The sequence below is a fragment of the Haliotis rufescens genome, unplaced genomic scaffold, assembly GCF_023055435.1.
Source record: "Haliotis rufescens isolate VD_foot unplaced genomic scaffold, xgHalRufe1.0.p SCAF_17, whole genome shotgun sequence".
Classification (NCBI taxonomy): Eukaryota; Metazoa; Mollusca; class Gastropoda; order Lepetellida; family Haliotidae; genus Haliotis; species Haliotis rufescens.
Genome location: NW_025963857.1, coordinates 27890822 through 27962910, shown reverse-complemented (window position 1 = coordinate 27962910; position 72089 = coordinate 27890822). Strand labels below are relative to the sequence as shown.

The 72089-nt window shown below is 39.7% G+C and overlaps 1 protein-coding gene across 5 annotated transcripts; it reads left to right on the top strand.

Moving 5' to 3' along the window:
* The first annotated feature begins 15148 nt into the window (after positions 1-15148).
* Positions 15149-41883, top strand: LOC124138558 (carbohydrate sulfotransferase 15-like). Of its 5 annotated transcripts, none has more exons than XM_046505271.2 (9): positions 15149-15282; positions 17157-17247; positions 21330-21651; positions 23007-23274; positions 34556-34672; positions 35669-35825; positions 38975-39146; positions 40632-40779; positions 41676-41883. In XM_046505271.2, exons 3-9 carry the CDS (start codon positions 21343-21345, stop codon positions 41861-41863), a joined length of 1359 nt encoding a protein of 452 aa, XP_046361227.2. In that variant the 5' UTR covers positions 15149-15282; positions 17157-17247; positions 21330-21342; the 3' UTR covers positions 41864-41883. The 5 variants fall into 5 exon arrangements, with proteins under 5 accessions (XP_046361227.2, XP_046361226.2, XP_046361228.2 ...); XM_046505270.2 differs by having other exon boundaries at positions 21327-21651; XM_046505272.2 differs by lacking the exon at positions 17157-17247.
* Positions 41884-72089: the final 30206 nt, after the last annotated feature.

The following is a 72089-nucleotide window of genomic DNA, read 5'->3' as shown; positions in this document are numbered from 1 at the left end:
CACTGTCTCGTGTCCAATCAATTAGTTCATTGAAAACATCTTAACCTCACTTGCAAAACATACATGCATACATGTACAACCACGCACGTCTACACGCACTCCCATTGGAGAATGGAAACCATCTAATAAACTGTCCAGTCTCAGTCAGATGAAGGACTCTGTTGGAAGAAGTCTGTGACCAGTGTGTCATCTGTGCTGGTACGTTTGATGCCAGTTAGAAAGCCCAGTGCTCTGTCTCCTGAAGGGTTGTATATGAACACCACATCTCCCTTGGTGGTCAGACAGACGACACACCTGGATCCAAAATCGGACACAAGGACCATCCTTCCCCATCCTTGTCGTGCAGAGGAAGTGTGGCTATTGAAAGATGGTTTTACCAATGATATGGGGACTGAGTCTCCACTGGGAGGAGACTCGGAACCGGCTGCTAGTGTTGATGGTGCAAGAGACGATATGCCCCGGTGCTGGTTGTGATGGTTTACAGCAGCAGGTCAGGTGACTTCAACTGTTACAATCTGTCTGGTATCTGGCACCTGGTTGTGTTTTTACTCCTGTAAGACATTACAGTCCGCCGTCCAGACTAAGCTCGCTGTGGCATACCTTATTAGTCCTAGTTTAGAAGGACTTCACACTTTTTTGTTGAAGTCTGTGACTAGGTCTGTATCTCTTGCATTCGTAACAAGAACTAGGACGTCAATGGGAGCTGCTTCTACCCCGTCTCCTGCTACTCTGTCGTTAATGGTGACTGGTAACAGGAGTCGCATTCGCGTCCAGCATAGTCTCATCCAGGACCTAGCTCACCTAGCTGCAGTAGACCTTCCAGTGCTTTTCTCCGTAATAATCCAGCTCTATGACGGCGGTCGGTAAGTAATCGAGTCTGGGCCAGACAATCCAGGGATTGCCATCAAGAGCAGCGGTCTACGCAAAAGGGATACGATAACATACATCAACCAAGTCTTGAAAATATGAAGTGATGGGGCTTTTCTGGAGGCAATTGGAAGAGCATTCCGTTTTCCTTTGCAGCAGCTACTTGAAAAGTTCGGGCACCAAAGGATGTAAGTTTCCATGTGTGAGTGACATGTGGAAGTGTGAATAAGGACAAAACATTGTAGTGAAGAGGCGTGTCTACATTATATATCGATTATCTTATGTTTCAAATGGTAATCTGCTGTAAGAAGAACTTGATGTGAGGTTATGCTTCTTTAACCTGGGAGGATGAATAATGTTGCGCGACTTCCGTGCGTGTCTGGAACATAAAAACATATATGATAAAGTCCTACCTGTGCACCCCTTGTACCTGCATCACATCATGTATAATATCGCTCTTCCTAAGCATAACTTGTACCTGCATCACATCACCGTTTCATCCCTTATCCTAAACAAATACGACTGAGGGTTTTTTTTGTAAGCAATATGGCGACCTCTCAGAAGTTAACAGAGCACTTTCTGACATGTACAATATGTACAGAGGTGTTTGACAAGCCATGCACCCTTGTGTGTTATCACACAAACTGTCGGAAATGTGTCGTCAACTACACCAAAACCAGACCAGAAGCCATCAGTGCCAAGTCTCTCCTGACTCCATTCTGCAGCAAGATAGCGAACGTGTCTGACCCTAAGAAACAAGTGGAGGAGTGGGGAATGACATTAAGCCTATCTTTGTCATCCAGGGACCGGGCCCCGGGTTGAAAGGTGACTTTTTATTGCCTCGGTAATTTTTTTATTATTTTAAGGATCTGCTTTATCAAGCCTTAATAAAATATATTTCCAAAATGGAATATTTAATTGTACAAAAAGGTAAAATAGTTTTGTGAAAATTCACAATATTTTTTTCAGTATGCACTTGAACCGCTCTTGTGACCATGTTGAACAGTAACATAACTGAACAGCTACAACTTCGCAGCTGTTTTCTCATTTCTGGTCGTACGGCAGCTTCTCATGCTGTCATTCGCAAAAATTAGTAGTTCCTAAAAGAAAAGGAAAATCGGACAGCTCAGACTGTACCTTCACAGTTTTCGAGTCACGAAACTATATCGCCATATCGCCAGTGGATTCTGTAAAATATTTTCAGAATTTCATAGAAGGATGTCCACTGTCACATATAATGCATATTAATAAAAATACATTTTATCATTATTCTTTTGTTTCCAGTCTGTAAAAGGCCATTGCTTTGTTTTAATCGCCAAAATACTCAAAAACATCAGCTGATGACAAGTTACTATAACTCTGTGTATATACAAAATGGTTTCAGATACGATCTTCTGCTGTTATTGCAGCGAGGAAGGGGAGGCAACTCCTGCTACGTCTTGGTGCTCAGTTTGTGACGACGCCCTCTGTGCCGGATGTGTTCAGATGCACAAGAGAAACCCATCCTGTCATCGCCATGGCGTAGTTGGCATGTCAGGAGAGACTACGGTCAAGGTTAATATAAAGGTCATGTGCAAAGTTCATAAGGATGAAAATATCAGATATATTTGCAAAGACTGCAGAAAAACAGCATGTCAAATATGTTGTTCTATCCAGCACAGGAAATGCGACAAGGTTGTCGAGATTGAGTTTCCTGCAATGAAAGCAGAGCTGCGTCTGAAGAAAGAGGATATGTTGAAGAAACATTTTACAATGAAAACCACTATTGGTGCACAAAAAGGAATAAGTCAGTGAAGAACTGCAGCGTTATTCTCAAATAGAATCAGACACCAAGTTTTCACGCCTCAAATCAATAAACGTTATCACAAACTGTAAGAGATGACCGACAAACACATGGGAGAGGAGAATTGAAGGCAGGCAAAAAGTCAGGTGAGATGTCAGTACGGGTGTACCAACAACACACAGACCGCCTGCGTGGTCTCGTGGTAGAGAGTCGATCCCCGGCCGCGTCATACCAAAAGACCTTAAAAGATGGTACTTGTTGTTACCCTGTCAGGCGCTCGGCATTAAGGGGCTAAAACAAGGACTGGTCGGCTCGGAGTCAGTATACTGTGTCTGAGTGTGGTATTCATGTTAAACTGCGGCATGGTATCTCAGTGAGCTAGCACTATAAATCGGCATCAGTCCGGACTAGTACAATCAGAGAGGGTAAGGATAACCAGGATCACGTTCAGACAGGACCCCGACAAGCTGAGTAGAACACAGAACGATCTTCAGCTGGGTGAGATAGACGTTCATTATGAAAGTGTGCGGGACCCGAAGACAACTATTGTGTCACAGGAAACCATTATCGCTAGCGTCGCGGGAGACGAGAATAACGCCTACCTCATTGACGTGACCGTATTGGTGGTCAGTGGTACAGTGGAAGTTACAGACAACAACAAGAGTCCTTCTTCACCGGGAACAACAGGTCAGGTCACAGCAAGTTCAGGATGGGAAGGGAACCGTGGGATATAACAAGGATAAAACACAACCAGGTGGCTGTCACTGTGCCAGGTACAGATTGTAAAAGTTGAAGTTAACCCTGACCTGGTGTGGGTGTCAACCATCAAACCAGCAAACAGTACCACGGTATAACCATTCTGACACCCGTGACAGCCGTACGTTCCCGTTCCCCCCCTTTATTGATATCGTGGATATGATGGGACACGTGCTGAGGCAAATCACCCCATTATTCAATGGTAAAAAATCTAAAAATATCCTGGATATCTCTGTACCATGACAACACGAAACACCCTTGTGTCCAACGCTGGATCCGCGTGTGTTATCTGTCTGACCCCCGAGGGGGACGTGGTGTTCACCTGTCGCTCAACAGGAGACACAGCACTGCAGGTTCCACGGGGTATCACAAGTACCAGCGCAGGTGACAACCTGTCTACATAGAGTCATCCATCCGAATGAGTCAGGACAGTTTGTAAGAAACATACTGACATCACAGGACGGAGTCCACAGTTCGCGAGAGTTGTGTATATATCAACAGGTGATATCCCGTTGTGATTTTATGAATGGGGGACTCAAAATATATACGTTTTGATGATAATTGCACGATGCATGCATTCAAAATGTAATAAATTCAGTGAATATTTTGTTGCCGTTTAAGGTAAAGAATGAAGGTTGGACTGGGATTTGTTTGAAAAAGTGTCGATCCAGTGATTGCGAACTTTAACACAGATATATGTATTGAACTGTTGCCATTGAACTTGTTATGGCGGTGAGATGAAACGTGTACCTAGAGACTAATATGCCTGTAGTGTATATGCGTGCCATGTATTCTGAATGTGAGGTAGTGATAACAACCACGTCTGTAAAAGCTATTGACATAATAGAAAGAGTGTTCTAGAAATATAATTACTTGTTTGTGAAGGGGTATTGCGCACATAAAATCCTTGCCGTAAATTGACTATTGTCTGTGGGAAGTATCCATAATGCTGAAGGGGAATTTACTTGTACATCATGGTATCGGCGCATAACCCTACAGTTGTGTTGATAGTTTGCTGTGGGTTTTTCATCACGTGCACTTTCACGGAACACCAATAAATAATCAGTGATGAAACCATCCCCTCTTCTGTGCTGATATTCCCACGTTACATGTAAAAATATCATTTAGACCTCTACTGCGTTCCTTAATTGTATGTAATAATATATGACTTTGTGTATGGTATACAAGCAAGAGATACTGAATTATCTAGGACCACGGTAGTCGCTTTGCAGAGTTGCGTCCAGAGTGACAAAATCCGTAGGTTCGAATCCCATATTTGCCCTGATTATTTTTCTAGGTTTCCAGAACCATACTGAAGCTTGTGGCTTTCACCAATCTGGTGAACGTCAGGAGATCTTTCAGGGCTTTATTCGCACCTCAAGCTGACGCGCGGTTTTCTTGTATAAATACTATTCAGAGGGGTATTATTTTTTCACTCCCAACTAGATTATCTTGCAAAAGTCATGAGTGTAGGTGATACATAAGTGTAGGGGATACAATGCAATGTATTTTTTAAACAATTTCCTACACGAAAATAATTATTTCATTGCCATGAAAGTACACATGTTGCGTGGGGCACAGGTGGCCCACTCGTCTAAGTACCGCAATTCGCTGTGCAGAGTTGCGTCCACTGGACACGCAAGAAATCTAGGATCGTGGGTTCGAATCCCGGTTCGGCCCGATCATGTTTCTGAGGTTTGTCAGCAACATACTTTTGTTTGAAGGTTGAACCAAAGTGGTTGACATCTAAGACCTGTATTACTCTGGGCTTCCGTTCCTCATTAAGCCACGTGATGTAACTGGAATACTGTTCATAGCGACCTTAACCTAACTCACTCACTCACATATGTTACCACGCTATTGCACTTATATTCCATTATTGTTAGGAGCTAAGAAAGTTTATTGCACAACTGCCAGACAGACATATTCATCACAATTGCAGTTCTGCATAAATGTTAAATGAAACAGGACTTATGATGACAAAGGCATCTCCCCAAACTGGACAATTCAACTATACACTATACACACACAAAAAGAAACGTACAGGTGGTATAAAGTTCATTGAACCTGACTACACAATAAATCCGGGTATATAAATTGGCTATATGTAATTGGAAAATGTTGGTGGCCTGATATTCGACAAACGATGCGTCAAAACGCAGCCATTGTCGATTTGCAATGTCTTAAACGGCATTGTTTTCCCACTTGTTCAAAAATGTCATGGAGGAAAACAGTAAAGTAAAATACACGTGCAAGTTATGGCATTAGTAACTCGTGGTAGAGGCTATAAAAAGGCAAACATAAGCCAATAATTTGTCATTCAATTGTCAACATTTTTCAAGTTCGAAAATGCCGAGACTCAGCCCTGTCGATCGGAAAATCGTCATAGGACGTATCCAAAGAGGGGAATCGCAGTCTTCTTTTGCACGCCACTTCAATGTCCACCACAGCACCATTTGCCGCCTTTGTGACCGATAGACACACTTCATTTCCACTGCAGACCGTCAGAGAACCGGCCGACCAGGAGTTACCACCCCTTCACAGGATCGCTACATTCGGTTTGTCCACTTACGTCATCGCAGTGCTACTGCTACGAAGACTGCAGGACGAATCCCTGGTTTGAGGAGGATATCGGACCAGATTGTCAGGAACCATATTCGCGAGGCTGGAATCCGACCCAGAAGAACAGTTATCGTCCCTGTTTTGGAACAGATCCATCGACAGCGACGCGTGCGTTGGTGCCATACCTTACAGCCTTGGAATTTGAAAAACTGGATACGAGTGTGGTTTAGCAATGAACCACGATTTCTTCTTCACCTTCGAGATGAAAGACAACGTGTTTATCGTCGTCGAAATGAGCATTTTGCCCCACATTGTATCCGTGAATTCGACAAATTCGGTAGCGGTAGTGTCATGGTGTGGGAGGCTATATCCTTCACCACGAGATATGACTTGGTTGTGGTTCAGGGAAATTTGACAGCAAATTCTTCTACCTCACCTTCTTCCAATCATTGACCGCCAGTGGGAGCTGTTTCAACAGGACAACGCTCCACCGCACACAGCTCGTGTCACGGTAGACTACCTTCATATTGCCAACATCAACGTCTCCAGATCTCAACCCAATCGAACACCTCTAGGATGAACTCGACAGACGTGTACGTCAACGTCAGAAAACGCCGCAGATACTCCCACAACTGGCCAACGCGTTACAAGCAGAATGGCGCAGAATTCCTCAGGACAGAATTCGTACACTTATCTAGTCAGTGCCGAGGAGATGCAGAGCCGTGATTGCTGTACGGGGCGGTAACACGAGAGTTCAGTGCAACCTTGTGGCCTTATGTGACATGACAATGAACAGTTTTCAATGTCTTTGTACAACGACAACATGTGACCATTTCATATTTGTTTCTGTGATATTAAATGAAATATATTGACTTTATAAGGTACAATCAATTTACTAAAAATCTACCTGTGCGTTTCTTATCTATGTTATTTCCGAGAACTCCTACTTTAGTAAATATTTAACCAAGGTTGGTTTAAGTCCAAACTGATCTTTTAAAAGAAGCATTATTTCCCTTTAATAAGAATATTCAAACAACATTTACCCCTGCTGCAACTGCTGTTCCTAAATTTGATGACAAAGCTTGTCATTTCGAAACTGAATACACTGCTTCTTTCTAGCTCTAAGCAAAGCTAAACAAATCTGACCCACTGCAAAAGTGAATGTAAATTTATACAGTTTAGCATAGTCTGTAGTTATTCCAATAAGTACTCGTGACATAGATTTCATACACGTGTGACAAAATGTTATTTTGAAGAAATGATACATCAATTGGTCAGCCCTATCAGAATGGTTATAACGTCTACGGGTATGGCAAAAACCGCTTTTAGCAAGATCCGGACCATGAAATCATGACATGAAACTGGACCTTCATCTTTGTTGTTACAAACGTAGATGTACATGTATGATAAGTACCCCCTGAAAATCCGTATGGTAGGTCTTCAGCAACCCATGCTTGTCAGAAGGGGCGACTCACGGGATCGGGTGGTCAGGCTCGCTGACTTGGTTGATGGATGTTATCGTATCCCATTTGCGTGGATCGATGCTCATATTGTCTATCTCTTGATTGGCTGGTCCAGATTCGATTATTTACAGACCGACGTCAAATAGCTGGAATATTGCTGAGTGCGTCGTTAAAAAAGAAACACAAGCCCAAATCTATAAGGCCCTAATTATACATATCCATCAATAATACACAAATGCGCGACGCCGGGATAGCATTGAGGGTTCAGGCAAACAGGTTCCCAGCAAACAATTCTACGTTGTGACAACATTGTGACAACGTTGACTTTTCGTTGCTACAACGTTGTGATGTAACGTTGTCACAACGTAAATCTGTAGACTCCCAGATTGGTTGCTACAACGTTGTGATTAAAACAAAATACAACCAAATCAAGACGTTGTCACAACATCCATTTTTTACGTTGCTACAACGTTGTGATGTAACGTTGTCACAACGTAAATCTGTAGACTCCCAGATTGGTTGCTACAACGTTGTGCGTAAACCAAAATACAACCAAATCAAGACGTTGTCACAACATCCATTTTTTACGTTGCTACAACGTTTATCCAAAACGTCGCGACAACGTAGGTATCGCATATATATGGCGACACTACAGCCATTGCAGCACGTTGTTGCAATGTCCATGTAGATTAACGCCTGTCTTATTCCTCAATACCTCCCAGGCAGCCTGAAAAGTATGTACCAATCTAGTTAAGACATCAGGTACCAATCTAGTTAAGACATCAGGTACCAATCTAGTTAAGACATCAGGTACCAAGCAATACATTCTGCAAATTGAATTCGCTTTAACCCTATCCGTGAAACAGCAAGTCAATGAAATGCACTCTCTTTTGGCAGAGTTTGAAATACGGCCAAGATAAAATCTAAATGTTTTAAATTACATGTACAATTTGGTTATATAATATTTATTTTCCCAAACAGTTTTCAAGGCTATGTGCAAATTGTTCACAAATGTTTCAACACAATTAAAAGATATTTGATTTTCCCACGAATTTGTAAATTAAAAGCCATCAAACAATAAGCCCTGCACAAATTGAAACATTTAAATTTTCTTGGCCTTACCCCATACATTCAGCATTGAGAGCAACACTGTGACAAACAGAATAGTCTATGCATCTGATGTCCTAAGATCCATTTCCCAGCAACGAAATGACAATAGAATTCTGGTTGAGGTGACCTTTATTTATTTATTAAATGACAAGTCAGAACTTGGGCTGAGTGGCTGAGGAGCCTTTTCAGTCCTCAAATGAAAAGTCACAGGGATGATCTTCAACTGTATCCATAGTCTCTCCTTAAGCCTTGGTAACTGAATAAAAAATGACACAAATGTTATAAAATGGCAAGGCAAGGGACATATTTCTGACATAACAAAATAATGGTTGCATTCCCTAAAATAATATTTTGATGTCTGATGTCAGTCTTTAAACAGTTAAAAACTGTTGAAAGTTGGAAGAAGGCGCTGAGAGTAATACCATGATGCTCTTGGATCATACATAGGCAGAAAAGCTTTTAGCACTGAATCATTGGTGTAACTTTATACCCCCGCCCTTTTAGATTGTTGTTATAATTAAATAAGAATCATCTAAATTGTAATTCTTGAAGATGTTTGTATATATTATTGCATCATACATACCTTTCTGTCAGTGATGTACTTTAAACAAATATGCTCCCACAATACTGTTTTCTCCACCTGAAAGAAAAACAGAAACCACAAAGTATCACATTTTTAAATAAACCAGTACTGTATAGATAAATCACATTTACTGAGAGTATGATGTAACTGGTGGTAGTATTGGCAAATAGTTTTATCAGTCAATAGATCAACTGTAGTTATTAAAAAGCAGTAACTTTACCTTTCTGCTGTACATAACAAACTAGTGATTCAAGTGAATATGTTGGCAGAGTTTCTAAAACCTTATTTGAAAAATATATACATAAATGAAAAATTTATATTGCCAAATAAAATAAATAGTTCCCATATTTGAAGCATAAATGTTGAATATGAATTATGAATAGAAGTGTTAACACTTTGGGGTATTTATCCTAATTACAATTGTGATTTTTTTTTTTCATACTAACCTTAATATTTTCCATATTAATATGCCAGGATATTTATATAGAATCTATGTTCTAATATTTACAAAGATAGAAACATGGGAAAATTAACAAAATGCAATAGCTTATACAATACCAGACGAAGTTGAAACAGCTCTGTAAATATTTATTGAAATTTATTTGTTACTACGTTTATTAACATAATACAGTTCAATATCGTTAAATATAATTCTGTAGTATGGTAGCCTACGTGGCAACATATGGAGATCGAAAACCGAACGAATTCGAATATGGTTGCTATCAATTCCATTGTTTTCTTCCTTGGTGCACATTGGCTACACCTATCTCATCTAATAATCAACAAACGATGACCAACTCACTGACAATATATGGTGATATTTAACTTTTGACTATCGACTAGCTTATCATCACCAATATGACAATACTGCAAACACCCCGTTATAGCGCGCGACGAGAGACTCGTTTTACTTTTGCTCATTTTTATTAGAAGGGAGTCGGACATAGATCTAGTTATCGGAAAATGATGAATTGATTCTTTTTGGGAAATAATAAAAATACACCATGATAAGAGCCTTGCTAAAATAAAATGTATAGACAGCACCAACAACCTGATGGTCCACATTTAGGCTACTTCAGTCAGTGCTAATTAGGCCTTTTCGGAAACAACAAGTATGTTTCTATCTCTTCCCGAAAATACAATTTTTCATAACATCATTGAGCGCATTAAGACTAAGGTTATAACTAGTAGCCCACAGAGAGTCGATCTGAAAATACTTCCATTGTTTTGATTCCCTCTCTTCGCTGTATAAGAGAAATCTACTAAACCTTTCCCATGGCCTGAATGAGACACATTGTTTCACAAAAATCAAAGTCCGAAGATTAGTACAAGTAAACTTTGAATAGTAATGATTTCCGAAATAACACGGAAGAAATGGCGATAACTGTCAGTGGTCAGTAGGCGATGCATAAGTTAGGCCTATTTACAGACCTACACGTTTACGATCGAAACCCGAACATAATATGACGGCCACAAAACGCCGCCAGACTGAATTCTGGTCAAACATATACTGCTTGCCCTTGGTAATTACCCTTGGTATCCATAAAATAATAATATGGAAAAAAGTCTTGAGCCTCCTTCACCTCTATATACATTATGTTCTGTGTATCACATATTAATATCAACACTGACGCTCAGTGAATCAGTGAAAGTGACCGGCAAACTGCATTCTAAACCCTGCCACTGCTGAATAATACGATACATTTAGGCTAAATCATTTGACGATCTGCATGTACAGAAACATATCAACAAGCGGAGGCTGCTTCTGAAAAATTAACTTACCTCATCCGAATTCACAGATCATCTGTCCAGTTCCAGTTGCTGCACAATCTCTTGGTTGTAGACTTCTAATATGTCTAGAGTGAGCTTGAACTAAGATGGCTGGTGACAACAAATCTTCCGCGACAATGTGACGTCATTCTGACGTCACTTCACGAGGCAACAGTCTAAACCTTTCAGCAGTCGCTCTCACGCCGCATAAAATGGGCGCAATTGTTTTTTACTGTAATATTGCTTGTGACAACATTTAGTAGACAGATAACTTCGTTATAGATATATATGTTTAAAAAAAATAAAACTAGGAGATGGTAGATCTACAAGTGGTTTCCTAAACATCATTTACCAAAAGTGTTGTAATGTCCAAAGCACAACGTTATCACAACGTTAATTTGCAACGTTGTTGTTACGTTGTGGAATAACGTTGTCATAGAGATACGCAATTACGTTCTGGAAATTTTAGTATTAAGAGATGAAAATTTAAATGCCGAATATATAGAAAGGTAATGTATTACTGCCTTGGTATTCTGACAAATTCATGTAGATTTTGATAAAGCAGTTCTATTCCTTTATGACGTTCGAGAAGCAAACTCTATAACGTTTCACCGACGTTTCAGAAACGTAGCTACAAAACGTTGTGTGATATCCAATGCACAACGTTTTCACAACGTGAATGTGCAACGTTGTTATAACGTTGTGAAATAACGTTGCACGTTGACGTTATAACAACGTTGTGACAACGTAATATCACGACGTTACCAATCCACAACCTTTCCACAACGTTGTGACAACGTCGTGTGTTAGCTGGGTTTATATCTTTATATACGTTGGAACAGTAATGTTCAGTGAACAATAGAGTCGATGTGTATCTATCTTCTGGTAAAAAACAAAACATGGGTAAGATTTGAAGATTATAAATTTGAAATCAGATCATTGAATAGAAATAGCACGGGATTAGGTGCGTATTGGACTATTTTGTTGTTTCAAGCTGTACGTTTGGCAGACAGACAGAGTAATATTTTATTTAAGTCTGACCTTGGGTACAGCTATATTACAAACAGGTTAAAATATATACAAATGTACACAGCCAGAGACAAATATATACAGTCACCATATCTAAAAGGCATTTTCATCAATAACACACTAATGTGCGACAGCTGGATAGCTTATTATTGAGGGTTTAGGAACAAACAAAAAAACACAGGGATGAAAATTTAATAGTTTAAAAAAGTTAATTGTCGTCTGATATATGGTCTGAAGAACACACAGAGTCTGTTCTTTTTCACACTGAATAAATCTACACTTGCACATCTATCATGTGCCTGTGTGTGATTGTGTGTAACACAGACCAACAAACCGCGGGTATCTGAGCCAATGACCCCAATAAACACTCATCAGAGGTCGGTTACTACCTTCAAAAATTTACTAGTAGGTAAATGAATTTCACTGTCCACTCAGACTCTAGTACACTTTACTGATCAGTTAGTGCTTGTTTTAAGAAGTGGCCTATCGTCACTCACTAAAAAAGGTTAAGTGGTAATCAGATATTCTTTCACTGTCAGCTTCCTGCATGAGAAAAATAATATAGGGCATATAGCAACAATACAATGATGAACAAAAATGATTTTAAACCTCTGAGATTCGAACCTGCAACCTCTTGATTCGTTGTCCTTCCTTTTATTTAAACATGTTCAAACATGCTTAATTATTAATTCGAAACATGTTTTAACTTTAAACATGTTTCAATTCCAAAGTTTATAAATTCTAAACATTTGTCAACTGTCAACATGTTTAAGATCTAAACACGTTTAAAGAGTTTTTAATTCTAACATGTTTAAAGGTGTTATAATTCTAAACATGTACATATATAGGTGTCTAAATTCTAAACACGTCTGGATTATGGGGGGTGCTGTGTTTAGATTTTGTTTTGGCTATGAGGCGATAACTTATTTCATGGGTTTAGACCATAACAGTGTTTAGATAGATTGCACCAAATTTGCACACCGTTTAAGATTGAAACACATTCCTAAACATGTCTTCTATGTGTATACATGCTTAACACACTTTTAACAGCGGGGTTTAAGTAGTGAATTGTGCTAATTTAACAAGTGATATTTTCTAATCTTCAGCATCTTCTGCAATCTACCGAGCTGGTACGTCTTCACGGCCGTTGTTACCAAGACATAAAATAAGTTTGTTTGTATATAGTATTTATTCATAATGTCCAAATCGAAAAGGTAAAGTAAGAAAAAAGTCGCCATTTCTACGCATACAACGTTAAGACTGGTATTTGATATTTTGAATTTTTTGATCTAGTACAATTCAAACCGACCCGTGAAGATCCGGGGTAGAATAGGTCTTCAGGAACCCATGCTTGCCACAAAAGGCGACAATGCTTGTCGTAAAAGGCGACTAACGGGATCGGGTGGTCAGGCTCGCTGACTTGGTTGATGCATGTCATCGATCCCAATTGCGTAGATCGATGCTCATGATATTAATTACTGGATTGTCTGGTCTAGACTCGATTATTTACAGACCGCCGTCATATAGCTGGAATATTGCTGAGTGCGGCGTTAAACAACAAACCAACAACAACAACAATTCAAACCTCGACGCCAGAGAATAACCAATACAAATAGGGCAAATAGGCGTTAAAAGCAACATAGTAATGAAAATGAAATGTATAGATCATTGAAATCGGTGATATGACACCAGGCGAAAAGGGTATGCATGTCCTGCTCTACCGGCTGAAATCGCCCCTCATACTATTTTCATTAAGAAAGTAAATTCCCATGAGTATGGAGGTGTGAAAACTCAAAGGTCATCGCCTCGCGCTTCGTGTTGACAAGTGACATCGAATATTTAGTAATTGCCTTTGAAAGTCTGCACAACATAATGTCGAAGTTGATAGATAATGTTACAAAGTTTGACAGTATGTTTTGTGTTCCAGAGTCTAATAGTACTTGTCCTTAATAAATAGCAGATGTCATTTAAAGAAGAAGACCTTAGGATGATTGTTCCTGGCGCCTTGTGCCAAGCGCCAGGTTCTGACAGAAGTTTAACCCCCGGATGCCCCGCCCCCGCGTAGAAGTGAAAGGTTATACCAGCCTGTGAAGGGACCCCTTCCATCTCTACGAGGGATGCCATGACCCAACAAAGCCTTTAACCTTTAAGTAAACTCGCCGCCACCTTCTTGTTTGATCGCGTCCATAGAACAATCAGTAATGAAATGAGAGGCTATCCACACACGTTTAGGGTCTGTCTCAAAAGATCAAGTGTGACTTACCAGGAGAGCAAGGCATGCTTATGCTTTTCGCGAACACCTTGTGTCATTACTGATTTTCAGTTTTCCATTCATATAATATTCCTCACTGCTTTGCCTTTTTGGGTAGATAATCAAGACTGATAATTCTCTGTCGTTGAAGTTTTATATTTACTTTTTTGCATAAAAACAAATGACAAAATACAACTGAGGCGCCCGGTTTCCCGGTGATAAAAAACAACGTTTGGATAGCATTGGGTATTATGATTTGTATACTGAAATTTAAGAGAGGTAATTATGAATAAATAACAATTTGAATTGCGATACGCCCCCCAGGGGATTGTCTCACATTTTTCAGTCACGTTTACAAAGAAGCGAAAGCTGTATTCATTTGAGGACATTATACGATACGATATTTGTCAATCAAAGTGATAAAACCTTTTACATAGCCACACGAAATCTCTGTTAACTTAATCCTCTCTCTCTCTCTCTCTCTCTCTCTCTCTCTCTCTCTCTCTCTCTCTCTCTCTCTCTCGCTCTCTCTCTCTCTCTCTCTCTCTCTCTCGGGTGGATTTGACCAGGCAGCGCTTCCTGGGAGTCCCATTCGCTCGGACAAGGACCCTGAGCTGATGATGAGCCGTGCCAGGATCACCCAAACCCTCTTTGGGTATGTTACCCAAGGATAAGCCACGTTACCATATACTAACTGTGTCATGGTATCTTAGAACGCGGCAAGTGCCTAAAGGTAGAAATTGATGTACTCATGCAAACCTGTATCATCACTTCAGGAATCCATCTATATTTTGCCTCCTCAAATTTCAGACGCTCTCGCGAGTCAACAGTGTGGTGCCAATTATCCACGTGTACACTATGAGTAATGCTGAAAGTGGTTGTGTAAATACAGCATTACTACTTATGATACCACCCCCCAATGGGTTGTTACCACCACTAGGCCAATACAATATGCAGGAGAACTGTACAGACAGGCAGCAGGAGTGTAATCGTTGATATTGTTGCTGCTATCGAGTTTGACATTTATGTCGGTGTAATTATATACTGTTGCTTCATGTTTACAAGATGGCAGTTCATATATGATGCTGTGACTGCGATACGCCTTTAGGTAAGCAAACTTTGTCTTAACGGTATGTATACGTCAAACAATGGATTGATACAGTGACAAAATACGTTCTTAACATATGCAACATCATGTGCACTTTCTGTTGTGATTGTGATTATTGCTATAATTATCTGATACAGATTCCCTTTCCCAGCAGCATATGAAGACGTGATTTCATAAATCATAAATCACCATATACACACTGACTTCATTCAATTTTGTTTGTTTGTTTGTTCGTTGTTTAACATCGCATTTAGCATGTTTCAGATATATGTAAATAATTGTGTTTGGACCTGACAATCCAGTAATTGGCTTCATAAGCGTCGATCTACAATGTACCAAATTGGGATACGATGACATGCATCAACCAAGTCAACAAGCCTGACCACTCGATCACGTTAGTTGCCTCTTCCACTGTACAAAATGTGTTTAGAATGTAAACATAGACACGACATGTTCAGATCTAAACATGATTAAGAATGTTTTAAATCCCAAACGGAATACACATATGATGTGTTCTATCTAAATGCATTTAGGTCAAAACACGTGAAATGAGCTATCGTCTCACAGTCTAAACAACACTTAACCAATACGTCCGCATAATCATAATGTTCTGAATCTTTGATTTCATTATATTCTATCGTCCTTTCGTGCAAGGTCATACAGTAAAAGACAAAGTGTATTTACGTTAATGGCTTGCCGAGAGCGCATCCCTTTATCTGTTCTTTTGTTTGAACACACAGTCCCATCTCACTTCATTGCATTATTGCATCTTTCTATTACATCGCTGTGCGGCATTGCTGCAACGCTTTGTCGCCAATAGGGTCTATTAGAAACATATGTATTTCCTTATTAGAAACAAACAGATTTTCGGCGCGTAGACGCTGCAGTCGCTTATTGTCACTGTTTGAATAGCGCAGATATGGGTGTTCATTCAAGGATTGTTATCGTTCACCAAGTTTTCTACATGCCGTGTTCTAATTTTTAATACTTACCTGGTTTTATAAATATATTTTTAACTAATGTACAGAAATACGGTTTTCTAATGTAAAAAGAAGCACGTGTTTCAACATTGCCCAAACCCACTATCATATGCTATCCAGCTGTTGCAAATTAATGTATTTTTTTATTGAAATGTATATTTAGAGCCTTATAGATTTAGAGAACCTTATGCGTGTATACTGTAAACAGATATGTATTGTTTTACTGTATATACTTGTCTCTGGATGTGTACATTTGTATATATTTTAACCTGTTTGTAATATAGCCATACCCAAGGTCAGACTTAAATAAAGTATTACTCTGTCTGTCTGCCAAACTTACATCTTAAAACAACAAAATAATCCAGTACACACCTAATTCCTGACTCTTCCTACTCAATGAAATCATTTTAATGTTGTTTTTTCTGATCTTAAAATCTAACCCATGTTTTGTTTTTACCAGAAGATAGATACAAATCGACGTCACTGTTCACTGAACATTACTGTTCCAATTCCTAAATGCCTCTCAAAGAATAAACTTCATTTCCTAAACCCCCTATCATCTGCTATCCCGCCGTAGCACATTAATGTATCATTAACGGAAATGTATATTTAGTGCCTTATAGATTTGTTCTTCTGTTGGTGGTTTGAAGCCGCACTCAACAATATTCCCTCTATACGAACTTGGTAAGAGTAACGATTTTCGATTCCAAAATACGCAGCTTGTGCCAGCAGATAATACTCTTAAAAGCTAGGACTCACTGGGGATCTGGTCGTTGAATGATGGTGAATGGTTCACCAGACTAGAAAAAATAAACTTGTTAGATATTGCATTGCTTACCATATACACATGTATACTGTGATGTGCTTTCTGTATGTGAAACATGTCTTGTTTAGGGCCACGTGATTTCGCTTGAGGCTTCACTACAAGTGGTTCGGAAATAACAGGAAGTCAATACGCAAGCGGGCCAAGAGGGTGTCGGGACGGGTAGGTGTTTTAATCTCGAACGCTGTTGCTAAAAGTACGATGTATCAGTTTTAAATGACGATGAGGAGGAAGTATTATGGACGAAACTGACGTCACACACTCATCTAAACTTTCCTATAGTTTGGGTAGTTGTTATTTACCCTTTGCAGACTCCACTAGTTCACACGATCCTGAAGCATTATTTGAGACTCTCTTTTAGCAGACGTATTTATATCAGCACATTTAGAGGACCAAGAGGGGCAAGATGAAGTGGTTTAATGTGTTAAAAACACATGTGGACAAAACTACTTGAGGCCAACATAAAAAGTAAAATTTGTAATGCAATTACCGTCACTCTACAAAAGTGTACAGTGTTGTGTGAGACTTAACGGGAAATGTACTTTATGGTTTGACGTGAAATGCGGTCTCAAACAAGGATGTTTGCTGTCACCGATTTTGATAAACATGTTCATAAATGACCTTATTTCTGCCATAATCCATCTGTCAATCGGTGTAGTCATCAACGAGATGGCATCAACAGTTGGCATTTTAGTATACGCCGATGATTTGGTGCTACTTGCAGAATCGGAAACTGACCTGAACGTTTTATTAGATTGTCTTAACACATGGTGTCAGTCCAACTCTATGTCTGTTAATGTATCCAAATCAATAGTGATCAATTTTAGAAGCGCCACAACAACTCGAACAGACTATACTTTTAAATGTGGTGACCACAACCTGGAGGTCGTGGAGTTTTATAAGTATCTCGGCATACTTTTAACAGATCACCTGGATTTTAATCGGATGGCAAGAGCAGCAGCCAGCTCGGCCAGTAGAGCTCTTGGCCTCCTCATATCGAAATACAAGCTGCTTGGAGGAATGCAATATAATACGTTCTCAAAGTTCTATGACTCTGTGGTGTGGTCGGCGATAGAAAACGGTGCTGGTATATGGGGAAGATACAACATGCATAGAGGCTGTACAGAACAGAGCCATGAGATTCTTCCTCGGGGTGAGAAAATATACCCCACATAATGCAGTCTCAGGGACATGGACTGGATACCTCCATCAGTCCGTCAATGAGGAAGTGTTTCTCGACTCTATATGCGCCTCCGTAACCTACACCAAGGTCGCTTAGCACATCCAGTTTTCACGTCAGGTCACCACTTGGCAACCAGAACAAAACATAATGCAATCTTTAGAATTCAAAACATTAGAAACACTTGGCTTGACGCACATAATCTCCAATAACAACAGATACGGCAGTAAATATGTGTCATTGGAAGTACAATGCAGAATGTTGAAGAATTTAAAGAAGAGTGGAGGACAGTATTGGACTTAAAGAACAGCAAACGTGGGACAGGTGGCAATAAATTGAGAACTAACTGCACCTTTAAAAAAAATTACATTGTTGAAGCAAATGTACACAAAAGTCTCCCTAGAACTCTAAGAGCGCCCTGTCAACGTTTACATGTTGTGCAGCGTCGCTTAGAGTTGAGACCGGACGCTAGACTAATACCACCTCTTGCAGAAAGAATTCACGGATGTACGGATGAAATAGAAGATGAAAGGAATTTTTTATTACATTGTCCACACTATGAAAGTCTCAGGTTTTATCTTATTTCAAAATATCGTTACGTATGGCCTGAGTTTGATAGTTTTAGTGATTTACTGAAATTAGGTTTTATACTGTCCAGCCCAGAATTATTTTTTACAACTGCCAAGACCTGCAAGAATATTTTAACAACCGGGGTCGGATCCTCTACATCGTGTAGTACTATAGACTATTCTCTTTTGTGAATGGCCTGGTACAGTCCTTTTTATCGGGTGTAATATATATGAAAATGGATATATTTTTTACCTTTGTCATAGTCTCTCATAACTCCGTAGGGAGTGGCTCGTAACTTTATATGCTGATTTTTTTAAAGAGTTTATTTCCAATGTATTATTAATGTAACGAGGTGAGACTCAAATAAATTATCTGTCTGTCTGTCTGCCTGTGTTATAGTCTCAGTGGTAAATTTCCCAGATCAAAATGATCACAACAAGGACATGCAAACTATTAGTCGGGAAACACATACAATTCGGAGAAACGCACCCAGTGCATTAACAAAAGGGCCAAGGAGCTGCACGTACTGCACGTGCAGCAGCACTATGGAAGGTATTAAAGCGCAGGGGTTTTGACTACCTGTCATCTGCGTCAATCGAACAATGACAGTTCAACAACATGCGAAGTTTAACAGAAGTGCAAAGAAACAACGTCAAAGGCCGCTTGCAGGCAGGGGAATCCGATCAGCTGTAGTCAGGGTTTTCAATGTAGCGCCCAGCACCATCACAAGGCCATGGGATCGGTTTCAACAGCATGGGTCAACTAGTGATCGGCAAAGGTCGGGACGACCAAGAGAAACCATCCCCGCCCACAATCGCGCCAAAACGTGAAAGGACGACCACATCCACCTCAACCGCATCCAAAATACTCGGACTGCGCAGAATCTCCGACCAGACCGTACGAAACCGTTTAAGAGCAGCAGGTCTACGAGCATGACGTCCTGTTCGACGCGTCATATTGAATCGACAACATCGTCAACAACGACTGCACTGGTTTCGTCAACACAGGGTATGGCCTCAACTGCGATGGAGAGATGTCTGGTTCAGCGACAACTCAAGATTTCTCCTCCGTCGAGGGGATGGAAGAGAACGGGTCTACAGACGTCGGGGAGAACGCTACGCCGGAAACCGCGTAGAGGAAGTGGACAGGTTTGGTGGAGAGTAGCAAATCATCTAATGTGGCTACCAACGGCAACATGGGCTGGACCTCATGTCTTTATTAGCAAGAAGCCTAAATCATAGGCTTCTGGTTAAGATTAAATAAGCTCTTACCGTAACGCTCACTATTTTTCTTATATTTATAACTGGTCAGCTGCTGTCGATAATTCCTAGGTCAATCGTGTTATTGTTCTGTTTCCACGTGTTAACTTCGATCTCACGGACGCCTCGCTTAGTTACAATTGCATTAAGGACCCATTTGTTAACCCTTCATTGCACCAAGTGGCGTCACAGCTCCTGGAATGATACAGGTAAACCAAATGGGAAAAAGCTAAGGGCTTACGGTCTTTTTAAAAATGATTTATGTACTGATGAATATGTAATACGTATTGGCCACCGAGGATAACGTATATTAGCTAAAATTCGATGTGGTCCACTTTCGCTTGAAACTGAACTTGGTCGTTGTACACGCCCTGTAACCTCATCGCAAAGTACACACTGCAATCTATATGCTGTATAATTAATTAAGATGGATGTCATTTTTAATTGCCTGTCCTATTCACCCAGACTTTCCGAATGATCTTTTCTCTACAATGTCTCAATTCGAACCACAATTTCTATCTGTGGTACCTGTTGATTTCAAGTTATGATTAATTATCTTTATTCACAATCCCCAGCCGCAACCCCCTGCACCATGTAAAAAAGTAGAATTCATTATTCTTGAGTTCCACTCTCCTTCCTGTCACACAGAATTTATTAACTGTTGTATCCCAATTTTTCATTTTTCTTTAGTTAAATCATTTTGTTTCTATACAAGTATATACCTTAATTTAATAGTCTTTGATATGTTGTATGTACATTTGTGTCTCGTGAGCCTTATGAGGCTGGATTTTGCTAGTTTTACCTTTAGTGTGTAACTACTACACATGCAAAGTGTGACACATTAATAAAATAATTTTATTCTTCTTGTATTTGAAAATATAGAAAGGATGGTACTTAACATTTTTCCGTGTATCAATGACGATCCGACTTAGAACAGGTTTTCAGCAACACATGCTCGACGTAAAAGGCCACTGTGCTTGTCGTAAGTGGCGACTATCGGGAGCAGGAGGCCAGGCTCGCTGACGTGGATGATGCATGTCATTGTATCCCAATTGCGTTGATCGAAGCTCATGATTTCAAGCACTGGATTTTCTGGTCCAGACTCGATTTTTTATATCTCTGAAAGCGGTATCAGTGACATCAAACAAATACAACTTTTTTTTCCGGGTGGATATATTTCAAAGATAAAATGCTCAGAACAAGATACCATTTTAACCCACTGATTTTTCCAGCAGATGGTGTCCCAATATGACGCGGAGATACATGTGGTTGAAAACCTTCGTCGCCTTGATATTAGTCTTCGTATTTGTGTCGACTTTAAGGAAGATTGGGCCCAAGGTAGCTCTGTGGTATGGATGGTGGGACGAATACCCCGATACTGTATCGAACTTCTACACCGCATTATCACAGACTAAGAATGTGGTCCTTTCAACCAGGTGGAGGGAGAGGATGCTGGAGGTTTCTCATATCAACGTCACTCAAGCAGCAAACATGGGGCTTAATCTGTCGCAAACACTGCACTCGTATACATGGTCTGAATTGGATCTCGTCAACTTCGTAAGCGTTCAGAATGAATACCTTTAATTTTTTGTTGAGAAAAACGTTTGGCTAAATTGAACGCTCAATTGTAATAAAAATGTTGCGATGTCGGGCATGCTTTAATGCTTTGACGATTAGTTTAGGTTTAGATTGATTTCTGAATATATTAATCACCAAATGGTGAGTCGACAGAGGGTATTTCATATCATATTTCTCTTTTCGAGTGACGGAGACAAGGAAGATATTTTCACGAGGGAAAATATTTCCTTTTCCTCCGCCACGAGATGGGAGTGACATGCTATTTCACGAAAGACATGGAATATCCCATTTATTATATACTTTGTGTGTAGTTGTCTACCAGAAAATTAAACTTGCCAGTAATGCCAGCTCAGAAGGGCCAATCTTTGGTCCACATTTGGAACAATATACCCCAGGCTGTTTCTAATCATCTGTGGTCATCAAAATGCCGTTGCTGCCTTCCCTGTAACAGCGCACCCGATAGTGACATTGTAAACTGAGTTGTTATACCACCCCTCTTTTAGGGCGTGTCGCTCTGTCTCCTGTTACCAGGTATGGGTTTTGTTAATGAATGTGCTATTTTAAAACATTGATCAGACAAATAACAAAATATAATGTTGTTATTTTCGATAACAAAACATTTACACCACTTCATAGGTATCAAAATCATATTTTTCGGATATTATGTGAATTATTCTGAATGCCCAGTTTTAGATTTATACAGATTGTATGGATCCCAACACAAAATACTACATAACGCCATGGTGATTTTGATATGTAAAATCGATATGTGAGACAGGCCAAGCACAAGGGGCAGGTTTGAAGCCTTAAACAGTATTATATACTTCTCTTGGAATAAACATTATCGGTGCCCCCGTAGTGATAACTATTTGCGGCTGTATTACCTAAGAGTCTTATTTACGTAAATAAATGCGATAAAGCCCTTTCAAAATGAAAAAAAACCTTTCCAGGATTCCGACTGTATCATAAGAATATGTTTATGAATCACTTTTAAATAGTGATGATACCAGTTGTTCGCGGGCCGGGTGAATGTCAAGTGAACCCTCGGTGGCACCGTCACAAACACATGCAAAGGCAAGTCAGTTGTTCACCTGAACATACACGAGAACATATGGTACATCGGGTTTGCAAATGTTGAAATGCCCTCCTATGTCTACCAAAAGAGCTATGAAGTCTTTACCAAGTAAGACCTTGACTATTGTAACCCTGGTCAAATAAGTTTCGAGCGAGAATCATATGTCGCTTTTTGAAATCTTGGTAGAGAGTATATGTAAACTTTATCTTCTAATGAAAAAGTACTCAGTTATTATATCGTCCTATGTTCATCATTTCAGCCAGAGTTTGCATTCCTTCCAAATTTCAAAAACCCGTGCTGGAGGGAGTCCTATATACCCCCAGTGACGTGTTATACCGGTAACAAGCCGGACATACCATCAAGACATCCGACTCGCTCCAAACTGTCCTTGAGGTGTCTACCGTACTTCCTGATCATTGGGCAGCCTAAATGTGGAACCACAGACATATACCGACGATTGAATAGTCACCCAGACGTTACATCCCCGAAAATGAAAGAGTCGTTTTGGATGGAGAGAATTCGATTCCGTGAGTAGAACAATTAAACCAGTTGTCACAGTGTTCTATGTGATTTCCTCTGCCTCGTTCTCCTAATACCATATACTCAGTGAACATCAAAGAACAAGTGACTATATCTATCTCTTTAATACAAAACTAGTGACATTAACTGATTGTAAACAGTTTAAAAATATGTTCAGGGACTTTGTCTCAAAAACGCGTCGTGAAGTATGACAATTGATGTTATGACAGCCAACGATCTTGAAGGACGATAGGGGTAAGATGGGACATTTCAAAGTTGACGTTTTCGGATCAGTAGTGCTACGACTTGTCAAACATTAATCACTCGACGAGACATAGTGCGTATGACTCTCCAAATGGCGATTTGAGGGAGTCTGTCCCACTCTTCTTGCAACGCTTGGCCAAGTTCAGCCAACGTGGTCGGTGGCCTGTGACGTTGACGCACACGTCTCCTTATTATGTTCCAGACGTGTTTAATGGGGGAATGGCACCATACGCATTGTGTGGCACTACTGCTTGCGGCACTTGCAAACTATGGAATATGTTTTGGTGTTGAAATTACAAACATAAACGTTCTTCCACAGTGTCAATACTTATCTTTGCTCAAATACTTGGTAATAACATTTACATTGTATTACCCCCTACCTTTTTGGAATAGTAATAATTCCTTGAAAATTTCAGGGATTATAGATGTTCCCTGTTTGGACATATTCCCTGTAACATATATATAAACATAAAAAATGCCTTTGGTTTCTGCATCCTATATGAGTAGAGGGCGAGCGAGTGAATCTAAATCAGGGTCGGTCTGTAATATAAGTAATCGAGTCAGGAACAAACAAACCAGTGACTGATAGCCCGAACAACATCTCATCCACGCGGCACACAATCATGCAGGTCACGCATCGACCGTTTCAGCCAGCTCATCCGGCCAGCACACAATCCCTGGATACCTATTCTAGCTTGAAGTACCTTCGATGTCAAAAATATTATATTATTATCCGAGGATTATATTTTACGTCGTAGTTACATCTTTTCTGTCTCTGAAAACAAATACATGTACAGTTTATTTCTGTAGTTTCCGATCAGCTCATCTCACGATTCATTTCATACGAACTTCGCCGGTTGTCAAAGATATCTATTATACCATTATATCAGATCGCGAGCCGAATTTAGAAAGGTCAATATATGTATAATTCATCGTTACTCTCGCCACTAAACATTTAATACTAGTAATATGTTAAACTGTAATGTCAACCACAGGGGTTCCAATTCAATGCGAAGTCAGGATATTTAAAGGTTATTAAACATTTAGAGCACGCTTTTCGTGGTTATGGCCATATTAATTTGGCGATGATAATATTGCACTGTAGGCTTTTGGGTAATTGAATGGGAAATTCTTTCGTTGTCAGTAGCTTTTTATGTCAGTGATTTTTAAAATATTTGGTTTATCGTGAAATTTGTTGTATATACGTACTGAGCCTTTTGTGACAGCAGTAGAAGTATGAGGTGTCTGCAATGTTATCATTTATATTTTCTTACGAATGTTGACATTTATTGTTTCAAACTTACTCGTAGTCATATGGGTTGGACATCCACTGAAACAGGGTCATGTTTGTTACACAAAGTTTGTGCTGAATGCCAGAGGCGCTGTGTTGATGCTTGACCTGAAGGTTTTCCTGTATTATTGTCCCTACAACCTCGAGTTAACGTCTCGCTTGTATTTATTTCGGAGGGTCCTGAACTTGAGCTTTTTACTTTGTAATTATTTTTATAAATGTTTATGACTCTAAGGAAATACGTTGGATTTATGGGGAAATGAGGGAATGGTTAACTGCCGGAACAAAGTGATGACAATATGCTATTTCTAGGTGAGGTGAAGTGTTTAGATGCTGGATGTACCACACGTTGTTCTTTTTATCTCATCGTTCCGTTTCCGTTCTAAAGTCTTCCTCTCAAATGACATCTCTATTGGCCGTTGTTTCAAAATTTAATCGACAATATCAAGAGGAGCTCATATTTTGCCAGTGTCTCGTCTGAACAACGTTAAATCTAGAAAGAGTTTATGGAGGATTTGCATAATTATGTTCTATCGTGACTGTTTCTGTATCCAGGTTATGAATAATATAAATGGTAAGAGGCAGTTCTTCGCAACCAGGATCGACAGTTTTTGCGCTATATGTTTGCCTCTGTGTCAGTCAATAATGTTTAAGTTGATTTAATGCCATCACATAGAAATATTCAATGTTTATAAAACAAAATACATATAATCAAAAACATTTCTCATGCAAGATAACAACGAAACGAAACTCGCAACTGGTCTTTTGTCACAGTCCCTGAATCATATTATTTCCCTTCCGGCCAGCCCTTACTGTAATGCTATAGTTCTCAATTAAGCAATGCCAGCTTTCTCCAAGGTCTGAATCTCCCATCTCACTTAAATGTAGTTGTTTGTTTCTATCAAAATTATATATTTTCAGAGACTAAGCGTTAGTTTAGCTCACAACCGGTATAGTACGCAAACATTAATCTGATTGAGGCATTTTTAAACAGTATATGTAGATAGAAGTCCCGAGTTTGTATTGTATATGTACTATACTTAAAATAGTGAGGAACACGCTACATGTTAAACTTCAACACATCTGCAAATTGTAACTGTTAAATCAGCAACAATGTGTAGGATTATATAGAAAATGTTGATTTCCATATCCTTCCCAAATAGCTACAGATCACATAAAGCTGTAGTTGTTATGTCACTGTTAAAACTCTTTCAACAAGTACTATTTCTCCATCAATAACAAAAAAGAAGAATAGTCCATTCCCTATAAGTGAGACAGTCAAAGACCAACGCTGTCCAGTGTGATGACAATTAAGCCCCATGTGAATATCCCTGGTGATTCGTCACCACACATACCCATGTACCCCGGATTCTCGTTACTACATTCATGCGCGACATTCAGCATATGCTTTTCAGCCTCCTTTAAAAACTAAAATGCAAAGAAACTCACTCGCTCACTAATGTTGAGAGGATGAGTAGTCTTGCTGTGATTCCAAACATATATTTATCATTAACATTTCAGATTTATAGTCATTATTCAAGAAGGGGAGATATGTAGATCTTAACTTGGAATACTTGTTACCCTTAAATAAGACATGGAATTCATCTTCAATTTCACCTCCGTCACTGTTCGTACAAACACTGTTAACAGCATCAATATCTTTCGATTTCCGACACATATTTACATTAAAATTATGTAATGAGATTCTAAATTTACAAAACGATCTTATTAATGACTTGTCTGGTAAGACTGATAAATACATTTCCTTGCACGGGATATTGGAAACATTTATGTTTATGGGAATATTTAAGCAGCGACTGAAAGATTTATTTGCACAAAACTGGTACGTAACTGTTTCATCTTCGCATTATCTTAGCAATTATAGTAAACTTAAGTCACATCTTCAACAGGATGTCTAGTCGTGACAAGGCAACAATAGCACGTTAGATGTCCCCCGTCATTGTTCTGCAGTGGATTATTTCCGAATGGAATAAAGGAACCCCGAAACACTCGATGCCGAATAACAGCTTACAAAATAGACGACGTTTACAGTTACATCTTTACTATGATATACATGGTACATGTATGCTATATGTAGCGTTTCAATGGGGATAATGGGTTAATTTCATTTACTTCATCAACAATTACTTTTTCCCTAAAAACTGTATTAAAAACGTGTAATATCAATGTCATTTCCCTCCTTTTTTCAATGATGATTTATGTATGTGATGAAGTCATATATGCAATGACAATGGTAAAAAGTGAAAAACTCAATCAGTGGTAAAAATTCACATTTGTCTCAGCATCCCCTGAGACTTTGGTGCTGAAGCTTTGAATCAATGACGTATACGCGTTTCTTAAACGTACCTACGCAAATAATATCTCATTTTAAATTCCCTACAGCAGGCTCATGTGAACTGTCATTTAGGCCCATTCCATTTTTTTTAATTATCATAATATACCAGTAAGCGAATGAATATAGTTTGTTAACGTCCGACCTAACATCTAGCCCTATTATTGTGCCGTTTTTCTAGTTATTTTATTAAGCTGAACCAAAGACGTATATAGATCTGCATACCTCTTCGGCTGAACTACCATGAATGTGATCCCCACAATAGCCACTGTCACTGCAAACACGAAAACGTCGTTTTTCCCGTATATGGTCATTGGACGGAAAAACGACTAAAAATTCATTAAAATTGATTAATTGGCGAGCGTCTAGAAAGTGTCCGGAAAAGGGTCGAGTTTTTCAAGCGTAAAATGGACGGAAAAACGATGCTTTGTGCCCCGCCTTGTACAACTGTTAACAGCCAATGAGATGGCGCTGGTCCCCCGACGCACGTGATGCCTAAGGCATCCTTTCGGTAAGCATAAGGTTTCGTATTTCTGGCATGCCTTGCTCTAGTATCTGTCGCGCGTAGTGCAGCGAGATTAGCTGATAAGCCAGTTTTAGGATATGTAACATGTTAAAGGAATTCAGACACGCGCCAAGAAGTCAAATCAAACCATGTTACCAAGTTTATTGTGATAACATATCCTTCCGCTATGCACAGTTACCTCTATCGGATAATGGGTTGTGTTTCATTTGGTTATAAAAGTAACTATTTTTTTATGTGAAGTTTACAAGATATACGGCTTTTCCATTGGAGGAGAGGTCGGTCACATGACGTTTTTCACGTGACTGTATTCCTGAAATGACATAAACACTGACCACTTCCACATTCCTGGGGAAAACCCTGAGAATTCCCTGGTACATGTACGAATTCAAACAGAAGCGTTGTTTCTCGTCATTTAGACCCTTTAATTGTGAACTTAGCGTCTTAGCTTAGTCTGGGATAAGTCAGAGAGTTTGGTTGCATAGCCCGCTTAAGGATACCTCGCTACAACCCATCCTAGAGAAATAAAAACGAAAAAAACCAAAACATCCAAACTATCGTAGTGACAATCTACAGCAATCTATGAGTTTACCTTAGTATCTATTTGACACATCTTTACAATTACCTTTCAATGATTGGCCAATTGATCAGTGATGACAAAAGCTTGAAATAACCACAGGTTTATTAACAACTTCGGAAATATCTCCCGTCACGTTTATCGTGTCGGCCATTTTGACGTATTGTACTTGATGTTAATGTATTACGTCATTGTGATTGACTTACCGAGGCAATTCTTTAACAGATCTTCTCATCTACTGAGGATATTGTTTGGAATACATTTCTTATAAACAGACTAAAAGGGATGTTCCTCTCTTTTGGGGAACTATTTTATTCCGGGATGGCCTATTAAAGCAAGTAGTAAGTGAAGGCACCATGCGTGTATATGATCTGTTATTAAATGTGTTTAAATTACGGTTTGGGGCGTTTATAAAATACACTGACGCAAGTATATTCTAATCAAATCAATTGGGTAATTGAAGCAGCCTGGTTCCCCGGGTATGCTGCGCTGGCGCTACACTGACCCAGGCAATGACTGCGCAATGGCCGTCTCCACTTGACGAGCAAACATGGCGGACACGCCATGTATATACTATAGAAAAACGCTAGAACGGGTTGTTAAATATTTTTTCTTAGCATTTTCATGAATGCTCTTGCAAGTATATGTCACGAGAATAACGTCCGTTGTTACTTTTAGTGAAGGAAAACATTATTTAAGCTGTTTCGAGACTCGAAAGTGTTCTTCAAATCAGTGAAATGTAAACAATGACACACACTAAATTTTCGACAGTGATACGTGCGTTAATATTTCGTGTCAGCTCACTGTTTACACGAAATCGTATACATAATACGATCTTCATTTGATGAAGTAAATATCGCCGATTATGTCCCGTATTTTCCCATTGTGAAATGGTGGTTTAGCGGAATTATTGAACGCCCAGTATCCTTAACAATCGTGTTTAATGATAGGGTCTGTCATTGGTTCCGATATTTGGCCTCTGGATTTTATTCACATGAAAATCCATTTATTTGACAATTGTTTTCTTATTACACAATGAAATTAATCATAAATATATCTAATAATTTTGGAATCATATTGGATTAATTTCAGTCTAGTGTTTCTGAACTATATCTATGTGTGTTCTTGTTAAAATGTAGGTTCTGAATGGGATAATAATATAGAATATGATCATAATTAATTTGGTACAGTGGCATACACATCCATGAGTATTCTATATGATGCAATATAGCCTCTGGGGAATCCGTCTACAGAACAACATAAAGAACTGTGCATACCATTATTATTGAAAAATAGTTATGATTATAATTACCATGTTAGATGAATTATCTGTGTACGAAATTATCTACAAATAAACGACTCATTAAAAGAAGTTAAGTTACATTATTGTTCAAGCAAAGGACAAAGACCCAGTATGATCATAAAGGACCACTCACTAATTAGGTTCTTGTTTACTTAAGAGCAGAGTTGACCATGTTAGATGATATAACCAAAATCCAGGCGCTCCGCCGGGGGACTAACTGGTCTTGTTATTGTGTGGCATGAGCTGTGACGTAGACCCAAGAGCATAATGTAAAAAATGAGACCAACTCAAGTCTATAATGATTTGGAAAGTCTAGATTTCCACAGCTCTAGTCTGAAATTAAGAATTGTTCTGTGCTCCTTTTTAATTGCATTATTTTCATTTTTGTAGACATGGATAGACCAACCAGGAAAGAAATTTAAATTGATGGAATATTAATATCACATGTTACCACTGATCCAGTCAAATTCATCACATAATAATATATTAGTATTTGATATTACGACATTTGATTATGAGGGCATGATCATGTACATGTTCACTGTAGTAATGTACACGCTAGTCAACTTGATTATAATTTTCATTATAGTGTAGCGCGGCATCCTCACTTGTCATTGTGTGCCTGGAGCCTGTCACGAAATATATTCGCCCCCAGAATAAAATGTCCCCTCGGTGAATTTATACCGGTACAGTTCCGCCCCTCTCGAAATAAACTCTCCCCCCACCTACGAAATAAAATCTCCCCCCCAGAATATAACCCCCCCCCACACACACACACACACACACACACACCTTTTCGGTCGTTTATATAAATACTTGCCATGCGTGTGTAATCGGTTAAATTGTAAGGTATGCATTGTAGACAGACAGACAATAACTTATTAATGTCTCACTTCTGTACATACATAAAACAGCTTTGTACAAATAAACATTGATAGAGTGTACAGAACCATTCAATAGAATTATGAGAGATTATTAACAGAATATCCCACTGCTAAGTATATGATAAATTGTTGAATTAACATTAGATAAGGTTGAGAATTAAGTGTGTGTATTTTCAATACCTCTTAGACTGGTGAGCCGTCTGCTCGATGATAACCAGCCTACTCATATGTTTACCCTTTTCCCCATTGTTGGAAAGTGTGTCGTCTGCTACCCCAGCTGGAGCCACCTGGTAACAATTAATCACAAGCTGTCAATATACAATACATTATAATACATCAAGATGGCAGTTTCCATGTAAAGATTAAGTATTTCTAAGCAACTTAAAGATATGCACAATATCTAGATATATGTATCTTTAATTTGCTTAGAAATACTTAATCTTTACATGAAAACTGTCATCTTGATGTATTATTCTGTTTTGTATATTGACAGCTGGCGATTGATTATGAGGTTATACTGTATCATTTTTACTGTTTTGATATTTTTCAATATGTTGTGGTCATCAGTTATGCAAATCAGTTTCGGTGTGTCTTTTTAACAAGGTGTTTTTCATTAAGATTCACCGCCAGCCCGATTGTAACAATTACATGTGCACTTTGCTTTGAAGATGCCGGTTGATGTTGTTCAATACAGGCTGGCGGTGGGTGTTTTAGAATTTATTCTACATGATAATCATTTTGGGAAGATGATACACATTTCTCTATATTTTGGGTTACTTTGCTTATAAAATTTCCGATTATCATTCTTAGTTTTACTTTTTCTCTTTTGCTGCGATAAAATAGTCCGAATCCAGGACCTTTGCATAGTCCAGATTTAAAGAGTATACATCTAAACGTACGCTGTCTTAAAGACTGAATTAGATAGTTATGATGTTGTATGTTTAAAGCAAGGACTGGTCGGCTCGGAGTCAGTATACTGTGTATGAGTGGGGTATTCATTCAACTGCGGCATGGTATCTCGGTGAACTAGCATATAAGTCGGCATCAGTCCGGTCTAGTACAAGCAGCCACACACACGCACACGCGTGCATGCACGTCGCTATATAAGTGCAATAATCTTGGACGCGACGTTAAACCCCATTTCACCTCACCTCACCTACACCGATACCATTTTCAAATCGTAGCATGTATTAAGGAATATATTTTAGATCTTAAATCAGAGTATAACGGACAGCCTGAGCTGGAGGCGCGCGTGGATATGTTGACAGTTTTTACATGTTAAAACCGAATGTTTGCGAGGATTAATAAGATTTCTGAATTTCAGTTACAACAGTAACCGTACATGTATTTGTCACATTAAGTTATTTTTAATTCAAATTTGTTTGGTATGATTATGTCTTGGTACAGTTACCAAATAACATATGCTGAAAAATCAATTCATTATGACCATATTTCATAATCTATACTAGCCACATAAAGAAACTGTGCACGGAGAAAATATAGATATAAAGGCACACCGTCCATATATGAAATATAGGTTTGAACACAGCAATTATTGGAGACATTCAAACGCTCGTGCACGTGCCATGTGATATGACGTCATTGATCGGGGCCTATGGACGTGCAATGTGTTACTGCACGTGCATCCTGTGCAGCTGTACACAGCATGTGCAACTCAAAATTCGCTGTCACTTTGGAAAGCATGATCTGTGGTCATTCAAAAATTCAAAACTTCTCAGGCGCAGACACAAGCATATCACAAGCAAATCATGCCAAGATTGACAGCTGCACAGCGTCATGAAGCCATTGGAATGATCCGAGCGGGAATGAGGCAACAACAGGTGGCAACACATTTCCAATGCCATCGTAACACGATATCGGCATTGGTGAGGCGTTATCAGAACACAAATGACGTTGCCGACCAACCACGTTCAGGACGTCCCCGAGTAACGACGCCAAGACAGGACAGATTGATTCGAGTTACACATCTCCGACACAGGTTCCAAACGGCAGTAACGACGTCCCAGACAATTCCTGGACTGCGCCGTATCCATCCCAACACTGTCAGGAATCGTTTACGTCAGTACGGGATTCGACCACGACGCCCTGCCATACGTCCCATCCTGACACACCGTCATCGAGTCAAACGTCATAAAACTATTTACATCCCATATAGGAATGAGTATTTATAAATTTCAGCACATTTTTATGTACATAACTTTGCTCAGAACATTGTGCAAAAGGTCAAAAAAATTCGAAAACGTTAGTATTAAGAACTTGTGTCAACTAGGTACAATTCACTCATGTTACTTTAAGGCATTAGGGCTGTAGTACATACACTGAATCGGTATTGACATTGAAATTGAGGACTTGCTGAGCATTTATCCTTAAAGAAGTGTGCCGAACTTTCATAAACATATGAACATATCACAGCTGTTTATGGACATTTGGATGCTAATAGAGATACCATTTTTTATCATATAATGGGTAGGTTTCTCAGCAGGATAAAGCCAACGGATAAAAACGATATCCGTTGGGGTCATATGCGGATAGAGATGCAAATATCAAAGGTCAAGTAGGGACTACTTTCACTGTTTATAAACAAACATGGCGTCGCCCTCATCATTCGGCGATCGAGTCAGAATTAACCATCGGGAATATGGATAAACTACAGGGATAATTGCTATCATTATCAAAAGAACAGTCTAATATACTGAAAATCAGTCTCTAACTGTGACGTAGCTAAGGCATTTTATGAGTTTGGGCAACTTAAGAGATATAAATTTCGAAACAATTTTGCGAGGGCACTAGGCCTAGCCAAGCGGGATCAGTAGCCATATCTGTGCTTGTAGACCTCTGCGGCTTGAAACCTTCTCCACAAATTAAAATAGTTGGATTTGTCCGAAATATGTTTGAATTGTTACCTTGTTTCGTTTTGTGTGTACATCTGACTACACTTATTAACGTTATGACAGGACAGACCGACTGTCAACGTGGCCGTGGCCGTGACGTCTCATAGACTAGGGTTAGAGTAGCTTCCCTTTGACAAAGGGCAGTTACTCTAGCAGACAGACAGATGGATTGCCGCGAAAGGCAATTAAAAACAATTGTTGTTTTGCGTATATGTTGCTTCGCCACTGTATAAGAAACAGATTTCAGTTGGAACTATATTGGCTACTGTCACTGTCCGACTAACACATCACTTACCCTGTGACGTAATAAATATTAATGCGCGCATTCCAGAAAAAACTCGCAATGTTTCGGTTATGTATGTGAGAGAGGGAAAGCGATTTTGAAGCACAGAATTAAAGAATGACATTATATGATAAAGAGGTTATCACGCTTGTGTGTTTGGGGATGGTAAATATCCTGTATTAGGAATAAACACTATGTATTTAGCTCGCCAAGGCTCGCTAAATACAATGTTTATTCCTAATGCAGGATATTTACCATCCCCAAACACACTCGCGTGATAACCTCTATGTACATGCTGATCGTAGACGATAAAGATAATTACACACACAAGCAATAACAAAGGCAATGATGAGCGTAAGGAGCTAAAAGACTCAATTATGAAATAGTCCATTGCCGTTCTATTCGTTTTATGCAACATCTCATATTTCGTAAGATGTACTTTCATACTATTGTAACAAAATAATACACAGCCGATTGGACGCTCACCAATTAATCAGTCCAGTGCTCATATACGAAAAAACGACGTTTCCGTGTTTGCAGTGATATTACCATTATATTTAGTTCCTTAATTCATGGGAGGGCTTTACTCCCATAATGCTATACTTCATGTACTTCTTAGCAATCTTGGATTTTACTTTGTTTTTATGCCAATTCTGTCCTCTTCAGAAAAAAAACACCAGTAGGTGCAGCTGCAATCTATAACTTTCTGCACGCTTTCCATGAAGATTTCAAAGTGCGTCATACGACTGTTGCTAAAAAATGTGGATCAATATTACAACAGTCAAGGCCTCAGTAAAGCTTTCAACAAAGTTTCATGGCAGACATGTGGAGGACATTTCCAAATTTGACGAATAAGTGATAATGTTGTTCCCTAAGTCTTCTTGCATTATCTATTATAGGTCCAAAGTGTTCTTCGATAAATACATATCTGGACTTTCTGCAACAAAGCGCCAATACCATTGATCGGGTTTTCAAGAATGACACAGCTGGTCAGGTCTACCATCACGTCATCACAGGTACATCACACAACACATTAGTGAGTGAGTGAGTGAGTTGGGTTTTACGCCGCTTTTAACAGTATTACAGTTATATCACGGCGTGTCAGCTTAATGTGGGAGGAAAGCCCGAAGTGATGCAGGTCTCAGACGTTTACCACTTCGATAAAACCCACGAGCACGGGTGTCAAACCTAGAAACATAATCGGGGCGAAGCGGGATTCGAACCCAAATCATGGTTTTCTGGCGTGCCCAAGGGACGCAACTCTGCACAGCGAATCGCGGCGACCTAGACGACTGGGCCACCCGTGCCCCCACACAACACATTAGCTTTCCAAAGGTATTTAATAACACCACCCAAAATTCCTTTCAGGAGTATACATGGACCATGCCCTGTGTATATTAGGTCCCAAGTAACCAAAGCTAGTCTTAAGGGGTGACTTAAAGGATCGGTTGGTCCGACTTGGTGACGTGAGTCATTGTCCATATCAGTCACTGGATTGTCTGGTTCAGACTCGATTATGTTACAGCTCGCCGTCATTTGGCTGGAATATTGCTGAGCGCGGTTTCAACAAAAACAACTAAGGAAAATCTTTTTGACTCTTATTGCACATATTACCTAGTAGTGCACTTATATCGCGACGTGTATGCACGTGTGTGTGTGTGTGCTGCTGTTTGTACTCGCCCGGACTAATGCCGATTTCACACAGCTAGCCCACTGAGTTACCAAGCAACAGTTTAACATGAATACACCACTCAGACACAGTATACCGACTCCGAGCCAACCAGTCCTTGATTTAACCCCTTAATGCCAAGCGCCAGATAACAAGTACCAGCGGATCTAACCCCGGACCTTCCGCTCTCCGGGCGGACGCTCTACCACGAGACCACGGAGGCAGTTCCCAGGCCATGAAGACGAAAATATTTACTTTGTATTCTACAAATAGTAGCGTACAATCATTTGAAATCAAAATAAAACGTTTATGTAACTCGTAACAATTTTATGTCATTTACAAGGTGACGGCTCTGTGGACATGATGTGGGACAATACGTTCTGGCCATTGTTGCCTGGCAACGAGGGATGCCGTGAGCCCTGCGTTACAAACGCTGACATGGTCCATCATCTTAATCCGAAAGCAAGCATCATCATCAGTCTCAGGAACCCAATCGACAGGTAATTTGGTATTTGGGGCTGCAACACTATACCCATTCCCCATCCACGATTAGATATTAGATTAGAGTATTATATCTCGTTCACTTGTGATAAATACTCTGGCCCCATTCGCATCTCTTGCCAACTTAGCACAAAATTTCTCTCATGTGTGTAATTTGATTGGACGGCTATTGTTTGCATTATGTAAATGGAACCGGACTCGAAACCAATATTTTTCAGCGAATGGTCCCAGAGTTTCATAGATTGGATAAAACACACCTCAAGGTTTTTGGTTCAAATTATAAACACGATGGAGGGGGAACATCCCCCAGTGTTTACATTTTAATTAACATCGAGTGAAAAGTGTTGTATCCACCTTATTAACTGTCTAGAGAGTGTTTACATTTGTAACTAAACCCGAGGCATAGTGTTTTATCTGTCTTATAAGCCGAAAGAAAAGTCTGAAGCAACAATATCAACAATTTTAAGTTTTCAAGGCACTTGTCGTAAGAGGCGGCTAACTTGATCGGGTGGTCAGGCTCGCTGATTTGGTTGATGCATGTCATCAAATCCAATTGCGTGGATCGATGCCCATGATGTCAATCACTGGATTGTCTGGTCCAGACTAGATTATTTACAGACTGCCGTCATGTTGCTGGAATATTGTTGAGTGCGGCGTTAAACAACAAACAAACAAACAAAACTTTCCAGAATATTGGGAAACGGACGTAAAATATCTCTTTCTGGATCTGTATTTAACAAGACATTCTGAAAAGCATTGCGGTTTACCAGCGCTTCAGTTGTCTTGTGGCTCAGTAGGCAACAAATACGAAGGTTGCAGATTTGACCCCACTGAAATATTGACTTTCCACAGTTCCGTATATTTCCTTAAGTTAGAATTGTAATGTGTGTCATATGGATTGTGTTCAAGTGCAATTCAATCTCTGGGACAGAGGGCTTTTCTGTATAATATCGCTCGTCATGTCCAAGTTGATGATGACGTCGTAGTCAAGAAGCGTTCCTAACGGTTTCTGACGAATACGCAAATAATCTTCGATGGGTGCGAGGACACATGGTCTGATTGCCCTGGGTCTGTCCACTGACTGCCCTGTGTGTCGGTATCACGAAGACAGCCTGGTAAATGTTGCACGAGTGTCTGGTGAATGTGTCGTATCTGGCTCCCAGCCTCAGCATAACAATTACCCTTTCTCTGCTTTCTGCCGACAAACGTAACATGTCACTGTTGATTTCTGGATTCATTATGTACTGTGTGTCGTATCATGAAAGCAGCCTGGTAAATGTTGCACGAGTGTCTGGTGAATGTGTCGTATCTGGCTCCCAGCCTCAGCATAACAATTACCCTTTCTCTTCTGCTTTCTGCCGACAAACGTAACATGGCACTGTTGATTTCTGGATTCATTATGTACTGTGTGTCGGTATCATGAAAGCAGCCTGGTAAATGTTGCACGAGTGTCTGGGTGAATGTGTCGTATCTGGCTCCCAGCCTCAGCATAACAATTACCCTTTCTCTGCTTTCTGCCGACAAACGTAACATGTCACTGTTGATTTCTGGATTCATTATGTACTGTGTGTCGGTATCATGAAAGCAGCCTGGTAAATGTTGCACGAGTGTCTGGGTGAATGTGTCGTATCTGGCTCCCAGCCTCAGCATAACAATTACCCTTTCTCTGCTTTCTGCCGACAAACGTAACATGTCACTGTTGATTTCTGGATTCATTATGTACTGTGTGTCGGTATCATGAAAGCAGCCTGGTAAATGTTGCACGAGTGTCTGGTGAATGTGTCGTATCTGGCTCCCAGCCTCAGCATAACAATTACCCTTTCTCTGCTTTCTGCCGACAAACGTAACATGGCACTGTTGATTTCTGGATTCATTATGTACTGTGTGTCGTATCATGAAAGCAGCCTGGTAAATGTTGCACGAGTGTCTGGTGAATGTGTCGTATCTGGCTCCCAGCCTCAGCATAACAATTACCCTTTCTCTTCTGCTTTCTGCCGACAAACGTAACATGTCACTGTTGATTTCTGGATTCATTATGTACTGTGTGTCGGTATCATGAAAGCAGCCTGGTAAATGTTGCACGAGTGTCTGGTGAATGTGTCGTATCTGGCTCCCAGCCTCAGCATAACAATTACCCTTTCTCTGCTTTCTGCCGACAAACGTAACATGGCACTGTTGATTTCTGGATTCATTATGTACTGTGTGTCGTATCATGAAAGCAGCCTGGTAAATGTTGCACGAGTGTCTGGTGAATGTGTCGTATCTGGCTCCCAGCCTCAGCATAACAATTACCCTTTCTCTTCTGCTTTCTGCCGACAAACGTAACATGGCACTGTTGATTTCTGGATTCATTATGTACTGTGTGTCGGTATCATGAAAGCAGCCTGGTAAATGTTGCACGAGTGTTTTGAGAATGTGTCGTATCTGGCTCCCAGCCTCAGCATAACAATTACCCTTTCTCTGCTTTCTGCCGACAAACGTAACATGGCACTGTTGATTTCTGGATTCATTATGTACTGTGTGTCGTATCATGAAAGCAGCCTGGTAAATGTTGCACGAGTGTTTTGAGAATGTGTCGTATCTGGCTCCCAGCCTCAGCATAACAATTACCCTTTCTCTGCTTTCTGCCGACAAACGTAACATGGCACTGTTGATTTCTGGATTCATTATGTACTGTGTGTCGTATCATGAAAGCAGCCTGGTAAATGTTGCACGAGTGTCTGGTGAATGTGTCGTATCTGGCTCCCAACTTCATCATATCAGTTACCCTTTCTCTGCTTTCTGCCGACAAACGTGCCATGTGACACTGGATGTTTGCATTAACGTACATTGAGATCAGTCTATTTTATTAATCACGATCCTTTGATATATATCGTAAGGTCATTTTACGGAGAAGTCGGTGAACAAAAGGAAGGTTTCAGCTGCTACTGTGTCTGTAACATTTCTACGATTGTTTTTACATGATTTGGGGGAACATTATTTCAAATTTGATTTGACACAGTTTCTCTTGTTCGTCTGTGCATTGAGGGCAGTGGTGTAGCTTAGTGGTTAACGTGTTCAACGTCACGTCGACGCCTGTGTGAGCCATGACCGTAGTATTGGATTACGTCAAAAAACTATATAAAACCAACTCGTCCTCTCATTGCAGGCTGTACTCCGACTACCTGTACGAGAGCAGGTGGCTTCATTATCAAATATCTAGGGAGAACTTCCACCAGGAAGTGAAGCAGGAGATTCAGGAGTTTAATACTTGCCTCCTAACCAACTCAGTCAGAGCATGTACATATAATGGAAGCCATGAAAACGCCTACAGTTCAAAGGTACAGAAATGTGAATCTCATACTGATTTTGAGGACAAAGTAACACATAATTCTTATCTTGCATTTTTAACAGTAAAATGGACGCAAAACATAACAGATGTTTCCTTTATGAGATTATAGGAATACCTGTTCATTAATGCTGACCAGTAATGTTAACGTTGTGTCCTGTTTTTTTAGACGACCATAATGTTTTTTGTGTAAATGCACCTTCCGCATGCCAAGTCGTTACGCAGATCTGGGTTCGATTCTCGACATGGGTGCATTGTGTAATGCCCATTTCTGGTGTCCCCCGCCGTGATATTGCTTGAATATTGCTATAAGCGACGTAAAACCTTACTCACTTACTCACTCCGCATGCCGACCCGTGAAAATTCCTGGGTAGAATAGGTCTTCAGCAACCCATGCTTGCCGTAAAAGGTGACTATGCTTGTCGTAAAAGGCGACTAACGGTATCGGGTGGTCCGGCTCGCTCACCTGGTTGATGCATGTCATCGATCCTAATTGCGTGGATTGATGCCCATGATATCAATCACTGGATTGTCTGGTCCAGACTCGATTATTTACAGACCGCCGTCATATAGCTGGAATATTGCTGAGTGCGGCGTTAAACAACAAACCACCCAACCACTCCGCATGCCAGGATTTACTATTTTTTCTAGGGGCGGTCGGGTAGCCTAGTGGTTAAAGAGTTCGCTCGTCACGCCGAAGACCCAGGTTCGATTCCCGACATGGGTACAATATGTGAAGCCCATTTCTGGTGTCCCCCGCCGTTATATTGCTGGAATATTGCTAAAAGCGGCGTAAAACCATACTCACTCACTACTATTTTTTCTAAAGTTGGTGGATTTTAGACAAATTCGACCGAGTATACACATGAATGTTTTCAGCAGTTATTCCGCTACATGGCGGCAGGTTGGCCTACTAGATAAGCGTTTATAAGCGTACCTACATGTGCAACGTGGATGTCGAACTCTGAAGGCTAATGCAACCCCTTCATACATTGTTATGATGTATCGTTATCGTTCCAAATATATTACATGACGCTAAGGTCAGATTCGCTGCGTAGACTGCGTAGACTGTTGCGCATGATGTCGAGCATTGGATTGACTGGTCAGATTTGACTATTTACAGATCACCGTCTTATAGCTGGAATATTGCTGAGAGCGACGTTAAACAGCAATCAACAAACACACCGGAAGCTATGTGTTAAACTGTCTTATACACAAACCACTAACTGAGCTCATTCTCTTTAAACTTGCTTCTGACTTTTCAAAATGGAATTAAATTATGACAATCATTACGATTTGCCACATGTACGTTCCATAAAACATCACCTCCATCCTAAGCTCCAGTCACTTTCCTGGGACGTTTTCAACGTTCACGGTGTGTGTGTTATCAATCAGAGAGCCGTAGAACAGCAACAAAAAAACTTTCATCGCCCGAAGAACGTCATTAATTTGTAGTCTTTATTTCCATTGGCTGAAGGTACGACTCCGACTTGGGATTTACTCGGTCCACGTTGCTGATTGGTTGAGAGTATTTCCACGTCATCAAGTGCACGTCATCAAATTTGAAGACTATATACAGGATATCGAAAACCACATGAAATCTCTCTTTAGATTTTTAGATTTACGTAAGTATTGAAGACATAAACCATTAGTTTCTTACACGAGGTGCTCTAGCGTTACAAAGTTAAATTCAAGTCTTGTAAACTTGTTAGAAATTACTTTTGATGTGATCAGTTTGGAGTGACATCAGAAAAGGGGACGTGGATATTTATAAAATATCTTTATTCAGATAATGAAGTTTCCTACTTATCACGTTGGGAAAAAATATTTATAAATGTGCAAATCTTTGGGAGATGTAAAACACAATGAATACACCCTCTTCGAATAGGTCTTCAGCAACCAATGCTTGCCTTAAGAGGCGACTAACGGGATCGGGTGATCATGCACGCTGACCACGGTGGTTGATGCATGTTATCGTATCCCAATTGTATAGATCGATGCTCAAGATGTCAACTACTGGATTATCTGGTCTAGACTCGATTATTTACAGACGACCGTCATTTAGCTGGTATTTTGCCGAGTTGGGCGTTAAACAACAAACAAATCATACCAGATTTGCTTATGCTTACCAAACCACATGAAGCGTAATAAAATCTCCCTGCTTACCTCTACCATGCGTAGTTGTGAAGACGATGTGAGATCAGGCAAGCAAGTTGACATGGTTGATTGCGACATGTCGCCGTACCACGGAGGTGTGGATCGTTGTTCATAATAACAATCACTGGATCGTCAGGCCGAGACTTTATTATTTGTACTGCTGAGCGGTTTTAAACAACACGTACGTCGTCAGGTATCGATTAATAGAAAGACACGGTTCAGCCTCGAAGTTTAAATGTCACTGAACCAATTCGTTTCTTTAATGTGGTATTTTACTTTAAAACGAAATATGTTGACTCAAAATGAACCACGAACCTCTGGGGTAGGTCGTATATGCACTGTTACATGTATGCTATTGTTACAGGTGATCTGACGAAGAGTGAGATGACGCTTATATTGGAGCTGGAACCTAATAATATCAGGAACGTAAATGCTCAACACGTGGGAGAGATGCTGCTCGATACAAGGCAAATGCTGACAGATTTCTATAGTCGATATAATAAGGAGCTGACAGAATTACTCAACAACAGAAAATATTTATGGGAGAAATAAAATACGATAACTGCAACTATTTCGGGGCAGTAATTTGCTTCAACAGAATTGGTGTTCTTTCCCATCCTCGGTTAGACAGTGTAATATATATATATATATATACTGTGGTGGATCGAAGCAGTATGTTGCCGCAAGGATACGAATTTCCCATTATCAGACATTATTTGGGAGGCCTATGTTCTCTCTGTCGCTGCCTATTTCTTCTTCGGGAAGGTACATGACGGATATGTGTACGTGATGATTGTTCACAATTCTCATTCATTGACACCCGCCTCTCATCTTTGCGTACAGATTCTCCTTAAGCGCAATACAGCATTTTGTTGAACGTACCATGCCTTAACATGTGCCACGCGCATGACAGCTGAGTACCTGCTCATACATATGTGTGTATCCTTTAAATAGGTTACTATAGTTTTGCGCCGCTTTTAGCACAATATTCTAGCAACATCACGATGGGGAACACCAAAAATGGCTTCACACATTGTACCCATGTGGCACTCGAACTCGGGCTTTCGGGATGAGCATAGGCTTAACCGCTTGGTTTATGCGTCCGGCTGTCTAGTGTTTCCTTTGCGTTACGACCGCCTCCGTGGTCTAGTGGTAGAGCGTCCGCCCGGAGAGCGGAAGGTCCGGGGTTCGATCCCCGACCGCGTCATACCAAAAGACGTTAAAAGATGGTACTTGTTGTTACCCTGTCTGGCGCTCGGCATTAAGGGGCTAAAACAAGGACTGGTCGGCTCGGAGTCAGTATACTGTGTCTGAGTGGGGTATTCATGTTAAACTTCGGCATGGTATCTCAGTGTGCTAGCACTATAAATCGGCATCAGTCCGGACTAGTACAAGCAGCCACACACACACACACAAACACGTGCATGCACGTCACTATATAAGTGCCATAATCTTGGACGAGACGTTAAACCCCATTTCACCTCACATCACCTCCTCCTACATTTAGTTGACATGTCGTGATATAACTGCAATAATGTTAAACCCAACTCGCTCATTCACTCACTCACTCTTCGGTCTCAGACATGATACTACAGATCATATAAATGGGACATCAAACAGGATGAACTTTCTTTTAATACCTTGGAAATCAGAATTGGCATTTTCAAATGGATAGTTCATTTTGAGATTGTAGATCATCTTAAAGTGGCTTCATTGCGGTATGTTTGCTCTAATACTGATGAGGATTTATTTTCAGGTTTCCATCTTCCCGTACGCAGAGTAAGGGTAGCTGATATACAAACAGCAGAGCATAGACCTTATATCATAGCCAAATCAATAATTTCCAGTCTTGCGCAGTCATGGTCTTATCGTTACTTTGAGTGACTTCGAGATGGTATCTAATATAAGAGTAAAGCCATCCATGCCAATGTGTATATTTCACACCGCTATGCTCAACGTCAGATGGAGCCGTCGGTGGAAAGAAAAACTGCAGTCCTATGATCGACATCATGCGCATCAATCTATGCAGTTGACATACGTTGACATGCAGTAATCAAGTCATTGTGCCTCACCACCCGATCCCGTTAGTCGCCTCATATAAATAGCATGGGTTGCAGAAGACTGATTCTAGCCTGGATCTTTACAGGGAATTGTTGAAAGTAACAAATATTCAGGGTTCTTTAGTGAGTGAGTCAGTTAAGAATTAACGTCACATCGGCAATATTTCAACCACATAGTCAGGGTTCTTTAAATATCTGCTAAGGACAGCTCTATTATTTGCTGGGAACGGGAAACGGGAATATATATATAATGATTTTGGAGCGGGACGTTGATTTAGTCTGTTAATCCTTTTCCAACTTTATTACGTCGGTGGTCATACTAAACTGTGATATGACGTCATGAATGGTGGTGCCGGTCAATGAGTGAAGATTATAGTTCAACATTTTTCATTGCGGTCGTACAATATACTTCAACGTATGTACTTCACTGTATAGCCGAACACTGTTAATGTGAATGTGCAAAAGAATGTTAGGTATGGAAAATATTGCTATCGTGTAAAGTTCTCAATGGTCTTAAGCAAAATTTGGTTTGGGGGGCTGGGGTTTTAACGCAAAAAATAAATTGTTCCTGTAAATTCTTGAAAACCTTTGAAAAAGAAAATTACATTGAAGCAAGGTGTTTTCTTTATTAAGAATATCAGGTTCATAGTTTTTTAATACAAATATCTGGTTTTGCTGCAAATTTAACATTTTGGTGAAGATCACAAGTATGCTACTGGCGGAATAAAGGATCTTAATATGGAACCAAAAACAGCATTTCATGTCAGGTGCATGGAGCTTAACTCTGTACAACGAATTGTGAAGTTTTAACTATCGTTTTATTACCCTGTATGTTTTCTCCATTGGGTCAGATTTGACCAGGGTACATACGAACCACGGATTCCAACCCATGACAAGTATGCCTGATGAATGCAATTCTGGAAATTGCGGCGCGTCAGATGACAGCACAACCTCTGTTAAACATAACATTCAACACCTTCCCGAGGCAATTGAGTTAACTGACTGTAAAAAAAACCCGGACGTTTACAGGCAGTTAACTCCCTTGCCTCGGGAAGATGAACATTCAACAACTGTCTTGCACACACAACTTAATATTTGATAAACAAATCCCAGAAAAGTATGTACAGTGGATAAAGCTAGATTGACTAAAGCTCATTATTTCGTATATTTCTGATTGGATGACGGTTTATTCCCACAATACAGAAGAAGAAGAAGAAGAAGAAGAAAAATTGTTTATTTTCGCCTCACCCATGGTCACATAATACATAACACCACACGATAAAACATGGCCACCCATTCAGGGTTATGAGAGACATTTAACATATAAACGAATTATAAATTAAATCACATATTATATAAGTATTGGGTCACACAAGCAAACTGCACTACAATATCAGATATTACCCACGATATAATATCTAAATATAACCTGCAATAGAATGCTTAAAGACGACCCGCAGTGTAATATTCGAATACAGACCGCTGGAAACAGTGCTTTGTACAAGTAATAAATTGATATTATATTATTATGATATATTTACATCCATACGTCGTCGAAACATCAGGGACACTGTTGCAGCTAGGCAATGTTGTATCTCCTCTTTTTGTATAAGGTAAACAAACTGATTATTTTTGGCTAAACTGAGAAAATTATTGTCGGTGGTGTGAGCATCCATCAGTAAGTTACAACGGATATCTGAGTATAGTCTGCAGTTCATTAGGAACTGAAATTCGTCTTCTACGATATTTTAATAATTGCAATAGTTACATGTTCTTTCCTCTAGAGGAATTGGTGGTCGACTAAATCTTCCTAATTCAATTTGAAGAGGTAGAGTGCCACATCTCAATTTAGCAAGATTACTTCTATGTTGTCTGCTTCTAAATTTATCGTATGGTTCTGTGCAGGGATTAACTTTAAATTTCCTATAGGTACGAAGCTTACTACCGTTGGCTAATAACGGTCATTCCACAGGTCGTTAAACCACGTAACAGAGTCCATATGGATTAAATGTTCTTTAATGGTCTTAAAATCTTGATTTGACACCTGCAGTATATTTGGGATATCGATGCCTAACTTAGCAAAGACTGATTGAACGTTATTTATCCAGGATTTACATCTTCTTTTGGACCACATAGCGATTTTATGAACTTTTCTGTCTTGTTCAACGATCGACAACTTCTTACATAACCTAATGACTTCATCGGCATGCACGGTGCTGGACGTTATTTAAACATCTAAACTCTCTTAGTCCCCAGATTCCGGACCCGTAAGACAAAATTGGTTGTACTAAATTACTATATAAAGTATTATAAACTTCAAATGCCATTCCGCCCATAGTTTAAAATTTACTGATAATAACACTGTAGTAGCTGATAATAGCTCTGTTTGCCGACTCAGCTAACTCCTTGGCAGCAACGTTAAGGTCAAGATTCTCATGTAGCCACAATCCAAGGTATTTATATGCTTTGGAATAATCGATCACTTTTTCTCCGATATTGAACAACACATTAGATTTTAAACGGGTTGCTGATCTGTAATGAACGACTTTAGTTTTATCTCTGTTTACCGATAACCGCCATTTCTTACACCATTCTTCTAAAACGTCCAGCATCGATTGAAGGCATGATTCATTGCGCGCTATAAGTGCAATATCGTCGGCATAGAGTAACATGCTCAAGACTGATCCATCTACGTTAATACCACATTTTAAAGAATTAATATCATTAGCTAAATCGTTGATGAATATTGAAAATAGTGTTGGCGAGAGTACGCATCCCTGTCTAACCCCGACAGATACCGGAAACAAATCTGTTAATTGACCATTTATTCGAACCCGACTAGATGTATTTTCGTACATGGACCTCACTGCTTCATATAATTTTCCCGTGACACCAACTTGTTGTAGCTTATACCATAAACATTTACGGTTGACTTTATCGAAGGCTTTCTTTATATCGATGTAGCACACGAACGTTGAGTGTTTATTAAGCTTACGAGTTTCTAAAATAGAATAAAGAGAATACAATACACAACATAATCGCACCAAGGAGTCTTTAGCATTACTCTACTATTTAATTGAATGATTCAGTTTGAATAGCATTTCCTCTGGATGTAGGGTACGTCTCTGAGATGGTTTGAATGTTAAAAAAGATACCTTTGTAGCTCCAAATAGCCACAAGCAACAGATACATAATTATGTCTCGAGATTTCGTAACATGGTAAATGGTGAATTATCTGCTACAAGACACACAATATGTACTATATCTGGATTGCTGGTCATGAAAGCGTCTGCCAATCTCTCTGCTACTTGCTGTCGTTACTAACCAATGTCTGGGCAGCGCGACGTGGCATTTCTATAGGTTTATTCCGAAGGTTTATTGTACTTGAAAGTGTTAGTCTATCATTCACAGGAACAGACACTGCCGCCCACTCGTACATGAGAAGCTTTTTTCTAATATTTGATCACGTCTTTAATCCGATTGTCTTTGGAGATCATAACAGTACGGGTGAGCGAGTGAGTGAGTTAAGATTTTCACATTGGCAATATTTCAGCCATATCGTGACTAAATCAAGTTTAACAGAATTAATGCATAAATATAGACTATAAAACCTGTCGACAAAGGACAGTAAAAGAACTAGAAGCTGTAAATAGAAAACTAGTAAGTAACCATAAAGGGTTGTCTATTCAGAACAATACATTATAAATATTGGCTAGAAATCACCAGTGACCAAATTAAGCCACCATACAAGGGACCACGGGGACTTACAGTTCATCTACTTTATTTACTCCACCCCTCTGGCTACTGATAATTGTATGTAAGTGTAAGCCAAAGCATTAAAAACCAAGAAGTATTCTACGATTAAAACCAAGGAAAATAAGGCATACTTTGAATGAAGTGGGACTTCAGGGGGACAATTATTTTACGTTACCTCAAACCCCTTTGAAGAATGCCATTAACAATCATAGTTATATAATCATTCTACCAAATTAAAAACACATTCTTTTCACAATACATATTATCAAAATTTATCTACTAACTCAGGAATTCAATGAGAACTTACATTAAAAAGATCCTTTATGGATGAAACCTGGAAATAATCATCCCTTGTGATGGGAAAATCAATGCAGTCAAGCGGGACTGTGATTCTTTCATCACAAGGGACACAGAATGGGGGATCTTCACCTTGCAATAAATATTCATTTGTCTAACGCGAATGGCCAAAACGACATCGTCGCATAATGACCTCTTCAACTCTGGACTGACAACCCAAGCAGGTGTAACCATATCAGTACGGACGTACACAACTACATGTAATTACAAATAAACCTCAAAGTCTTTGTTCCGTTTAGGATTTAAACGACATCCTGAGTACGTTAAGAGCTTTACCGAAACGTCATAGAAATCTAGAGTGACGTCATATAACAAGGCGAGTACGTAGTTTGCGGGATTAAATTAAGAGTGAGAACACCACTGTATATGCCAGTATTTCAGCATTTACATGTCGTGAGACACCAAAAATGGGCTTCACATACATTACGTTTGTTGTGAAACGAAGCCGGACCTCATACAACTGGCTATAGGCTGACCCTGGCGTAGTTAGAATAGAGATAGGCATATTATATAATGAACCAAATTAAAAACTTCACAATCCTAAAATTTTAACATTTTGACCAGTTATCATTGTGGGCCCTTATTGTGTATTTAAACAGTAATGGCCACGTATTGTCGTCAGATAACACCCGTTTGTGTGCAGGTGAATCGATCAAAATCATGTGCACAGCACTATAGTGGCAAAAGTGGTTTTTCACGTGCAACTGATCACGTGGCCATAATGCCGCACGTGTTTTCAGCCATACTTGTTAGCAGTCATTAACAAAAAAAGAAAAACACAAGAAAACAAATGTCTTTACGGCCATTTGTCATGCCACGCCTTTCAAATGTGCAACGTGAACGTGCCATCGGCATGTTGCAGACGGGAACGTCCGTAGCTGAAGTCGCAAGGACGATGGGTTGTAGTCGTCCATCAACCAGACTGAGTGTGCAAACTGTTCGAAACCGTCTGAGAACTGCTCACCTTCAAACACGACGGCCATACTGCGGGCCGATTCTGACTCAATTACACAGGCGTCAACGTCAGTTGTGGGCACAGCGACACTTACGATGGACTCAGAGCAATTGGAATCAAGTCGTCTTCAGTGATGAATCCCGATTTAATCTTCGATTTGCTGATGGTAGGGCAAGGGTGTGGAGGCGCCGTCATGAACGTTACGCCCAGTGTTGTGTACAGGAAGTTGACAGATTTCGAGGCGGAAGTGTCATGGTGTGGGGTGCTTTCTGTGGCAATGCACGTTCCAGGCTTCTTGTCATCCGTGGCAACCTCAACGCTGCTGCTTACCGCGACCAGGTACTGGCACCAGAACTTCTGCCTTTTATGGCAGCATATGGACCCGGTATAATCTTCCAACACGACAATGCCAGACCCCACACAGCAATTTTGACAAGGAATGTCCTTCAGAATGCGGGAGTCAACGTCATGGACTGGCCGTCAAGGTCTCCCGACCTCAATCCCATCAAACACGTCTGAGATGCTCTTGGCAGAAGTCTGCGCACTCTCCAGAACCAACCACAGAATTTGCAAGATCTTGGCACCATTTTGCAGCAACAATGGCGTCGTCTTCCCAAGCATGTGTTCACAAGCATCACAAGGTCCATGCAGAGGCGTTGTGTGGCAGTTGACAACGCACATGGTGGCCATACACGCTACTGAACTTTTGTGCCATCAGATTCTCGTGCTTGGGATTTATGATTTAAACTGTTGGTTTAAATGTTATTACCGAATACCGTAGGTGCTTGGAACAGATTATGGTTACCACCGTTAATTAAAATCCTTCTTTGGACATTAATGATTAAAAATTACCTTCTCTGATACATTTGTCCGTTGTATATCATATATGGGATTACTTTTAAAAATATGAAGTTTTTAATTTGACTCAGTATATTTAGCCGATCGATAAGTTCTCATGAGCATCCTTTTTATCAATCCCTGAAATGTAATGACAAGACCAACTTAGTGCTTAATGGGAAAACTGTCAGAACTTTATAAAAAATTAGCGAGTGAGTATTGCTTTACTCCGCTTGGTGCAATATTCCAGCAATATCACGGCATCGGGGCCCTAAAAATGGGCTTCACACAGCGTACCCATTTGAGAATCAAACCCGGCTCCTCGGCGTGACGAGCGAACCTCTCAGCTACTCCACATCCCAATTCTACCAAAAACATTAATTCGCTTTCTCGTGACCTTCAATTGAAGTCGATAAAGCGATGTAACCTCTCGGACACCATACTATGGCCATACTAACTTTGCAATCGTATTTCAATGTATTCCGAATCATTATTGCAATTATGACACTTTTAACAATAAAACAGTATTTACGTGAAAGTTGTTTGGAGTTTGTTTTTTGTTTCTTTTACAAATTCAATAAAAAATGTATTCTGAACTTAAATAATGCATTTACAATTTGCACGTGCATGTTAATGCTCGTGTGTTGGAAGCATGATACTCACACATGTGTTTTGTTTGATATGGACAGCACGCAGTGGTTGTTAAGCTATCAGCTGCTCGTAAAACACTTTTGTTTAGCGTAAAAAACGCTTTCGCAAAGTCACGGCTTGTGGAGTGAGTGAGTGAGTGAGTATGGTTTTACGCCGCTTTTAGCAATATTCCAGCAATATCACGGCGGGGGACACCAGAAATGGGCTTCACACCACGGCTTGTGGAAAATTAACGTCTACGTGCCGTGTTTACGCTTCAAAGAGGAATGGCGTAAAACGACGTTAACATACATCTTAGTGTTCATCGAAACACAATATCAATATTTTCAATATTTACTTGGAAGTTGGTATTAAAGTCAGAAGGTTGTAAAACGGAAGAAATCGAGATATCTAATACAAAATATCAGCAATGACAGACACTTGACAAAAGTTGCTTTCAGCATTGATAGTCAAACATGTTCTCCATAAATACCAATGAAAGTTATAAACACTACAATGTAATGGTTGTGAAGGTGAAATGGGGTTTGACTTCGCGTCCAAGATCTTGCACTTATTTAGCGACGTGCATGCACGTTTGTGTGTGGCTGCTTGTACTAGTCCGGTCTGATACCGATTTGTGGTGCTAGCCCCCTGAGATACTATGCCGCAGTTTGACATGAATAACCCACCCAGACACAGTATACTGACTCCGAGCCGACCAGTCCTTATTTCAGCCCCTTAATGCCGAGCGCAAGACAGGGTAACAACAAGTAACTTCTTTTAACGTCTATTTGGTACGCGGCCGGGGATTTTGAGTGAATATAAGCTAATGATCAAACGTTATTATATTGCAAAAATATATGAGTTGAATTCTACAACTAACTGAACAAAAATAAATTTGATTCTATGTTGTACGATGACTAAGTATGGATACCTGCGGCTGCCGTATTAAAAATCCGGTTCCAACCTCTTGAACCATAACTTCTTTGAGAGGCATCTAGAAGTTGGAGTACTAAGTAATGATAAGATATTTGGATGAAGACCTTCTTTATTACAATTGAGAGATCTTTCTGAGGTTGGAGTATGTGTGTTCTGTAAGAAATGATTGGAGGTAGTTTTAATGCTTTTGGTGGCATCTGTGGTGAAGGACTTGGTTGATAACGGTGTTGGAACGTACACCGAAAAGTCGCTCCCAGTTGTAATAAAGAATTTGTGCATACATATATCTTATCCTTACTCTTGAACATGACCCATTTCAATGCTGAAAAGAATCATGGAAATTCCAGCTGCACCCGCCCAATGGACTGCTCCAAAAACGACAGATGCCATTCTTTCATTCTACCGCCCGTCTTGCGAAAAAGGACATGTTGTTGTGGAAACCCATGTTTACCAAGAAACTTCAAAAAGTCAGGTGGTAAACGGAAGTCGAAGGTATTACTTATTTTCATGAAATAATGTTTTGATATTAAATGTAAAATGAATTGGAGAACTTCCTCCACATAACAGTCTGTTCTTTGCCATAACAAACAAGACCATTGACGTCTTTAGTTGACAACGGTATTATGTTTCTTATCATTGGACTAATATTACAAGAGCACTGACTGACTTGTTTACAAGCCACCGTCGCATGGTAGGAGTACTGCTGTAGCAGAGAAACACTTATTTTTTATGCAGATTTTGTCAGAGGCGAGTACTGTCGGTAGGGCGGGGCATGCTTGTCCTTTTCGCGAACATCTGGTGTTTTCACTCATTTTTAGTGATCTATTCATGTTGTTTTCACCGCTGTTTTTGTCGGTGCGCGTGCCACTTTTCAGTTATTCTGGGCATTTTATTGGCTGATCGTGAAACCTGACCTTAACGAGTACTTTTGCTACATTCATTTCTTCATATTTTGATAACAAGAACACCGTTTTTGTTCATGTAGGGATTTCAACAGAAAAACAAACTGAAGTAATGTACATTTGTATTTGTATTTATCGAATACTGAAGCAGAAAAACATACTTATTTCAAAATGCATATGCAGATGATTATCTATTTCGCTGAATGAACATGTTGCAGTTCACATGATTAAGGATGACAGAAGAATTTTGGATGCATGAGTGTGTATTTACGCCGCTTTTAGTAACATTCCAGTAACATCACGATGGGGGACACCAGAAATTGGCTTTACACATTGTACCGAAATTAGGAATCGAACCCGGGTTTTGGGCATGCCGAGCGAACGCCTTAACCACCAGGCCGTCCCTATTTAGGATAGGGCTACACAATGGGACAGTCTGTTTCCCCTCCATACAAATTACTTATGCCCTCTCGTGCTGACCTCCAAGTTTACTAAATGTTTCACGTTCACATGCGAGATCTTTAATACATTAAACACAGAATGCAAGGTCATACGTTACCTTAGCGATAACCTGTATGGCAAAGTCCTTGATGCATTGTCGTTTTCAGCTGGCATCATCGCTGGCCATGCAGAGTGAGTTAGTGAGTATAGTTTTACTCCGCTTTTACAATATTCTAGCAATATCACGACAGAGGAAACCAGAAAGGCCCTGCAGAGAGAAAAGTTGGCTGCTTCAGACATTTTAGCTGGGCTGCATAGGAATAAAAAACGTTAAACATTTCCAACAATATACGTGTGTTTCTGACTGTTTTTCATTAGACGTGACTGTCGTTGACATTTTCAGCAGTTGCACATGGTGACCTATAAAAGGAATGTCAGAATCCAAACTGGAACTCGCCGTCTGCTGTGCGTGCACAGTGAAGTCTACGCATTTGTGTAAGACAGGGTACTTGTTCATGGGACAAAATTAACAAGAACTTACTATCAAATGTATTTGTTAAATTAGTTTAATTTAATATCTCAGTTATGATATAGGCGTTACTGCATTGTCAAGAAAAGCGACAAAACCATTTTCTTAATAAGAAATCTAAGAAATACAGTCGATGGTACGATTCCCACTACATCATGAGCATGTGTTTATGAATCGGTATCATGCAAGGAGTTCGCGAAAAGGTGAGCGTATCCTGAACCAGCGGTGGCACCGGCATAAACACATGCACATGCAAATCAATTGTTCATCTCAAACAACACGGGAAGAGATGGTACAAGTCAACATTGCATCGGACATAATGTTTGACACTGATGTAATGTCTAGCATAAAACATTTTGAAAGCTTTATGAGGCTTGTCACGATAAGGCTGAAATACTGCCCATGTGACTATAAATGGCGAAAAGATGAGCGTATCCTGCCCCACTGGTGTCACCCGTCACAAACACATGCAAAGGCAAGGTAATTGTTCACCTGAAAAAAACACTAACACGGCAATTCTAAAATAACATATAAGGTTGTCGTTTACCTGTAAACCTGTAACTATTTTTACAGCGTCATAAAATCAGTGACCTTTCTCTCGGTTGCGATCAGGGCAGTACTGAAACTGTTTGTTTTTTTAAGTGGCTCCTTTTTAAATTATATCTGCGGTAATAAATTGAAAATGAAAAGAGCTTCATGTTGAAATCTCGGGAAGACTGAAACTTATTTCACTCCCGACATCAACGTGATATCAAAATCAAGCTCATGTAATATTCTAACACAACGACAGCAAGGCTGCAATATGTGCCCTTCTTTACATGTTAGTTCTGAAAATTTGGAGGCATGGCATAACTTCCATGACTCATACTATATAACCTGTACATGTGGTTTTCACATCTTCTTGCCCATGTGTACTTAGGCACAGGCTTGTTTCAATAGAAATTTGTGTGAAATGACCAGGGATCCAGAATACGGATCGAGAAGAATATGCTTACCCTGTTTATGAACACCAGGTGTCATCGCAGATATTCAGTAATCCATTCACATAACGTTCATCACTATTTTGCCTTTAACGCCCATTGGAATCTTTTTTCGGTTGATATTCGAGATTAGTCTTTGGCGTTGAACATACACAAGTTGATGTTGAAATATTTTAGTTTAAATTCTAAGGAGTATATAGTAACAATAAACTGATTTGAACAAAAAATGATGGTATCATAGGGAGATACATATAGAAAGTAATGGATACGAGTGTCTTTTGATATCAAATATATCAATGCGAGTCGATGAAAGTTCCAAACTCCAAAGCTTGCAGAGGAGTTTTAAACTTTTTTTCGGCGAGTGTCGATATACTTCATGTGAAAGCACACACGGATGCGATGATGTTTATTGACATTCAATCTTCTAACTTTCTCAGTTCTAAACAGTCATAAACACCATGTTCAGTGTAAAATATAATGCTTACCAACTTCAGTAGCAGAGAATATTGATGTTATTTGATTGTGGCGTCCTGGTAACCGATTACATCACAAGGGTCTGCAAAGCATTGTGATGCAGTTTCATTCCAGCGATATCTCCATGGAGATCGCGAAATCTTACCCAAGCAATATCTCCTGTGGAAGCCAGTTTAGGATATTGAATGTTGGTGTCCTATTATGTGGCAGTGGAGATTGGTATTTGTTAGATATGTCGATTTAAGTGACAGTGATAGTGATTTTCAGTGACAGCGAATGATTGACATGCTCGTGAAACATCGAGTGTTGTAGTGGCCAGATCATCGCAATAAGTGTGATTTAGAGCTACCTACCTTGGTTGTTGACAGTACAGACGTAATCGTTCGAGAAGTTTCGTAATAGGCAAGTTTTCAGAATGCTGGCTGTACCCATATAAGCGTGACATGAGCGCGTTTCGGAGTCTTTTTGTTACCTGTCTTGCATCTCCTCTTCTTGCCAATTGTGAATTTGTTCTTTATCCTAAAACACCAAAATTCATGCCTGCTTCCAACACAACTCCAGATTCAAGAACGGAGCGCGGTCCTCAGTCAAGACAAATTCCTGACAGTCGTGAGTGCACTGAAATAAATTCACTGTCTTGTATGGCATGTTACGCTCATTGCCGTATTGCCGCTAGCTATCACTTATTTCACTCACTGTATTGCCTTTCATTACTGTAATTTATTCATTATTTATTGATCATAATTTAGTCACCGATGTTTTTGTCATCTTTGCGTTTCAGTGTGGAAATCATAGCGTATTACATAAATATGTTTACAGAGTCAAATGTGCATTTTCTTCGAGAGTCAAGAGTCAAGAATCTTCAAGAGCACGGTCAAAACAGTCAATATTCAAAACTAAGAAAAAGTAACATATATGTTGAATCCCACTTCGTATTTAACATATTTCAAATTGTATTACATTTTGAACAAACAGTTTCGATTTTAAATGTGTTAACTATTTTCCCAAACAGAAAATGGTATTTCTCTACCTTTAAGTGTGGATTCCGGACAGGCGAGATTGTATGAAAAGACAATAAAGGGCAAATTAGGCATCATAGTGAACAATTAATTTTTGAAAGTCGATCTTTGTTCCATAGCTATTTCTTTACAACAATAATACTTATCAGTTGTGGTTTTATTCTTAACAAATGCCAGAACATTATGACAGAATTCCTAGTGCAGTGACTCTCAGGATTCTCATAAAATTAAAACTTACAAAACGAACAAAAACAAACGTCATTTCGTGAGGTAATTATAAATAAAATTGGTTTTAGAACATTTGGATGACATTTGGATGTAAACAATAAAGTACGGAATATGTGTTTCCCTTTTTGTCATTTCGTCTTAATTAACTTAACATTCTGCATTGAGGATATCACTTGAAAGCATGGATTTGATAAGAAGTTTTGATTTGAGTCTTTTGTCTACATACTTTGTGCTTTTAGGAGTATCTCGAACCCAAATACAAATCAGGGCGACTGATTTTAGGTACTCTCATTGTTTCATTTTAACGTGAGCCACGTCTGAATCTGCTGTCGATAAAAACAAACTTATGCAGAGGCGTGAAAACGACCTGTTTAATATGTGAATAGCTTGACTACATCTATCTAAAATTTGGGTGTAAGACATTGAGGCAAGAAGTATGCATCTCCATGGGCACCAATTGCGCTCACTCCCCTTCTTGCTCATCTGTTTCTTTATATATATATATAAATCAGACTATCTGCTCGGATTGGCAAAGTCAGAACAGGGTAATTTGGCCAAGAATTTCAACTTATTAGCTTCAGGTATATCGATCATCGGATATCGGTCAATAACCTTCATATAGACATTGTTCCCTTTATGTCGATCAATATTTCTACAGTTGCATTCTGCATTTTACAAATTTAAGGTACAATCGAGCAAGGTCTTTCTTCCAAGAGCGTCAAACGACTCTTGCAGAAGTTCAAGGTCTCGGTAAAAATCAGTGAGTGAGGGAGTTAAGATTTATAGTCACATCGGCAATATTTCAGCCTCAGTAAAGCTTTCAAAAGGTTTTACAGTAGACATGTGGAGGACATTTCCAAATTTGACGCATCAGTGATAAAAATGTTATCATCATTATTTGAATGTGATTTATAAACACATGTTCATGATATAGTCGGAATCGTAAATCGACTTTTGACAGACATTTCTGGGGAATAAAGTGATGTTTCGGTTTCCCTAAAGACATTAAAACACCTATTTTTGCCAATTATGTGAATGACGTTTGATACCGGTAGACCAGGTCATGCTTACCATTTTGGCGAACATCTGGTGTCATCACTTATTTTAAGTGATCCCTTCGTTTAATTTGTCTCACTAATTTGGCTTTTACGCCAAATAGAAGATAATCGAGACTGATTATTCTCTGGCGTTGAAGTTTTGAATTTACAGACATTAATAAATAACAAAAGGTGTACAGTGCGTCCAGTTTCAACCTGTTAATAATCTATTTTTTTATGACAGACGGGGATATACATATGACCACCACTAAGGCATACCGTAAATCATGAAATTAATGCGAGATTTAATATGAATGCAAAACTTTATCTCACGTCTCAAAAGATTGCCAAAATTTCTCAATTTGCAACAATTGCGTTTCTATTAATCTGGTAAGCATAAAACGAATTAAAGGGTTGCCGTTATTACGTTTTGACAGTTAGAATAAAACATAAAGCCAAAACACGCCCGCACCAAAAAATTCAAAATAACTTTTCGAACTCAATCTTCTGATAAAAATCTAATAACATCATGTACTGTCGTTGTTTTTTTAGTTTCTAATCTGAACACAACACACCGTAGGTCTGGCTTGATTCTACCGTAAATAGAATCCTTGTGTTTCCTAAGCAAGAAATTTGTCTTCAGCGGGTTTAAATGTTCGGATGGAGGATATTCCCAATTTTTTGTTTCTGTCCGATATATCCAAACAAGAAAACAACTTTAATCAAATCAGATATTCTTTTCCAGACTAATAATGATTTTTAACATATTTGAAAGGAGACGCTTTTTGAAAATAAACAGAAACCTGTTTTGGAGTGTTTATTAGTTAGGAGTCTGGTGGATGCCTGATGGTAAATTTGATGCACCTCTGTTTGGAGTATGGAAAATGACACTCTGATACAGCAGCATCCAGATATAATATAATATATAAATGCACAGATTCATCACATTTCGTACAGTGAATTAAATTCCTGATCAGTTGAGACATGAAGTAATATGAGTATTGTTCGGTGATCTTTCATAGAAAACAATTATGATCGATGGTAGATCCGTTACAGTCTGGATAGTTCTCATCATAACCAAGATACTATCCATTATCATGATATATTTATGTGTGTATATAGTTTCGTAAATCTGTAGTAAGCAGATCCTATTATCTATCTAGCTCTAAACCAGCATCAGAAAAGATAAATGGCCAATCCTTATGTGAAAAGTTTTCCTACTTATTTTCCTTATTAAACGTATGGAAGCCACGCGTTCGTACGTGAAATGTTGGCGAAGTCTTTGGTAGTGAGAAAAGTGTTGCCTTGTAATCTGTATAGCATGAATTCATACTTTTTGGTAGTACCGACATAAACAACCGACATGCAGATTACTTCAGAGAATAGGCAACTATAAAAATGAGCGTTGTGATAATATATCTTAATGGCTTACTGTTGATATCCTTAAGGGTTATTCGTATGGGGCATAAAAAAAAGAGTTGATAAAATCTGAACTATTTAATAAGACTTATGCTGTACTTACACACTTGTGAGGGAGTAGTGTTTTACGCCGCTTTTAGCAATATTCCAGCAAAATCACTGAGGGGTACATACATCATAACGTGGCAAAAGCATGCATACATGTATAACAATACACTTCTAAAACAAACAAAATGCGATATATACTCTTATTTTGCAAAATAGGACAATAAGTAATCATATGCAGTTGACAGTGTGAGCTTCTGAACAATACACCACACTTGTCACTTGTCGAAATCACAGTTAAGGCCTTTACCGACATCAAATGAAACACGTAATCAAATAATTGGAATGTTTAGAGCAGTCCTACTGATCGAGTCGTACTCAGCAAATCAAGGAACAGGATGGGGACAGAACAAACAACCAGTAAATCTACAAGTCCTGCCACAAAAACTACACTACCTGACGACGATCGATTGCTCTTCCGTCAAAATCAGCTTTTATTCACTGCGTCACTTTGGGAAGGTTTGGTGCATGCCTTATTAACGTCGTTCGACAATAGACTCATACAACGAGACATCAGAGTAAGAGAACATGTAATTCAATCATGCACTGGCATATTCACAGATGAGTACCGTGTCAAGCTGATTGAATGTTCCAAAGATACCTAACCTTCTTCACTAAACGAGCCATCGACCTTTCTTCTGCTGACCCCAAACCTGAGATTGAACACCTCCGCCAAGTCTTCACCTGTCTCAACAACTATCCTCCCAATCTCGTCAACAAAGTCATCTCCTCGGTACTCCACCCCACACCCAGATCTGCGACCCTTAAACCCGAATTAGCGCCCTTCCGCATCGCCCTCCCTTTCATAGGAAAAGCCTCCACCCCCCACCGCCTGCTCGAACAGCAAGCCAATATTGACACCTATTTCACCACTTCCACCTCCCTCAATACCCTTCTATGAGCCAAAGGCAGGTACACAACCAAATCCCAATAGCCGAAAGGTGTAGTTAACAAGACTGAGTGCAACTTTGGACAATCTTACGTAGGTAAAACATCCCGCCCCATCAACACCAGAATCAAAGAGCACAAAACCTCAACCATCAAATCAGACAGCACATCAGCCATCTCGGACCATATCAGCAACTGTCCTAATCACAACATTAACTGGGACAACGTCCAAATCCTCTCCAACAACCTACATAAGTTCACTAATCGAAAACTAGAAGCTGTCCACATTCGCCGCCACAAGCCATCAATCAACGGAGATCAAGGCTATTTCATCCCATCCGCCTGTTATGAATTCATTAAGCAATCATCACCACACCTATGCAAACTAACCCTTTTTATTTGGCTTTATGTCTGAATGGCTTCCACCTGTTCTCTGTCCAACATGTTGTGACAGTATTATCCTTCTGTTGTCATTACTTACTCATCTTTTCCCACTCATGTATGTAATTGTTGTTACTGTTAATCCTCTTCCCCCACCACTATATACATGCATTTATGTACAATGTTCCTCATTCAGTCTTTCTTGACAACGGTAGAAGGATCTAAACCGAAACGTCGCCTTAACAGTATTAAAGAAATTGTTATCCATAAATTGTGTCTTCTTTGTCATGTTAATGTACTGTCAAATCATACCTCTAAGAATGAGAATTCAGGTACAAACTTGATTCTCTCTTCTACAAGTTTGACCTTAATGTTTTATGAAAATTTCCGCCCTGTTACTAGCATACAAACTGACGAAGAATATGATATTTTGAATCCCCATCATCAGAACCCTACATTAATTTATATCACATTTAATTTAATTTATTTTTAATTGACTCTATAACAAAAGGATCGTCTCCACAAACACACACCATCTGCCAAAACTGGAAATCATCAAAGTTTGGAGGTAATGCTTCGAAAACAATGATTGATTATATTATTACATGGTACACTCCAATGTGGGGTACCAGTGTTTAATGTAGACTTGTCAGACGAATCCTGTACAATGCGAACTTGATTTATTCTTTCTGATATACAGGAGCTGATTCATCTGAGCATGTTGCCTTTGATACTAAACTAGTGTAGTTTGAAAAGCAGTCATCGCCTCCACACCAGAAAGTTTATGATGTACACATTATGTAGTAATGGTCTAATGATCTATCATCCCAAACCCCCGCTGGATTCGTGGCAACAACGTGTTGCTCTCGAGATGATAGCAGAACGAGCAGTAATTATTGTTGTCATCATTTAACAAAGGTTAGATTCACTGCAATTGAGCTAGACGATAAAGGTATGGATGGATCGTTTCCTGTCTTAACCGTTATAATCTGTATATTGCATGGTTTTTTATGATTGGGGTAGTGAACCATTCGTCCAACTTATCTTAGTTGAACGTTGATTAAAAGATTGAAACGATGTGTTAGCCCAGAAATATGTACGCAAAAGAACTTAGTGTGAAACCAACAAACAAATAACAAATGGTATACAATTCACAATTATATTACAAGATTCACTTGACTTTCACATCAATACAAATTACTGCAAAGCAATCACAATGGCAATATTCAATAGCAATATATAATATGATGGCAGTGGCCAGTATCTATTACAAAAAAAAACACTGGTGACAGAAAAGTCAGTGATAATATATATATATCCACCCAGCGGCGACAGTGGTCAAGCTTACGAGATGGGCAAGGAAGGGAATCAGGGATGATGAGCGATCCTCACAAGAAAGCTGCTTCCAATGTGATGAAATGCGTGCGAGATACGTAAACACGCTCTTGTCCCCTTATATAGTCTAACCAGATACTGAAAAGTTCCACATAGTGCCCTCACAACATGGAACATTCTCCAAGTTTCTATAACATATTATCAGCGTCCGCGGTATACCGGACCGGAAGTGTACACACCACACTAGCATCGAAATATAGTAACCCCCTGACGACCGATCAATGCGCGTCTTCCGAATCTCAACAGAAACAATGTAGCACAGTTACAATAATTGTTAAACAATAAAATACACTGCCATATAACATATCCAACAGTAGTCTGACAATTTGTAGTGAGGAATCTGGCATATGGTTAACCATAACATTTCATTACATTAGGGATTCTTGGATGAAGCGGGGGCACGGGTGGCCAAGTTGTCTAAGGCGCCGCGTTTCGCTGTGCATAGTTGCGTCCCTTGGGCACGCCAGAAACCTATGATTGTTAGTTTGAATCCCGGTTCGCCCTGATTAGATTTCCAGGTTTGTCAGTACCATACACTTGCTCGTGGGTTTCACCGAAGCGGTAAACGTCTCAGACCTGCGTCAGTTCGGGCTTTCCTCCCACGTTAATCTCCTACGCCGTGATATAACTGGAATACTGTTAAAAGCGGCGTTAAACCCAACTCACTCACTCACTCATAACGTAAGTTGGCATCCCCAGAGAACGTGTTCGTCCATTTAGGAACAGCATGTAGGTACAACAACACACAAACAATTCATACTGATGTTTCAGAACCACGAAAAGAGGTTGACCAAACTAAGCAGGCTGCTGAGTCAGGTGATCTCCCAGCCAGGGGCTCCGCAGTCCAACAGGCCTAGGGACAGGCTGCAACACAAGGCTCTGGGTATTGCTCAGAGGTGAGTATGTGCTGCAATCTTTCAGGAACATACATGATGCCACTGTAAGGCTACACAGCTTATTTTATTTCACATTTTTATCCTACCGTCATATAATGCGGGGTATATTGTTAACATCTGGTCATGTCTGTCCGTCCGTCCGTATTTGTTTCCGGACCATTATCTGAAATCCGTGAAAACATTTCATCCAAACTTGGTACATGTATTAAGCAGGGGCTGAAGAGGTGCCTTTTGCTTTTATAGGGGGCGGATGATTTGTCGTCTTCTTATGACTCTTGTGTATAAATGTCAACATATACTATTTCAAAAAAGAAACGCATAGGTGTTTCTGAATTTTACAAAATCCTCTGATCAAAGAATATGTCAACTGAATCGATAAAATATGTTATAAATCTGTTTTTAGGAGACTTCTATGCAAATCTTTTAAAAAACCACCAAACACAAAACGTTGTGTTTGATAAGACGTTTTACAAATTTCTGAAAACACATCACCAAAACGAAACCTAAACTCATTTTGCACGTGCAAATTGGGCCATGAGTTGCATGCTGTATCTGCCTATAAAATGCCATGTCGCATTCGAAATGTGAAATCAGTTTTGAAGAGTTTCACGACGGAATCATTATGCCACGTCTCGACGCTGCGACTCGCAAAATCGCCATTGGAAGACTAGGGGCTGGTGAGTCGCAATCTTCAGTTGCAAGATGTCTAAATGTAAGCCAGAGTACGATTTCTCGACTCGCAACACGCTACAACCTTACGGGTACCACAAACGACCGTCTATTCACCGGAAGACCTCGAGTCACCACAGCAGCTCAGGATCGCTACATCCGGGTCCTCCATTTACGTGATCTTACTGTTACAGCTGAGAGCACAGCGGCCAGGGTGCCTGGACTTCGAAGGATATCGGGGCAAACTGTACGGAACAGACTGATAGAGGTTGGACTGAGAGCCCGTAGACCCTACTTCGGGAACGTGTTACGACGTCAGCATCGCGTCCAACGTCTCCACTGGTGCAATAACATGTCGGCCTGGAACTTACGAAACAGGGGGCGCATATGGTTCAGCGATGGATCTAGGTTTCTTCTACAGAGACGGGATGGACGAAACAGAGTTAACAGACGGGTCCATGAACGTTATGCTCCTAACTGTGTACGTCAAGTGGACAGATTCGGCGGAGGAAGTGTCATGATGTGGGCGGAGATATCCTACGGCAACCGTACTAATCTTATCCATGTCCAAGGAAACCTGACGGATGTGCGCTATAGGGACACTATTCTTCAGCAACACCTTCTCCCAGGCATTGACGTCCGACGGGAGTTATTCCAGCAAGACAACGCCAGGCCACATACAGCACGTGTCACCATGGAGTGTCTGGCAAATAACAACATTCCTGTGCTCCCCTGGCCATCTCGTTCCCCGGATCTCAACCCCATAGAACATCTTTGGGATGAACTTGATCGGCGTCTACGTCAGCGTGTACGTCAACCTCAAATTCTTCAGGACTTAGCTACATTTCTTCAGCAGGAGTGGAGGAGAATTCCTCAACCAGTTATACAGCGTCTGATCCAGTCCATGACGAGGCGGGTCCGAACTGTTATTCGTGCACGTGGTGGACATAACAGGTACTGACACTTCTGTGGACGCTGAACAAAATCATGACTGTTTAGTCTGTGGTGATCATTATTATCGTATACACACGTGATTCTGCCATGTGCACGTCAAATTTCATGCTCCTGAGTACGTTTGTTGAATAGTTTTACACGTTTGAATTAAACCCTTGTCTCTTCAGATTTCTGCCTTATGCGTTTCTTTTTTTGGAATAGTATATTTGACAATGGGATGGTGGCGGGAAAGGTTCTCTTTATTCTTCGTACATTTCTAGCTTGTTTATCAAAGAATGGTATGCATAACTGAAGGTTTAGAGATACTTAAAAAAGCTTTCGACACCAAAATTATTTAGTTAAATTGAGGATAGCTTAACAGGATCAGATTATAAATTTTATTAAAAGGGGATTGAGAATAACGATCAGTTAGCTGAATAATGCCACCTGGAATAAGGTGGATCGTCAGAGGGACTAATGGTTGCAAGAATTGTGGGGAAATGTTCACTTCCACAAAGATTATCATGGAGAAACCATTCAAACTCCTTTATATACCAGTAGTTTGAATCTGCAATGAAGAGTAAAATATAAGCAGAAAAATAGATGCTTAAGATATCTTTATATCTACATAACATAATTACAAAACTATTTTCTTGTGTGTGTGTGTATGTATGTGTGAGTGTTTCTGCTTTGCTAGCCCAGTGATATAGCATGTCACACGCAGATATAGTATGCTAACCATAGTATGCTAACACCAAGCCAACCAGTCCTTGTTTTTCCCCTTCATGCCGAGAGCCAGGAATGGCAAAAAGAATTACCATCTTTTTCCCTCTCTGGTCACATGCTCTATTTACTAGATCACGAGGGGGTTACCAGGGTAGAAGACCCTCCAGGTGCTTTAAAAAAATATCACGTCGAGGCGAGAAGGAATGATTAGAACTGAACATCATCAAGGCTTGTTCTCTAAGCCTTAACCATAGCTGCCCTACGTGGAATAGCTAGTGCAATTATCCCCATACACTTATTAATTTTTTGGGAAGTACTTTTCTCTCTTTTAAATAAGTCAAAATCTTGATGACTGCTCGGTACTCGTCCTTTTCCATTTCTGTGGCCATTTGGACCCCTATCACGTTCAGTTGACTGTGATTAACTCATTTTGATTTTATTCATAACACCACACTCCTCATTGCATTTCATACCTGGAATGTTTAAAGGGCTGGAACAAATACAGCTATAAGCATTGAGTAAGTATACAAATGCTTGTAGGGTGTTACCAGCCACTGTTGTATTGTTTGCATTGTCCAAAGAATTATTTTGTCGGTCATCTTGCAGACTTAGACTGCTAATTTGTATGCTTCTGCATTGATTTTGGTATGGTAACAGCCAATCGTCATGGAAGTGTTGCAACAAGATATTATTAATAGTTATCGAAATGCGCTGAAAATTCTTAATATGAATAAGGAAAAGTGGCTGTATCAATCAACGCTGTCAATCATATCTATCAGAGACACCCCAAGTAACTTTACTTTGGTGTACTTCAGTGGTACTGTTTTCATATGAAAGAGCACACACACAAGTGAATGATATTGCTTCTGTGTGTGAATGCGCGTGATTATTGGCTCCTCAATACTCAGCTTCATCATTCTTTACACAGGTGGTACATTAAGTTTTTAATTTGTCGTGCGTATATGGAGGTAAACACACATGCTATTCGTCAATCTTCACCAACTCAATTCAGACAAGTTTTTCTATTGTCCATGCCATATCTTATCGTTAGACACCGCCTGTGCAAGACATGTATACTGAATAGTTATTTCCGATGAGGAGCTAATTATTCACCGCCACGGAATGAAAGGGTGATATAGGAATTGTTGTTGTCCGTCCGTCCATACGTCCATCACGTTTAAAACCATGAGAGATGCCTTAACCAAACTTGGCGCATAGATATGTTTAGTGGTGAACTGGTGCCTTTTGATAGTTTGAGATTTTTGAAGAAATTATTTTTCGAGTTTCCATGGCAACGACTTTGACTTAGACTGAAAATGGCGATGTCGTACTCCTTTCCGGAGCAGATACTGAAAAAACGTACAATATTTCTTTACCCAACTTGGCAAACCGAATGTTTTGACAACTCTGGTGTAACATACTTATAACATTTCAGATCATTTCCATCATCTACTGAAACAGGTGATGCCTGGACGTATTTCATTTTGGTAACATTGTACTGCCCGTACTGCCTGACAACTCATTTTATTCATCTGTAAATGTTATGTTCGGTATTTCTTCGCACAAACAGGACTGTTTGCCCGATATAAACAATGTAACAGCCAGTGGATCTTCCAGATATCTAACTTCCAGTCGGTAATTAATATCCGGTTTGTATTCTCAAATAAGGACTGTCAATTCAATACACATATCCAATATACATCACTCTGTTGGCGAATTGTTTGCAATATTTGTTGCCCTTATTTGCAATTACAGTGTTCGGTGGCAGTTGTGACCCACAAATCGACTACCACTGTCGACGAAAGTTACCTGCAATATAAGGTTATTTGAACGGCACTGGCCTTGTCGAATATTCATATTCCTTGAATATCTCTGTGGCCCAACGGACACAGTTATTTGTGTTCCCATTAGATCATGTCCCACAAGGTGGGGTTATTGTTCACGCTATGATTTCGCCTCCAACCATACATATAACAGAATTAACCATTGAATGATGCCACACGTCAGGATTGCGGGGACATACACAGGATTCGTTCTTGTTGCATATCAAGCACCAATTCATCTATCATGAACTTTCTGTGTCTTTGTTGACGTGTGTGAGCGTGCGTGCGTGCGTTGCGTGCGTGCGTGCGTGTGTGCGTGCGTGCGTGCGATCGAGGTAATTTTCAAAACAGTCATATGGAGACAGCATATATAACATATGTGTCCGTGTTAGCCCTTGAAGCTATATGGCATGAAGCTGCCGAAAATGCCACCAGTCCATCCAATCTCTCTAACTTCGGTTGATTTGTGACTTTTCACTACCAATTGCGACTATATAAATAATCGGTTTACACTTATTGACCTGATGACTGCTGATTGTGCAAAGGTAGTGTTTTTCATATAAAACTTTGTATGCAAAAATCTGATATCAGTGAAGGGATTGTATTACTTTGAAGAAGAGTCTCGCTACACTAATTATGGAAACATATATATGATTCTATTGGTAATCAGAACAGGCATCATAAGACGTAACTTCTGAAATCTGAATTCACGTGTGACAGTGACTTGGCTAATAACATAAAATTTACCAATACGAGTCTCTGATATATATCACAAACACTACATGCACAGTAAGACTTCAGTAACAAGACAAGTTGTGTATGTGCTTGAACGATTACGGAGGTTGGGTTCGGTTCGCACAAACTATTATACATTTTTATGAAAATGAGTCTTAAGTATAGCATCTTCTGGGGAGATTTCCAAGAGCATCACACACAACTCTTGCTCGAAAGTTTATTGAGCACGGTTACAACATTCAAGGACTTAGTAAATCTTTCAAAAACTTTTGTTGTGGACATGTGGAGGACATTTCCAAATATATAGTATCATTGACAAATATGATGTTCGATTTAATTTCGCTCTTGACTTGTACCATATGTTCCCGCGTTTTAGCTGAACACGTGACGTGGCTTTGCTTGTGTTTGTGACATGCTCACCTTTTCGCGAAAGTCTGGTATTATTACTATGTGACAGGGATTCATAAACATTTTCTTATGATATTTTTCTGAATCTAACAACGAACTCTGCATGTATTTAAGATATCTTATTGCCATGTAAATGGTTTTGTCTTTTTTATTTACACATACACACACACGTTTTTCTTTTTTTTCAGTATATACCAATGACAACATCACACACTGACTTGGGGCGGTCGGGTAGCCTAGTGGTTAAAGCGTTCGCTCGTCACGCCGAAAACCTGGGTTCGATTCCCGACATGGGTACAATGTGTTAAGCCCATTTCTGGTGTCCCCGGCCCCGCCGTGATATTGCTGGAATATTGCTAAAAGCGGCGTAAAACCATACTCACTCACTCACTCATACACTGACTTGACTCACTCTGAATGACATTGAAAAGGTTCATATCTTCTGTTGGTGATTTCATGACCAGGTGGATCGCAGTATGGTGAGTCTTGACAGTCACATGCAGTGGAGTACATCGTCAACTGCTAAGTCCAGGTTATGTAACGAGTTCTTACAGTTGATGTGATTGACGTTCACATAAAAGAATGAAACTGTTGGCAGTTCTTGACATCTGAGATAAGTAAGGAGAATGTAGCCTTTTTCTGATTGACTGGGTTCTGTTTTTGGTCTGTCTGAACGTATCTAAGCAATATAAGAAGTATTTCCTTTAGCCAACACTATGGGTTGTTAATGTTTGAAGGACCGCCTCCGTGGTCTAGTGGTAGAGCGTCCGCCCGGAGGGCGGAAGGTCCGGGGTTAGATCCCCGGCCGCGTCATACCAAAAGACGTTACAAGATGGTACTTGTTGTTACCCTATCTGGCGCTCGGCATTAAGGGGCTAAAACAAGGACTGGTCGGCTCGGAGTCAGTATACTGTGTCTGAGTGGGGTATTCATGTTAAACTGCGGCATGGTATCTCCGTGAGCTAGCACTATAAATCGGCATCAGTCCGGACTAGTACAAGCAGTCACACAAACACACACACGTACATGCAGTCGCTATATAAGTGCAATAATCTTGGACGCGACTTGAAACGCCGTTTCACCTCACCCTAATGTTTGAAGACCCATCGAGCTGCTTCATACGTTTAATTTCTTCCAACGACACAGAGTACAGTCTTATTTTTTGTGCAGTCCCTACTGTTCGTGAGGGAGGGGGAACAATTCTTCCAAATCAGTGGTATCATTTGGCCTTCCTCCTTTCTTGTGACCATGGCTACAATCACAGAGAGAATCTTAAGGAATTATTTGGTTTGTTGTTTAACTACATGTATGACTCGGTTCTCATTCGTGAATCGTAAGTACGTTCTATTCGACACAGCGTGGTTCGTGTGGGAAATGGTTGTGTTTCGAGAATCATCCAGGATTACCTGAAAAATAATAAGCAAGCATCTCCATCAAGGCAGTCCATCATAATTAGGCTTAACCACCTCTCGTATTGTAAACGAAAACGTTCAGATTTTCTAGAAATATTTTTGTTAGTATTTGGAGAGTATCCATTCTTGTCTCGAATAATGTTATCGCACTTCAAACTCAATTAAATATTTTGAAAACTCTGTGTAATGAATAACATTTAAATATTCATCGTGACCAAACAATTATTGTTGTTTTCGGAAAGGGTTAAATACTCTCTAAAAACGAAACATGCAAGGGTGACAAAATATCGGTTGCAAACAGTTATAAATATTTGGAAATTGAATTTTCGAGCACTGCCAAAATGAATAAGTGCATTTCTACATTTGCCAAAAGAGGAAAGAGAAAATTACATAAATAGTTAGGAATCTTGTGACACTTGAGTGTAGAGATCCATCTGTTTATTCTAAGATGTTTCATACACATGTGAAACCGATGCTTTTATATGATGCTGAAGTTTCGGAATCCACCATTGACAAACGTTTAACAAACACTTATTCATTTCGGATATAACGGCAGGAAGGTGATACGTATACCTGATTTTCGTTAGATCTTTACAGATAATAAGATCTCTGCATTTCTTTAGAACTGGCCATCTTGTATAATAGCGCTAGATATAGCATGTACAAAGTGACTTTGAAAAGCAGGGATCTTCATCTTCAGGGATTTCAAATGTCAAATATACTTCAAAGTGACAAATGCAGTATCTTGTATGCATGTTATGTTTTTTATGCCACAATGAGCAACAGTTCTGCTGTATAACGGCGACCTATAAAGATCTGGACCTTATAATAAGTGGTTGATATTATCAGCAACGTCAGACACAAACGACGCAGCGGCACGCAATCAATGAAGTCATCTAGCCGGACCATCTGAAGCCATTTAGAGCAATACCCATGAAGATCCTGGTTAGAATAGATCTTCAGCAACCCATGTTTGCCGTAGGAGGCGACTATGTTTGTCGTACGAGGCCACTAACGGGCTTAGGTGGTCAAACTCTCTGAATTGATTGATGCATGTCATTGTGTCTCAATGCGCAGATCGATGTCGCGTTGAACAACACACAAACAAATATTAGACCAAGCTATGATGATGGCCGCTGCACTCTGAATCATCACAGGAGCAATATGTTTAAAGTAATGATCATGATAAATTAAGACTGCAAATAAAACCAATATCCATTTTACTTCCTAATATATTAATTTGTGGTCCTGTGGTCCGATACATAACGTTCAATACCTGGCGGTAGTAACATTGAACGCGACGTGATTAGCCGCTATTCACACGATAGAAGCTATCAGGGAGACATTGTAATCGACTCTACTTTCTGTCAAGGGCCCTGCATTATTGATGAGACTGCTCTTTAAATATTCAGACCACAGCAGCTCTTATATGAGAAGTACATTTCAGCAAAAACTAGGTATTAGCCTTAAGCTTAAAACACAACAAGAAATATGTTTTATTCAGGAATCAATATTCTCTTTTTCTACGGATTTCAACGTAATAATGCTTGCATCACTGTCGTTCAACATCAAATTTACAATTAGACCTTGCTCGTCACGAAAAAATCTGTATTTGATTTAAATGAATTCTAAGACACGAACTCAAGTGAATTAAATATTGTGATGTTCCTGGGTTTTTACTGGCTGCCCGAACTGAATAGAATTAACAGCTTTATAAAATATCGATCCACTTAATCTCATTATTATCCGAGATCTCGATGAAGCAAAGTAATCGATACATCTGGTTTGAAAAAAATGGTTTCCTACATTATAACTTAATTTACAACAAGCTTATTTTCTTGGAAACCGTAAAAATGACATTTACCACGATTCCTAAACAGCAGTGGAAAACAAATTAAAAAATAAAGAATTCATAAATTAAGTTATGACAAGAAAAAGGATCAGAAGTTAAAATTATAATGTCCACAAACCAAAAGATATCAGAGTGAGTGAGTGAGTGAGTTTAATTAAAGTCACGTCGGCAATATTTCAGCCATAATGTGACTTGAACGAGTTAGACAATATTAATAAAAACTGTCGACGAAGGACAGTATGATAACTAGCAATATATCACAGATTGACTTGTAGAACATTAAAACTATATGATTATTAGGATACGACACGATATATAAAAAAATATCAGAAAGCGAATGTTGAATGAATTGTTTGCTGGCTTGATTGTTTGTTTGTTGTTTAACGCCGCACTCAGCAATATTTCAGTTGTATAATTAATCGAGTCTGGTCCAGACAATCCAGTGATTGACAGCACGAGCATCGATCTACGCAGTTGGGATACGATGACATTCATCAACCAAGTCAGCAAGCCTGACCACCCGATCACGTTAATCGCCTCTTACGGCAAGCATGGGTTGCTGAAGACCTATTCCACCCCGGATATTCACGGGTTTATGAATTTATTAGGTATGGAGACAGTTCTGAGATAGTTGGGAACATTTCAACTATCAGGTGCAGAGAAGTAGTGTTTTGAAGACATCTATCCGATACAAATCTTGAAACCAATGTGGTTGTCAAAACCATACGACCTTTGATGCAACCCAAAGATTGTTCGATTTGTTTGTTTATTGTTTTACGCCGCACTCAGCAATATTCCAGCTATATGGCGGCGGTCTGTAAATAATCGAGTCTGGACCAGACAAACCAGCGATTGATATCATGAGCATCGATCCACGTAATTGGGATATGATGACATGCATCAACCAAGTCACTGAGTCTGACCACCCGATCCAGTTAGTCGCCCTTTACGACAAGAAAAGTCGCTTTTTATGGTAAGCATGGGTTGCTGAAGACCTTCTTCATGGGTCGCAAGCCAAAGAACAAAATATGAGTGGCATCTGATTCTGTTGAATCTTGCCAAATTTAAAAGTTATCAGATGAGCTGTTGAGGATCAGTTAGGTAAACTATGTAAGTTTAGATATAAATGTTGAGTTATGTTCAATCCCTTAAGTACCGTGACCAATATAGGTGTATGTTTGTCTTTCTTTTGTATTTTGACAGTATTGGGCGACTAGTTCTTGATTTTCAGTTGGTACCAAAAGAGTGCGTAATAATCATAACAAGAAAAAGAAGAAGAAAAAGAAGTAGAAAAAAGATTCAGGAAAAACATGGCAAATATGCGGACCTCGCATTCGAAATGTCACGCTTCCATCCAAAGTACCAAATTGTTGTTCCCTAGTATGGTGATCTGCTTTCAGTTGCAGGCGATCTTGAGCCCTGTGTTATGTTTAGCGCTATCAATTTTATGATTCCATACTAGTTTTAAGTCTACTTCTGTGATAAGTCTAGTTATTTTTCTGTCCTTCGTTGGCAGGCTTTTATATAAGTTTCAATATATGTATTATGTTTAACAATTGATAGTCACGATATGGCTGAAATATTGCCGATGTGACTTAAATTTTAACTCACTCACTCACTCGGTGCCTAAGGTTTGGTACCTCCCAATCTGTTGACTGACATTGGGAGAGTGCGCGGGTTTGCTACCAGGAATAAAGCCTTAGGGTTGGGGAGTATTGACATTCTCCGTTGGTTCGACGATGGAGTCCCTTTTGCTGTCTGAGTTGCGTGTAGAGGGGGCAAGGGCCCTGAGCTGATGATGAGCCTAACCAGCCTGACTGCCAGGATCACCCAAACCCCCGTTTCTGCATTTATTATTTTAATCTGTATATTATTATAATAATAGTAACCCGTGAAGATCCGGGTAGATAATGGGTCTCCAGCAATACAGGCTTGCCGGAAGAGCCGACTAACGGGATCGGTGACTTGGGTGAAGATTGTCATCGAATCCAA

Coding starts and splice junctions, on each gene's coding strand:
- LOC124138558 (XM_046505272.2), top strand. CDS start 21,343: ATGACGCGGAGATACATGTGGTTGAAAACCTTCGTCGCCTTGATATTA. Junction 35,826..38,974: donor CTCAGGAACCCAATCGACAG/GTAATTTGGTAT, acceptor CTCTCATTGCAG/GCTGTACTCCGACTACCTGT. Junction 39,147..40,631: donor AAAACGCCTACAGTTCAAAG/GTACAGAAATGT, acceptor CATTGGCTGAAG/GTACGACTCCGACTTGGGAT.